The 72089-nt window shown below is 33.4% G+C and overlaps 7 protein-coding genes across 10 annotated transcripts; 3 read left to right on the forward strand and 4 right to left on the reverse strand.

The window, feature by feature from the left end:
• Positions 1-12920: 12920 nt before the first annotated feature.
• LOC140863336 (G-type lectin S-receptor-like serine/threonine-protein kinase At5g35370) lies at positions 12921-16198 on the forward strand. The gene has a single exon (XM_073266692.1). It carries the CDS (start codon positions 13261-13263, stop codon positions 15955-15957), a length of 2697 nt encoding a protein of 898 aa, XP_073122793.1. The 5' UTR covers positions 12921-13260; the 3' UTR covers positions 15958-16198.
• A 231-nt stretch (positions 16199-16429) lies between these two features.
• On the reverse strand, positions 16430-21260 carry LOC140863337 (uncharacterized). Its single transcript, XM_073266695.1, has 10 exons — positions 20762-21260; positions 19661-19758; positions 19533-19578; positions 18761-18843; positions 18574-18638; positions 17688-17749; positions 17355-17414; positions 17105-17137; positions 16737-16802; positions 16430-16658 (listed from the first exon to the last, which is right to left on the reverse strand). The coding sequence occupies exons 1-10, from the start codon at positions 21188-21190 to the stop codon at positions 16614-16616; spliced, it is 987 nt and encodes a 328-aa protein (XP_073122796.1). The 5' UTR covers positions 21191-21260; the 3' UTR covers positions 16430-16613.
• Positions 21261-23350: 2090 nt separating this feature from the next.
• On the forward strand, positions 23351-31095 carry LOC140861463 (probable glucan 1,3-alpha-glucosidase). Its single transcript, XM_073264485.1, has 6 exons — positions 23351-25048; positions 26095-26368; positions 26448-26583; positions 28276-28486; positions 28580-28786; positions 30444-31095. Exons 1-6 carry the CDS (start codon positions 23456-23458, stop codon positions 30810-30812), a joined length of 2790 nt encoding a protein of 929 aa, XP_073120586.1. The 5' UTR covers positions 23351-23455; the 3' UTR covers positions 30813-31095.
• A 469-nt stretch (positions 31096-31564) lies between these two features.
• Positions 31565-36232, forward strand: LOC140863259 (cysteine protease ATG4-like). 4 transcript variants are annotated; one of them, XM_073266558.1, is made up of 9 exons: positions 31565-31711; positions 31911-32504; positions 32591-32676; positions 32757-32807; positions 33003-33379; positions 34441-34579; positions 35467-35522; positions 35666-35736; positions 35842-36232. In XM_073266558.1, the coding sequence occupies exons 2-9, from the start codon at positions 31991-31993 to the stop codon at positions 36063-36065; spliced, it is 1518 nt and encodes a 505-aa protein (XP_073122659.1). In that variant the 5' UTR covers positions 31565-31711; positions 31911-31990; the 3' UTR covers positions 36066-36232. The 4 variants fall into 4 exon arrangements, with proteins under 4 accessions (XP_073122659.1, XP_073122660.1, XP_073122662.1 ...); XM_073266559.1 differs by having other exon boundaries at positions 31594-31711; positions 31837-32504; XM_073266561.1 differs by having other exon boundaries at positions 31603-31711; positions 31954-32504.
• A 950-nt stretch (positions 36233-37182) lies between these two features.
• Positions 37183-39110, reverse strand: LOC140860816 (uncharacterized). Its single transcript, XM_073263821.1, has 2 exons — positions 38393-39110; positions 37183-38237 (listed from the first exon to the last, which is right to left on the reverse strand). The coding sequence occupies exons 1-2, from the start codon at positions 39108-39110 to the stop codon at positions 37183-37185; spliced, it is 1773 nt and encodes a 590-aa protein (XP_073119922.1).
• Positions 39111-42496: 3386 nt separating this feature from the next.
• LOC140866888 (uncharacterized) lies at positions 42497-44646 on the reverse strand. The gene is made up of 2 exons (XM_073271950.1): positions 43833-44646; positions 42497-43660 (listed from the first exon to the last, which is right to left on the reverse strand). The coding sequence occupies exons 1-2, from the start codon at positions 44617-44619 to the stop codon at positions 42570-42572; spliced, it is 1878 nt and encodes a 625-aa protein (XP_073128051.1). The 5' UTR covers positions 44620-44646; the 3' UTR covers positions 42497-42569.
• Positions 44647-57580: 12934 nt separating this feature from the next.
• LOC140860817 (uncharacterized) lies at positions 57581-62997 on the reverse strand. The gene is made up of 3 exons (XM_073263822.1): positions 62283-62997; positions 61110-62152; positions 57581-57910 (listed from the first exon to the last, which is right to left on the reverse strand). The coding sequence occupies exons 1-3, from the start codon at positions 62995-62997 to the stop codon at positions 57581-57583; spliced, it is 2088 nt and encodes a 695-aa protein (XP_073119923.1).
• Between the last annotated feature and the right edge of the window lie 9092 nt (positions 62998-72089).

Consider the following 72089-nt stretch of genomic DNA (forward strand, 5'->3'; position numbering starts at 1 on the left):
ACCTATGCTGACTGGAGATCCCAAGAACTAGGTTAAATTGGACAACCTAATCGCACTGGTTTGGTAGATCACTGTGGGGGTTATCCCTAGTCTATTCCTATTGCAAACAGTGAATGTTGAGGATAAGCAAATGACTTTTAATGATTCTGATGGAATTCAACATAGAATCACCTATGTGAGAGAGAAGTGGGGCCGCTTCGAAGGAATTGCAAGGCTCAATTCTAGACCCTCTTACAGAACCAGGCGTGTGTTCATGGCCAAAACAAACACAATCATGAGAACTGATAGTATCAGGGAGAGTCCTGTGTGAAGTATATTTTAATTTACACAAACGGATGTACAGTTCAAAGACATCGCGTCTACTGTCAACCAGTACATTACTATGCTTTCATAAGGGAAGGTTCAAAGGATAACACCTACCTATCCTTTGCATGATTCAACTGTAGAGCTTTATTACCAAAATTCGTATCAATTTTCATTCATGTGGGGGATTGTTGGAAATATATTTAAATAAAAATTTTGAATGAAAATAATGGATCATGAATGTGTGAGTGTCTTTTGGCTCTCCACATTCTTGAATTAATTTGAGGCTTTTGGCTCTCTACATTATTGAGTTAATTAATCTTATGACTCTTGGTGTGCTTTTTAAAGCCTATAAATAGTGTGCTCATTTTCTCAATCCAAACACACACATTATTCAAGATCTCACTCGAGAATTCTCTTGCATTTCATATTGTTAGCTCTTCTTTTGGCCTCCGTTAAATTTTGGTGATAAAGTGAAGGTACGATTCAAGTTCGCCGGAGTAGTGAATTTGTACTTAATTTGCTACTGGTTTTTTCGTTGTATCCTGGGAAACAGACGTGTGTACGTGTTGATCCTCAAGCATCTAGTGGAGTGGACGAATCTGTTTTAAGGAAACTGTACTAGTTACAGGCCTCAGTTTGCTTGACTATTTCCTTACTTGTTTGCTTTATACTTTTCAGTATTTGTGTATTCGTTATACTATTGAATTGTTATACGATCATTCTTTCTTCTTGTAATATTATTTCTGTAATATTCACGTTTTGAGTTTGCATATTTTGGATTACACTTGCCTAGTGTGGTTTACCTGCATATTAACGTAATTTGCAGGCTATTGCGTTAGTGCGGAAGTTTACTCAGTATGCACTGAAAGATAGCGACTACGGATTAGAGAGAATTATATGATGTCAACTTGGTGTTTACATTCGAGTGGGTAAGATACCTTTTGATTCACCGATCACAAGAAAAATTAAATAAATTAAGACATGGAAATATATTACACAACAGATTAGCTAGGGATCGATGGGGAATGAAACATATTTGGGATGTAAATAGCGACGCCATACGCGGGTACATTGTGAATGAATTTTTTTGCATGCGGTATACTTGGCCCGTTTATAGTCAGGTGGGAGGAGTCTTCTCTAGGTCTGCTATGTTTTCAGGTTCACGTGTGTTTTCACGTATATTAATAAAATTATATTTTGTAGAAGCAAATTTATTGAAAACTTCTCATATTACTCTTATTTAATTATTACTTTAATATGATTTAGAAATTTGTTCGAAGTATCTAATATTGTTTTCTTAATAAATAGAGGTAGCTAGATTGATACGAGAATAAAGAATTAAGATATAATATAATACTAAGTATAGATACTAAGAAATTTTGTCTTTTATACTTAAGACGGATTTAATAAGACGGAGGGAATATAAAATTTTGACATTATAATCTCTCGATAGACTAATGTATCCCAACAAAACAAAGGAATCTCGTCCTTCTTCTTCTTCTTCTTGTTTTTTCACATGGAGCCAAGTCACATTCAAGATCAACAGTCAACAATACAATTTTGAGGGCTGGCATACCGAACCAAAATACTGAAATTTCGGGACACTGTAACGAAATTTTTTCGATATACAGACATTTTTTCGGTATACGGAATTTTTTTTCAGTATCTATGCGATATCAATATGGATTTTTTTATATCAAAATTTTAGAATTTTAGTATCAATACCGGTATAAATTTTTTTAATACTGATATTTTTAATATGGTATACCGAAAACCCACCTCTTGAAGTTTCATTCGAAGAAATATAGGGAGTGTTTGACAAATGACAATCATTTAAAAACAGCATGTGAATCACTTTTCTTAAAGCATTTTCAAACATTACCATAGTCAATTATGTATCCTAATCTTATGCAATGACTGCATGAAACCGAGAAAAAAAATTCATTACATCTTGGGGTAATTAAAATAGGGAAAATGAATCTATCATTTTAAAGAAGCCATGCATCAACACCGACCGGAAAAGCTACACGAATTAAATTGGCTGCAGGTGTAATAAGGTGGTGAAATGCATGGGCCGATTAATGCATGCATTGCAACAACCGATATATTCATTTTCTATATACCAGCAATATTGAGACGCAACCCCGCGCGCGCGATGAGGCCAAAAATAAATTACGCCGATGACATGTGAAGAAAACATCGTTATGCATGTTTTCTCCCACAAACGTCACATAACAACAAAGTCTCCTTGCACATAGCTAGCTATCATGCATGGGATAAATTATATGTTTTGTTTTGATATCCAAAGCATACGTACCACCTAAAAGATCGATATCAAATTCGCGTTGATAAGGAGCGATGGTATAGATGAAATTCTTGCACAACTTCCCGCATTTGCCACACATCATGAAATGCTCGTCGGGTGGCTTTGGAAGCAAAAGCAAGATCATGTGGTACTTCAACGCCATATGCTTCAATATGGTTAGAAATTTCCTCTCTTTCGTTAAAGATCAATGAGAGCTCATGAGCGAAAAATGCGTGATTTCCATCTTTCTTGATGTGAGTAGGTGAAGGAATATAATATGTATATCTTTAAGATTGTGTTGGTATATCTATTACTATTTATTAAGTGTGAGTACCTCTTAATTAGTAATTGTTTAGTATCTTGGTCTGTTTTTGTTTATACCAATATTACCCTTCATCTCCACGTTTTATAATCTCACTTTCTCTAATTTGTTTCCTTCAAACACGTACTATGCAACAATTTTCAATTCTCTCACTTAAAACACTCAATTTCAACTTCTCTCCAATAAACACACTCGATTTTTATGATAGATTTACGGTTTCAAAATTCCAATTTCTATATGATTATATATCTTTTCTAAAAGATAGGAATTTGATTTTGTGAAAATTTGGATACAGTTTAATATGCAATCAACAAAGTTTTGGAATTAAGAGTTGCATTAATCTTAAATTTATATATAAAGTAAAAAAATTAATAATTTTTTTTATTTTGTTACACACGCAACATGTATGCCAGTTTGCTAGTATATATAATATATAATCAACAATTTGATTCTTAGCTTATTAGAGTGTTTCATCGGCAAACTCTAATTCATTCCAACTTTTTTTTCCCCATTTCTTTGACCGGAGAAAGCTGTTTAATTTATCTAATCACGGTGTGCTTTTGTTGATTTTGTGTTAATTTACATGCTTTTCTTTACTTTTTCCTTTTCTCTTTGTTTTTCTTTCATACTTCCTTGTTAATGACGACTCTATTTCATATTTTTTTTGGTCTATATATTCACAAGAATGTTAACCTTTTTAGATTTGTATCTTAATATATATTTATTATTTAAAATTTTTACTTCCAAATTTTATTATATGACATATAGGAGATATAAACCTTTTACTTTTGCCTGAGGAAGCAAAAGTGGAAAAGGCTCCACCATAAACACAATACTTATCCGAGAAAGAACTACTGGAAACCTTGGGCCCAGTGCCATAGTTTTGGGCGTCGGGCCCAATCCACAAAACAATCTACAGCAAATCCCACAAACTATAGGATTTTTTGCAAAATAAATTTTTTTAGTTTACTGAAGATATTGTTGAAATTGAATATATAATTTTAATCCAGCTAATACTCTAGATATTTTTAAAAAAATCATCTACATAAATTGATACGACTCGAACTCAATCGATCCTATTAAGGGTTAAAAAAGTGGGGTCCGATTCTTTCATTGTTAACCACTAGATTTAGAGAAAACACAAACTACTAAAAATATTTTAATATTAACTCAATTACGGTATATTTGGTTCGAAATATGTGATATGATCAATCAAACAAACATATATAATCTATTTACATATCATCTCTCGTAAGAAACGGCTACTAAACGAATAAAAAGCGACTTATAGAAACAGAGAGTGGTCAATTTGAATTTGCAAGTGGCGTGACAATGTGTACATGTGAAAATTATTGTTTATCATATATTTCTAAAATATAGTATTCATATATATAATATAGTATATATTTTTATATGGTAACAAAAGAAAGGTCAAACACGCGACAGTGGGACAAACAAACATTATTGGCTGCTGGCATGTTGACTCTATGATTTGAAGGGCCAAATGGAAAACAAAACTTTATTATTGTGATTGTACTAGTATTTCACCCGTGCGATGCACGGACTATATATTATGTATAATATGGTTAAATTGGATAATATAAAAATTTTGAATATGAAATTAAAATATAAAAAAATTTAATTCTACAATAAGTAATAATAATGTTAAAAAATACTTTTAAAAACTTTTAAAAAAATCTTTAAAAAATGTGTCGTGCGATGCACATGATGTTATTTTATACAATTAATGATAAAAAATAGTAAGATTAAACATTTGAACGAACATAGATAGAACATAAAAATAAATCAAAGATTTATGTATACATCAACAACTTAAAATATGGTTTTATCGTGTGAGATCTAGTAGATCTTAACAACATACTAACTGTGTTTCAACGATCAATGCTAGTCTGAAGGGTATAGTTCACGAATAACATTAAGCAAATGTGTCATTTGGTTTGCAATTGATTGGTGACTGTTTTATTGAAGTAGTTGATCATGTTAAATAATATTTTTCGCACATAAATATATTTATACATTAAGTTTATTCAAACCAATATTGGAAATGCTCGGTCAGTTTTGTTAAATTTTAAAATTTTTAATTGTGTGCAAAAAAATCTAGGGATGCGATATCGAACCAAAATATCGACTTTTCTAGATACCGCACCAAAATTTTTTCGATATATAAACATTTTTTTGATATATCAAATTTTTTTCGTTATCTCTACGGTATTAGTATGAATTTTTTTCATACCAAAATTTTAGAATTTCGATATCTGTACCGGTATGAATTTTTTTATACAAATATTTTTATACGATATACCGAAACTCCACCCCTAGGAAAATCATGATTGTTTTTTTTTAAAAAAAAATTAGAGGTGGAATTTTCAATTTTTTGGAAAGAAAATATTGTATGTGCATATAAATATATGAATGTATTAAATGTGATTTTTTTTCGAATCTTAAAATATGATTTTAATTTTTTTAAAAAAGAAATCAATTATCGTATATGGAATGCTGAAATCTTGGTTAAGATGTATACATATATGATAAATTAACAACATTGTGTAATCTATATATACATGTATATTTAATATTTATCGGGTATTTTAAATGTTTTATTGATATTATGATATATATTTTATATATAAATATATTTATACATATATGGTAAATATGAAATATTCTGTATTTCTTAGTATTGTTTTTTCACATTAGAACCATTATCTAATCCATATATCCATGTATATTTAACATTTATCTGATATTTTAAATGTTTATTGATATTATGATACATATGTTTATAAATATATTCACACATACATGGTAAATTAGCAATATTATGTAATATATATTTTAAAAGTGCACTTTAATTGTAATTATAAGTGTTTTCAAATTGAAATATTATATATTTATTAGAAATGTGGAATTGTAATTGTTTGTAAATATTTTTCGTATTTAAAATGAATATATATGTATATAAATAAATGTCAATATTACAAATTTTTAATTTTGTACATGAATATTGTGATTAGATGAAGAATTGTTGATGTTTTAGAAAGCAAATATAACGGGATGATATTTATGTATATTAATTTATGCAAATATTAAGAAATTACATTTATATTTAATAATAACATTTATAGATCTTAAAGATGTATGTATATAAATTATATTACCGAATTCTGTGTGTGTGTATATATATATATATATATCTATATATATGTCTATGTATAAATTTATATTAAATATTTTTCGAATCTTATGTTGGATTTTTAAAAAAATTTAATTGATGAATTTTATATATTTTGGAAAGCAAATATTATGAATGAAATGTTGAAATAATGAAATATTTTAAATATTTTTGTGTAATTTAAATGAATATATATGTATATAAATATATGTAAATATTATAAAAATTTTAATTACATGAATAATACGATTCAATTTAAAAATATAATAGTTTGTAAATATTTTTCCGTAATCCAAATATGCCAAATATGAAGAATTATAATTTGAAAAGATATAATTTTTTAAAACAATTTATTTTCCGATTTTCACAAAATTTTTGTTTAGAAACCAAGTTTTGGCGGGATTTTACTAAAAATGACAAAAATAAAATTAAATAAATATTAGAAAGGGAATGCTGAAATCAAAGAATAATGAAAATAATCATGTGTAATTTTACATGTATATATATATGTATATAAATAGTTGCAAATGTTATGAAATTTTTAATTACGTGAATATTGCAATTTAATTATGAAATTTTTTATTTTCGTTTTTAGCAACATATTTTTGTCAGAATTTTGCCAAAATGACAAAAATTCTACTTATATTTATGTATGTTTAATTATATGAATATTTTGATTTAATTTCGTAATCAAGATATGAAATGCTTTATATTTTTGTTAAACCTAAGTTATTCTATATTTTTCTTAATTTTTAGATTTTGTTGTATTTAAGAATGACCGAGAAGTTAGTAGTGATTTTTTATAATTTTAATTAAGGTAATGATTTTGTATAGTTTTTTTATACAAAATTAAAAATTAAAATATTATGCAATTTTTCATTACGTAATATTTTAATTAAGCCTGAAATTTAAATTTTTGAAAATCCCCCATAATCAAAATATGCCAAATATAGAATAATTGATTTAATATAATTTTAAAAAGTATGATTTTTTAAAACTATTTTTTCCCATTTTTGTTCTGAAAATTTTTATTTCCGAATCTTCTGTTGGATTTTATTTTAAATATTTATTTTTTATTTTTAATTTTTTTTAAAAGCAAATATTATAAAAAAGAATGCTGAAATTAGGGAATAATGTAAATAATGTTGTGTAATTTTAATTGGATATATATATATATATACATATATATGCAAATATTATGGAATGTTTTGTTATATTAATATTGTGATTTAATTTAGTAATTAAAATCTGAATTTTTTTCTATTTTTTACGGGTTTAGAAATAATTAGTTATTTTTTTATAGTTTTTATTTTATTTACAAATTATATATAAAGACAAAGATTGCGTAAATATACATAAATATTGTTTGAAAAAAAAATATTGTAAATATATGTATATGTATATGTATATAAAAGATGCAAAGATTATGGAAGTTTTAATATATATATATATGTATATATAAATATGCAAAGATTATGCAATTTTTAATTAACTTAATATTGCAATTTAAGTATGAAATTTTTTATTTCCGTTTTTGGCAATATAGTTTTGGCGGGAATTTGCTAAAAATGGCAAAAACTCAGTTATTATATATACTAGTATTTCACCCGTGCGATGCACGGACTATATATCATGTATAATATGGTTAAATTGGATAATATAAAAATTTTGAATGTGAAATTAAAATGTAAAAAAATTAATTCTACAATAAGTAATAAGACTAATGTTAAAAAAATACTTTTAAAAACACAAAAAAAACTTTTTACACAACGCGATATTATTTTGTATAATTAATGGTAAAAAATAGTATGATTGAACATTTGAACGAACATAGATAGAACATAAAAATAAATCACAAAAAAATTATGCACACATCAACATCTTAAAAATATGATTCCATCGTTTGAGATCTTGTTTGTTTTGATATAGAGGTAGATCTTAAAAACGTACTAACCATAGTTTCAGCGCTCAATGCTAGTCTAGAGGGTTTAGTTCACTAATAACATTAAACAAATATGTCATTAATTTGATTTGCAATTGATTGGTGGCTTTTTTTATTGAAGTTGATCATGTTAAATAATATATTTTGCTCGTAAACTATATTTATACATTAAGTTTATTCAAACCAATGTTGGAAATGCTCAGTCAGTTTTGTTAAATTTTAAAATTTTTAAATGTGTGCAGGAAAATCAATATTGTTTTTTTTGAATTTTAGAGGTGGAATTTTCAATTTGTTGGAAAGAAAATATTATATATGTATAAATATATGAAATTATTAAGTGTGATTTTTTTTCGAATCTTAAAATATGTTTTTAAATTTTTTTGAAAATCAGTGATCATAGAAGAAATGCTGAAATCTTGGTTAAGATTTATACATACATGGTAAATCAACAACATTGTGTAATCTATATATACATGTATATTTAATATTAATTAGATATTTTAAATGTTTTATTGATATTATGATATATATATATATATATATTGTATATAAATATATTTATATTATGTATTTTTTAGGATTGCTTTTTTTACATTAGACCCATTATCTAATCTATATATCCATGTATATTTAACATTTATCGGGTATTTTAAATTTTTATTGATATTATGATGCATATGTATATAAATATATTCACAAATATATGATAAATTAGCAATATTATGTATATATATTTTTAAAGTGCACTTTAATTCTAATTATAAGTGTGTTCAAATTAAAAATATTATATATTTCTCATACATGTTGAATTGGAATTGTTTATAAATATTTTTTTTAATTTAAAATAAATATATATGTATATAAATATATTTCAATATTATATAATTTTTAATTTTGTATAGAAATATTGCGATTAGACGATGAATTGTTGATGCTTTAGAAAAAAAATATATATCACGAAATGATATTTATGTATATAAATTTATGCAAATATTACGAAATTACATTTATATTTAATAATAATATTTTTAGATCTTAAAGGTGTATGTATATAAATTATATTACGGAATTGTGCATATATATATCCATATAAATGTATATGTATAAATTTATATTAAACATTTTTCCAATCTTAGATTGGATTTTTAAAAAATCTGATGTTTTAAATATTTTGGAAAGCAAATATTATGAATGGAATGTTGAAATCCTGAAATATTATAAATATTCATGTGTAATTTTAAATGAATATATATTTATATAAATAGATGCAAATATTATATAATTTTTAATTACATGAATATTACGATTAAATTTAGAAATGAAATTGTTTGTAAATAATCCTCCGTAATCCAAATATGTCAAATATGAAGTAATTGAATTAATAATTTGAAAAAAATATATAATTTTTTATAACAATTTATTTTTCCGGTTTTGTTCACAAAATTTTTGTTTTTAGAAACAAAGTTTTTTGGCGAAATTTTACTGAAAAATGACAAATTTGTTTATATATATAATATAGATGTATTTTCATGATTTGAAAAATAAATAAATATTAAAAAGGGAATGATAAAATCAAAGAATAATTGAAGTAATCACGTGTAATTTTACATGTATATATCTGTATATAAATAGATGTAAATATTATGAAACTTTTAATTACATGAATATTATGATTTAATTATGAATTTTTTTATTTTTGTTTTTAGCACCACATTTTTGACAGGATTTTGCCAAAAAATGACAAAAAAATCAATATATATACATATATATATATATATGTTTGTGTGTGTGTTTAATTATATAAATATTGTGATTTAATTCCGTAATCAAAATATTAATAAATGATTTATATTATTGTTAAAACTATAAGTTATTCTATATTTTTCTTAATTTTTAGATTTTGTTGTATTTAAGAAGGGTCGAGAAGTTAGTAATGATTTTGTATAGTTTTAATTAAAGTACTGATTGTGCATGCTTTTAATTTGCAGTTATAGATAGTGATTTTGTATAGTTTTAATTACGGTTGTGATTTCATATAGTTTTTTTTAATACAAAATTAAGAACTCAAATATTATGCAATTTTTAATTACGTAATATTGTGATTAAGTTTGGAATTTAAATTTTTTGAAAATTATCCATAATCAAAATATGTCAAATATAAAATAATTAGTTTAATACTTTGAAAAGGTATGATTTTTTAAAATTATTTTTTTCCTTTTTCTTCAGAAAATTTTCATTTACGAATCTTAGGTTGGATTTTTTTTTAAATGTTTATTTATGATTTTTAAAATTTTTTAAAGGCGATATTATCAAAAGAATGCTAAAATTAGAGAATTTAGTTATTTTGTACATTTTTTATCCTAATTTTCTTTTAATATTTAAAATGAATAAAATTATTTATATTTATATATATATAATTAATCAAATTTGAACCTAATAAATATGGTAAAATTGCAAAGGAATAAAAATTCTTACTAATATATATTTAGTTTAAGCATTATATATATATATATATATATATACATACATACATATATATATATATATATAAATGATATTGTGAGCAACTGTCGTAAGCACCTGCTGACGTGACATCATGCACATTTAATAGATGAATGACACGTCAGCAGGTGCTCACATGGGTGCTCACGGTTGTTGCTCATAATATCATTTATATATATATATATATATATATATAATGAATCAAATTTGAACCTAATAAATACGGTAAATATTGCAAAGGAATAAAAATTTTCTGTTAATAATGTTCTATTTCCAATATTCGTGCTCAGTCTTTCATATTATTAATTATAATATTGCATTCTATTTAAGAAAATTCAATCTCCAAAATTGAAAGACTTTTTAAATTTTAAAATAAAATTAGGTAATTATTTCATTTCGTATATTAAATATTCTATTGTAATTTATTTTAAAAATTCAACGACAAAAATTTTAACAATTTTATATATTTTAGCATTTATTTGATAAATACAAATTCATAAAATTAATAAATCTGTATAGAATGATTAAGAAAATTTTAAAATGATAATTTATTATTATTTTTACTTTTAGTATTTATTTATCTACTTTTTAATGTGTAAATTTTTTAGCAAATAAAAATATTATAAACTATGTAAATTTTAGTCAATTATATCTGTGAAATATCTTTATCTATTATATATATGTATATATATATGGTATGAAAAGATTTGAATGTGTTTCTTTGCATTTAAAATATAAATAGAAATAAGTAGTGTTTTATTCCTTTTTTAGCTAAAAAATTTTGGCGAAATTTTACTATATTTGGCAAAAACTCAGTTATTATATATATATAGATATAGATTATAATAAATTAATAATATATTTTCTATCTCCATTGACTTGCAACTTAATTGCACATTGAATTTATTGTCACAACCTCTATCTGCTAGCCCCACCCACATGAATTCAATACTCGCGGTGATAAATTAATTTTCTTTCAACTTGGAACGAGTATGCTAGAAATTGAAAGTTTAGAGAATCGTCGAGAGAAAGGCTATGACTTGAAAATTTGAAATTGTTCATCGTTCTTTTTGGATTGAGTTATTTGAATTTGAAACTTAAAATGATCCATGCTTTTATTTTGAGAGAATTTAAAAATAGGTTTACGGTGCGTAAAAAGGGTAAGTGAAATCCTATATATACAAGTATTGCTTCAATGTAGCTTTAAGGATTGAATAAACTTAATGTATAAATATAGTTTACGAGCAAAATATATTATTTAACATGATCAACTTCAATAAAAAAAGCCACCAATCAATTGCAAATCAAATTAATGACATATTTGTTTAATGTTATTAGTGAACTAAACCCTCTAGACTAGCATTGAGCGCTGAAACTATGGTTAGTACGTTGTTAAGATCTACCTTTATATCAAAACAAACAAGATCTCAAACGATGGAATCATATTTTTAAGATGTTGATGTGTGCATAATTTTTTTGTGATTTATTTTTATGTTCTATCTATGTTCGTTCAAATGTTCAATCATACTATTTTTTACCATTAATTATACAAAATAATATCGCGTTGTGTAAAAAGTTTTTTTTGTGTTTTTAAAAGTATTTTTTTTAACATTAGTCTTATTACTTATTGTAGAATTAATTTTTTTACATTTTAATTTCACATTCAAAATTTTTATATTATCCAATTTAACCATATTATACATGATATATAGTCCGTGCATCGCACGGGTGAAATACTAGTTTATCTATATATGCGAGTTCTTATTTTTTTAGTGAACTCAAAAATATTGATTTGAAATTTATCTATATATGTGAGTTATTCTTATTTTTTTCACTGAACTCATAAATTAATAAATTTTCAACTTTAAATACATCATAGGAGAGATAGTGTTTTCAAATTTGTATAATTGATTGGATTGTTTTTCCCCTTTTGTCGTAAATCATTTCCAAATATTGATTAAATAAATACTACGAAAAATACATACATATTATTATGGAATAGGCATACAGAATTTTTCGAAATACAACGGTGTTCTTATTGGTGAAAAGATTGGCTGGTTTAAATTAATGCCATGATGAATATGAATAGTGAAAACATAATTGTGAGATGAATATTATTTGCATTCAAATTTATAATATTTCTCAAGCTCTTTTATATCTATATAATAGAGAAAATTATATAGATATATCATATCAAAAGAAATTCAACAACATTTTTTGAAAGACAAAATATAAAAAAATTTGCAGAAAATCCCACATGACAGGTGAAATGTCGAAACAAAAATTATTTCCTTGCACATATTTTCTATTTTAGCAAGTAATATTATATCAGATACCAAGCAAACACAAAAGCATCTAAACTTCGAAAAAACAGACAAGATTTTTAGTAGTATTCACACACATACACCGAGTGGCGTCTGCCTTAACAGCCAGCACCGCCGTAGACGCGGCGGCGGTGACAAGCGAGAGCCGACCCCACCACCCTCGCACCTGGTCAATACCAAAGGAAAGGAACACAAATATACATCCGTTTTCGGTTTTTCTTTCCATTTGAAGAAACATTTACAGCCACCATGATCAAATGATATGAGGCTAGACATCAACGAATTTGAAAAAAATTCAAGAAAACTCCACTTCAAGAAACGTCATCGAACTCCTTCTCTACCCTCCGCCGTGGGCCTGCATGCCGCATGGGGTCCTCCGCCACCATTGCTTGGTCTCCCTGTCTTTTAACTTCATCTTTCAACCCAAGAATTACCATCATCTTCTTGTTCTGTGTACTCTTCCCCTCAGCTCTGTCCGGCCAGGTTTCGTCTTCAATCAGCCAGAACTTCACGGCTACTTACTACGATTACATCGATACCACAGGTGGATTTTTGGCTTCTCGTGACAGATCTTTCCAGGCCCGGATAATCAACCCGATACCCGAAAACCGATCTTTCTACCTTGTTGTGGTTCACGTTTCTTCAGGAGCTATTATCTGGTGTGCGAATCGCAACACCCCGATTTCAGAATCGTCAGAATTCCAGTTTTCACAAGATGGGATGACTCTTTTCAACGATCAGAAGAAACCCATCTGGTCAACGCCGCGGAATCTTGCTCCGGTTACTTCTCTGCAGCTGCTTGAATCCGGCAACCTGGTCATGCTCGACGGGGCTAACAAAACCGTGTGGGCAAGTTTTGATTTCCCCACTGACGTGATTGTTGCGGGCCAACGATTAAAGGTTGGAGGATCGTTGGTGGCCTCGCAAGATGGGGATCTTGCTGAGGGCATGTATTCTTTTGTAGTTGGATACGACGACGCGATGCTGCAGTGGAATGGGATGAATTACTGGGAATTATCAATGTCAGCTAACAGAAATGCTAATTGGGCTGTTGAGTACATGGTGATGAATTACACAGGAGTGTATTTGATGGGAAAAAATGGTACTCAAGTTGTGATTTCAATTGCGTTGCATAGTTCTGATGATGTAGTAGACGACCCATCGGCTTTTCGGATTATGAAGTTGGATTACACTGGGGCGATTAGTGTTTCGAAATTTAGCTCAGGCGGATCAAGCAAGCAAGAGTTCGAGACTCCAAATGATAGCTGCCGAATCCCATTTACATGTGGGAAGCTTGGATATTGTGCTAATGGAGGAAGATGCCAGTGTGCACCTGGTTTCCACAGTGATCCCAAGACAAATAGTGATCCCAGGACGAACAATCAGATTTGCGTGCCAACGGATGGGTCTTTGGCTTTGCCAGGTCCTTGTAATGGATCACAGCCGAATATAACCAATATAAAGTATTCGCAGTTGGGGGTCAGTGTGGATTATTTCTCCAATGACTTTTCCAATCCTGTGTTGCTATATGTGAATCTTACGGACTGTATGAATCTGTGTTCTGGCAACTGTTCTTGCTTGGGGTTTTTCTACAGCCAGGGTTCTGGATCATGTTACGTGATCAAAAACCAAATAGGTTCCATGATAACAAAATCGAGCTCGCCCACGAATAAGGATAGATTAGGATACATAAAAACCATAGTTGTGGGAACTCCAACAATAGGTGTTGTGGAGAGCAAGAAATCCGATTTCCCTGTTTTGGCAGCGATATTGCTGCCATCATCAGGGGTGATGGCTATCGCGGTGATCGCATTTCTGATTTGGTTGAGGAGACGGCGGATAAAGAGAAGGTGGAGTAAAAGCATAAATTCAAAGTTGGGCCGTGGTAATTCCTTGTCTGCCGAGGAAGAGATGGATTTTGTTTCCATTCCTGGGTTGCCGGTGAGATTTGGGTATGAAGAACTTGTAATAGCAACAGAGGGTTTCAAGACTCAGATTGGTTCTGGTGGATTTGGTATAGTATATAAAGGTACTCTTGAAGATGGGGCAGATGTAGCAGTGAAGAAGATCACTTGTTTGGGATCACAGGGGAGACGAGAATTCTTGACAGAGATCGCGGTTATAGGGAATATTCACTACGTCAATTTGGTGAGACTGAAGGGGTTCTGTGCACATGGAGGGCAAAAATTCTTGGTCTATGAGTATATGAATCGAGGGTCTCTGGATGGCACCCTTTTTCGTGGTGAACGTGTTATGGAATGGAAGGAGAGATATGAAATTGCACTTGGAACAGCAAGAGGGTTGGCATATTTACACACTGGATGTGAACACAAGATCATTCATTGTGATGTCAAGCCAGAGAACATTCTCTTGCACGACAAGTCTCACGTGAAAATCTCCGATTTTGGGCTCTCGAAGTTGTTGAGTCCTGAAGAATCAAACTTGTTTACAACTCTCAGAGGCACTCGGGGTTACCTAGCTCCTGAATGGCTGACAAGTTCAGCCATTTCAGACAAAACAGACGTATATAGCTATGGAATGGTGCTTCTGGAAATCATACGAGGCAAGAAGAATTCCTCGCCTGAAACGAGGAGTGCAAACTCGGGGACCGACAGTAACAGGGGGAACAGCCAGTCATCTCCTTCATCGGTAGAATCTGGGCAAAGACCAATTTACTTCCCCCTATTTGCACTGGACATGCACGATGAAGGACGTTACATGGAGCTGGCAGATCCAAGGCTGATGGACAGGGTTGCAAGAGAGGAGGTAGAGAAACTCGTGCGGATTGCTCTGTGCTGTGTGCAAGAAGAACCCAACTTAAGGCCTTCAATGGTCAATGTGGTTCGAATGTTGGAAGGTGTAATGCCTTTGGGAGAACCGAGAATAGAATCGCTCAACTTCTTGAGGTTCTACGGACGGAGATTCACTGAGGAGTCTAGATTGGGAGAAGACAATGAGCAGAACCAGCCACGGTTGTACAGACAGCCAACGGGTACTAATACTAGCAGCTCATACAATTCTCTCTCTTACATGTCATCTCAAGAAGTCTCAGGTCCTAGATAGCATTCATTCCGACAAAATCGTCGGCCAAATTCACATTCTGGGACACCACCATTGTTGTTCTACATTCCAAGAACAATGAACATAACAGTAGGGTTTGAAGAGTGTACAATAATATATTTTTTTTCGAATGCAGCAGCACCTAGGAGAAAGAAGTACATGTAATGTAATTATAGAGATTCACTTTTATCTGTGATGTAAAGTTTGGAAATCCGAATTAAGAATGTGTTCAATACTCTCTTGTCTCTGGGAAAAGATGTGTGCTCGCTCAATTTTACCCTTAAGGCATAACTTTTATTTATATTTATTATTTATTGAAATTTCTATGGATCAAACTGAAGATATTATTATTTATCCATTATTCCAAGTCCAGCTCAAACATTTTAACAATCACACAATTTTTTTTTTACTTTTTTATCACATCTAATCTCATCCATCCAAGTAAACGGACCCCAAAGATATCAAAACAGCCACGTGATTCTGATAAATTTTGGTTGAAACCTTGGTGAAATGTCTTCTTTTCATTTCTTTTCTTTTCGAAAAATGGCATAATACATGATTCCTATACATTTCATTCTAAAGCAACTACAGCCATGAATTTTTAATGAACAAAAAACATTGTATACCTGCTTTCTATTGTCGACAATATGACAATTGAATCAACTTTTTCCAAGTAACGAGTCGAGAAGAGCCGCTTCTTCTTCCTGCAAGTGCAGCAAAGGATGTGAGGGGAATCGGTAAGATATTTAGCTTGATTCAGTAAGGGAAGCTGGCATACATACCACCAAGGCATTGAATTCAGTCTCTTCATCTATTGCGCCGACTACAGCAAGATCATCCAAAAGTTCCTGTTTCCAAGAGTGAAGGAATCAATTTCATCCTAAGGATTTATAACTCATCTGGCAAAAGTTAGAAAAGACGTGATATTGTCATCAAATTTACAGTACTGGCAACCACTCAGCATTGAACTTTATGTAATGCAATCACCACTATCTTAGAGTTGCATATGTGATAGATACTTCACTTTTTCTGAAGAGAGCGAATATTGCAACAAACCATATCATGAAGTGCTCAAGTGTTACTTTAAATTCCAAAGGCATAAGAGTTGAAAAAAAATAACTAAAGGAGATTCATGCCTAAGAATGCTTACATCATCGGCTATTTGTAAGGCACCATTTTTATCCTGCAACAAGAAAAGGGGGATTGAGCTATAGATACATACCGTCTTGTGGCAAAGAATCAAGCTGTGCAAGTAAGAAATTTCAAGAAAAATAAACAATTAACACAATGAAGCTTTCTTTAATACAAATCGTTACAAATTATTTACTGTTAAATTTTACTAATTATTAATAATTTTCTCGATAATATTAAATCAGAATACATTTTTTTCTAACAGTTACCTTGACAGCAACGAACAACAGAGGGTCAGAAGGCGTATAAATCATATAATGGGAACCATCCTGCATGGAAAAATGTTTTAGATCAAAAGAGGCATAAGCACAAGACTTAAGATTGGAAAAGCATTCGGGTGCTTTGTGCTTGGTCTCCTTGTGCAATCTCCTTTAGCCTTTTAACCTCGTAAATGATACTCTATTGATAAAAATTTGATTCTTTCTAACTAGCAAAATCAACTTTGGGAACATTATAAAATGCACTGGTTTTTCACTTTTAAGGTTGTGCAAGAGCACAATTACTAGCACATCTAGTCAACGCAACATGTTTAAATATCATACCAGATGGAAACAAGCAATTTCAATGCCTTCAGTGGGCAAACCATCTACATCTTCACCACCATCTACAAAAAGCAAAACATCAACAGGTTGAAATTCAGTAGCAAATAAGAAGGCGCTGACGAAAAGAGTAATTTCTTGAAACATAATGTTTTTAAGACATGGCAACTTAAAATCCTGATTATTAGCGGATGCAGATTGAAGACCCTTTAAAATGTGTTTAAAACAGTTTTTCACAGATGCATGTGATGAGCAACAAATTCGTGTAGATACAGAGGCCGATGAGTGGCTTACTTGCAATTTCATATTATTCTAAAAAAAGTCACTCGCGCCTAATCCTATCAATTTTAACTCCGCTAAGTACTTCTGAAACTTTAAAGCTCCACAAGGGAACTTCATCGATTTGCAAACGCAGGCTCAAATTGATAAAATGGCCCACTAACTAATTTACAACTTGATCTTACTTGAGCAGTCAAATACATCAAGCTTGTGAACCATTCAAGCAATGGGTACAATGGTGCATAACACGGTGGAGGGTTGACTTGCTAACCCATTATTAACACAGGACAGATAAATTTAAGATGGAAACATACTGAGCATTTCGTCCTGCTAGTTAATTTCTGTTCTGCCCAATTTTCAAGATCACACAAATGAACAGCTTCTGAAATCATTTTCAGCTTAGCGAAGAGGAAAACTTGGAGCATCACTTGTTTACAAGGAAAATTAGAGAGTCAAATCACCACTTCTTGACAAGGAGCAAGCTTTAAAGATGTTCAGAGAGAGGTGCACCTATGTGAACTTCAAATAAGTATTTCTCAGTGTAGCAAAAACCACCTCGTGTTGTGTAAAAAAATCTAAAGGTTGAAAAGGTTTGAAGAGAGAAGTGTACCTGTGTGAACTTCAAATATGTCTTTCTCGGCGTAGCAAAAACCACCTCGTGCCGTGTAACAAAATCTGAAGGTAGAAAAGGAATAAATTTCACAACATACACAAAAAAGCAATTTGTCACGAGTTTTATAGCAGGGGAAAAAATTCAAAGCTTATGATTTAAAGATTATATTGATCCTCTGTCATACCCGCTGTGTACCAGATGCATATGTATTTTGGCAAGGGCATAAGCTGCAGTTGGGAGGATTGCCTCAACTTCTTCATCACTGACCTGTAAAGCAGATAAGCATAATATATTTTAATTTTAGGTAACCAGAGAGCAGAAGGATTTAGCTCTGCAACAAGAATCAATTGATCTTCAACAACAAAACCACATAAAAAGAGCAAGTGCCACACTTTCCCCTTTATTTTCAAGTTCAAGCAGCCAAAATTAAACATGCTAAAGGATTTCTAACAAAAATGCTCAAAACCACCTAAATGTGGTACAACACCCCCAGACAACCAATACATGATCATTATAGCAAATATCATCTTTATCAACCCTACCGCCTTATTTCAGGGACGAGCATTCCATGCCTCATCACACTTGAATATTTAGTTAAGACATAATGCAAAACAAAAATGACCAATAGGTGATCTGTGACATTCATTGATTAGCATTAAGAAAGCTTTATGCCATAAGTGTGTCGCTATGGATGATGATTAGGATTCCACCAAGGAAAGAATCTTTATGCGTATGGTGAAGAAATAATGCACCTCCCAGCTCAAGTAAATAATATAATACATCTCTCCTACATGAGTATAAAGGAAAAAGGGATTCAGAAATGAGGCAGCTTCTCTCACAAAAAGAACAAAGGCAAATGCAATTTGTGACTAAGAAAGTAACTAGACAAAAACGCTTTCGCCGTGCCTAACACATTGAAAATTTGAATCTAACCGAAGTAGTGTTTGTAGACTTACAGCAGACCATCCTTCAACATTGACACTCTTCAAAATCTGAACAGGCCTGCCAGAATTGTAATAAATAAGGGTTCCTTATACAGAAGAATGAAATGATTGGCTTGACCACAACCTGCAATATCACTTACATATCAACTGGGCAGACTAACATGCATTCATCTCCACGTGAATTTCTAAATACCCTCCTTATAACACACTCCAAGGGAAGGTTATTAGTAGAGTCAACCTGCAAGTAACTCCTTAGATATTATAAACCACTAAATACGAACCATTGAAGGCGATGAGATAATTGATAAACAAATGGATCGATATTGTAATTAACAGAAGAAAAGAAAAGAAAAAGTGAAAAATAAAAGAAGAGTATTGAAGCACATAAAAGAATAAGAAACTCCCAGAAAATAATATTCAAGTTATTAACAAGCAAACAACTAGTTCAAAAACTGTCGTACCGCCTGCCCAACCTGGCTTGGAATCCTTTACCATGAGGAGAATATAATTGTTAAGGAAAATCTCAGCAAGATGAACAAAACGAGGATAATAAAATCTCCAGTTGCTGATTTACATAATCATGAATCTAGTTCCAAATCGAAGCATCACTTTATGCTCTAAAATACCATCTGTTTTCATTAACTTCACAAAGAAAACATTAAAAATTTCAATCAAGAAGGATAAAAATGAACAATTCTATCTCAAGAATCACAGTCCGAAACAACATGAAATAACTTAGGTAACCTAAAGTTCTATGACTATCTTGAAATTGGAATCTATCTCTTTATAGTCCAAGACTATACTTACATGATATATATTTTTTAAAAATGATATTTTGAATTCGAAATTTTGTACCATACACGAAGTTTGGCTAATCATCCTGGGTTACTCATTTAAACAGTCGAATCCAATAATCACAAGTCCCATATTCCATTGCAACAAATTTGAAAGACAGGTTGATAATATTCCCATTATAAGTAATTGATTCGAACACCTTCTCTCCTAGAGAATATAATTTTTTCTTTTCAATGAATTAATGCAGCCCCAAAATCACTCAAAATCCAGGCCTCCATTGTTCGAACTAAGGTAAGAAAACTGCACTCCAAATGCACTCAGTTCTCATGTTACAAATTACGACCACAATCTCAAAACAGAAACAAAGCACGCTCACAAAACGCGCGAATAAGCACGCATTCTCACAGTTCAAACTCAAATGAGAAACAACAGAGCGAAAAACTCACGATTGTGACGGTACGTTTGTTAGAAGCCATCAGAACACTCCCTTGCTCATCCAACACGAAACCAGCCGGAGGCTTTGGCAGCGGCAACGCCGCGTACCCCGACCGAGACGGTGATTCTAGCACCTCAACTCCACCACCGCCGCCGACACCACCAATTTTTTCAATGACAAAATCATCTTCTATCAAATTCTTGCTAGTATTTCTGCTACTGGGCTTCTTCTTCTTCGTCGTCGCCGGCGACCCACCACTCCGTTGCTCCTTGGCGCCAGCATAAAAGCGCTGTAATTTACATTCAAGCCTCGTATTTCTGTAATCCTCGTCTCTGAACTTGGAAGAACGAATAATGGGCAGCTGAATACTCGGAGAGTGTTTCGAAATATGTAAAGAAATCGTTGAAAAGGTGGAAAATCTGGGAACGGTGAATGCCATTAGCCGTTCGGACAGTGGTGTGGTGGTGCCTCAGCTGTGAAAACTGTGGAAAGAGCCGAATTTACAGATATTTTCGCATTTTCGCATGTGTCTAAGTTCAACAAAAATAATAATTATTTATTTTTTTAGTAAATATATTTTAAAATTTTTAAAATTTAACTTTTAAATTTAAATCATATAAACGAGATTTTATTATTATGTTTTTAAATTAAAATATATTTATTATTATTATATTTAATAGTTAATATTTTGTTAAAAAAACAAAATCAAAACTCAAATCATGTAGGTTTGGGTTGATCGAGTTAGTCGAGTTCGAGTCGGTCGCTAAGCTATTAATTTATTCGGGTTTGGTTTGAGAAATTTTTAAAAAGTTTTTGTACTTACCTATATATTAATTAAGAAATATTTACTATATTTTTATATATTATATGTTTGAAAAAAATTTATTGTATATTTTATCATATATTTTCCAAATGTAATAATTATTTTTTAAAACATTGATTTTTAAAAATAATTTTTATTTTGTGTAGTAAGTATATTTTAAATTTCGTACATTTAAACTTTCAATTTAAATTATATAAAACTATATAAGTGAGATTTTGTTATTATGTATTTAAATTAAAATATATTGATTATTATTATTATGTGTATTTAATTATTTTGTTAAAAATAAAAAAAATCAAATATTTCAGGTCAAACCGAATCCCAAAACCTCAAAACCTTAATCCGATAATTTTCTGGTCAGCTCGGGTCGGGTTCAATTTTGACATCCCCTAAAATTGCACAATAAATAATAAAATAAAAAATAATAATATTTTCGTTAAGAGTTTTTTTTTTAGCAGGACAAACTATTGAAAATAAAGATGTTTTAAAAGATTTTTGATATACTTTCCTAATTTATAGAATGGGTAACCCTCTATGTATAACTCTATGTACACATAGCATTATCCTTTCGCATTTGCTCATTTTACCGATAATTACTATACACCCTTCCAACTATATAGATTTACATAAACATCCTCGCTTAATTACTGCAGCAACGGAACACAAGCGTGCCAAATAATCAATTTATTATTATTGATTATGAGGGGAGGGGTGCCCAAATTGGTGAATTAAAATGTGAGTTCAATTCTTGTTAGTCAAAGTCCTTGAGATTTGTATATATGAATTTGGACAATCTTCTTTGAGCTAGTTTTTTTTTTAATTGAGTTAGGTTCAAGTCCATAATCTTAACATGGTATCAGAGTTGAAACCATCGGTTATGTGTTGAAATGCCCTATGGGCCAACCGTTATATATTGTAAACTTCACGCTCTAGATGTTCATTCTTGAGTGTGAGGGGTGTGTTAGATTCATGTCTCGATTGGATGAAGTTCTCGAGAGTTGTATATATGAACTTGAACAATACTCCCCCTAGAGCTAGCTTTTAATGTTGGGTTAGGTTCAAATCTGTAATCTTGACAACTCTCTTTACCAAAAATTTTCAGGTAAGCCTAAAACATATGATATGGTCAGTGTGGTTTACCTAGATTGTGTGATATGTAGTTACAGTGTTAGTCTGAAGGTTTTTATTTAGTGTACATATAAAGGAAACCTATCATATATGATTTGGTTAGTATGGTTTACTTGGATATCATGATATGCAAAGTAATGTGTTAGCCTATAAGTTAACTCAATGTACATAGAAAAACAAACCTATCACATATGATTTGGTCAGTATGATTTACTGGACATCATGACAAGTTATTGTGTTAGCTCGCATGTTTAATCAATGCACATCGAAAACTAACGACTATTAGTTCTATCATCGTAAAAAAAATCATTTTATTATTATTCCATCAAATCTAATTTAATTTTTTGAAATTTATGTACTCAGTAGTTCATTAAATCATATATCTTCATTAAGTAAAAGTTGATATTAATTTTTTAAAAAGGTGATGTACTAAAAAAATTGGTGATATTAATTTTTTTAAAAGGTGATGTACTCAATTATGAATTTGGGAAAAAAGTGATAAGTTGGAAAGGGTCGAAACAAAATTTATCAGAAAAATAATGACTAATTTATCAATAGCTGAAACTATAAGGCTAAATTGAGATTTTTGTCAGAAAGGGGTATTTTGAAATAAAACCTCTATGGCCTACTTCACTGCTTCAGCTTCCTTGTTTATGAAACTCTACGGAGTCATTCTTCCCCAATCAACGACAACCATTTCCCAATTTCTTGATTTCCACAGACTGAGATTTGCTTGCTAGAAAATTGCGATTCATGGGAAAACATCTGAGCGTTTTTTTGTTCATTCTCCTCCTCATAAACTGCGTGTTTTCTTGGAAGAAAGATGAATTCAGGAACTGTAATCAGACCCCTTTCTGCAAACGTTCCCGATCTAGGAAACCTGGGGCGTGCTCATTAATCGCCACCGACATCTCTGTTACTGATGGTGATCTTGTAGCTAAACTTGTCCAGAGAGAAAAGGGCGTAGAAAATAGCGAGAATCAGGAGCAGCCCATCACCAGTAAGCCTTTGGTTCTTACATTATCGGCTTATCAAGATGGTGTTTTGAGGCTTAAGATTGACGAGGACCAAAGTTTAGGTCCCCGGAAGAAGAGATTCGAGGTTCCAGATGTGATTTTACCGGAGTTTTTGGAGAAGAGGCTGTGGTTGCAGAGAGTGAAAGAGGAAGAAAGCCAGGATGGTTCGGGTATTTTATCAGTTTTTTATCTTTCTGATGGGTATGAAGGTGTGGTTAGGCACGATCCTTTTGAGGTCTTTGTGAGGGAGAGTGGTAAAAATGGGAAAAAGGTGTTGTCTTTGAACTCAAATGGCTTGTTTGATTTTGAGCAGCTGAAGGAGAAGGAGGAGAATGAGGATTGGGAGGAGAAATTTAGAAGTCACACTGATACACGACCCTATGGACCGCAAAGTATTAGCTTTGATGTGTCTTTTTATGAGGCTGATTTTGTTTATGGCATTCCTGAACATGCCACTAGTCTAGCTTTGAAGCCAACTAGAGGGCCGGGTGTTGAGGACTCTGAGCCCTATAGATTGTTTAATCTTGATGTCTTTGAGTACCTCCATGATTCACCTTTTGGGCTTTATGGGACTATTCCTTTCATGATTTCACATGGGAAGTCACGAGGGAGTTCTGGGTTTTTCTGGCTCAATGCTGCTGAAATGCAGATTGATGTTTTGGGGCCTGGCTGGAATGACGAGTTCTCTTCAATCTTAAGGTTGCCTTCTGATCAGAAGAGAGTTGATACCTTTTGGATGAGTGAGGCTGGTGTGGTGGATGCTTTCTTTTTTGTTGGTCCGGGGCCAAAAGATGTAGTGAGGCAGTATACTGGTGTGACAGGAACACCGGCATTGCCACAGTTGTTTGCCATTGCTTACCATCAATGTAGATGGAATTATCGGGACGAGGAGGACGTTTACAATGTTGACTCCAAATTTGATGAACATGATATTCCTTATGATGTTTTATGGCTTGATATCGAGCATACGGATGGGAAGAGATATTTTACATGGGACAGGGCTTTATTCCCGAACCCTGATGAAATGCAGAAGAAATTAGCTGCCAAAGGTAGGCATATGGTCACGATTGTGGATCCTCACATTAAGCGGGATGAGTCATACTACATACATAAGGAGGCTTCTCAAAAGGGATACTATGTGAAGGATGCGACTGGAAAGGATTTCGATGGTTGGTGCTGGTCTGGCTCCTCGTCATACTTGGATATGCTGAGTCCAGAGATTAGGTCCTGGTGGGCTGGGAAATTTTCATTTGACAATTACGTTGGTTCAACTCCATCCTTGCATATCTGGAATGACATGAATGAACCTTCTGTATTCAATGGTCCAGAGGTAAACTTTGAGTGATTCTCTATTGGTTAGTGTTGCTTATTCGGCTCACACTTTTTGTTTTTAAGTTAATATTAAAATTGGTTTTGTTTCGTTGTTGCACTAAATGAAAACCTAGTACTGCTAATATCTCAAGCTTATTGTTGTATTTTTACCTACTATTGCAACTGCTTTAATATGTAGATAATATCAAAAGCTAATAAGATTCATGCATTTCTTTAAATTTAGATGTAGGCATGGTGATCTCATTCTTATGATATTCTAGGTTATCAAGATAGGATAGAATATTGGATCTTTCATTTTAGCATGTGAGATGGATCTTTCATTTTAACATGCGAGATGGGTAATTGAATTGGGTAGTGGCATGATGATATTAACATGCGAGATGGATCTTTCATTTTAGCCTTTTCACTAGTGAGGATGAACCTTTCTGGTCAAGGAATTTACAAGGGAGAGATCCCTGCTCCAAGGATATTGAAGTGGACCAACAATTTTTATTAACACAGCAAGTATAATGACTCAGGAGCTCTGTGGTTTTATAGTTGTATCATTTAATACGCCTTTATTCATTGGATGAACTTTTTGCCGCATTTCAATCGTTGAAGGTTCAAGGAGATAAGATTTCTATGTCTTCCGCGATTAATCTAGTTTTGTGCCATCAAAGCTAATAATTCCATATAGATTGTTTTTTACCTTTGAATTTTTGTATTTCCAATCCCAAGTTTTATATTAATTTTCTTCCAGTAACTTACGTCTTACAAGTTACTTAGCAATGAAACATCATAATATTTTGGACGTTCTTCAATTTCCTGCAAGGTATTTTCTCTCGGTGAGAAATGAAATGAGTGATATCCTTGTGTCTTAACTCGGTGAGAAATGAAATGAATGATATTCTTGCGATTTACCTTCATTAAAAACATTGGTTTAGTTATTTCTCAAACGTTTATGTAACTAGTGACTGTCCTACCATGTAATTCCAGTTCAGCGGTTCACATTCACTATGAATTTGATTATTATGACATGAAAAATGGTTATTTTTTCTGTGTCAGGTTTCGATGCCTAGAGATGCTTTACACTATGGAGATGTTGAGCATCGAGAGTTGCATAATGCATATGGCTATTACTTTCACATGGCAACATCGGATGGGCTTGTTAAGCGTGTGGAGGGGAAAGAACGCCCTTTCGTTTTGTCAAGAGCATTTTTCCCTGGAAGTCAAAGGTATGGAGCAGTTTGGACTGGAGATAATACAGCTGAATGGGAACATTTAAGGGTTTCAGTTCCCATGATCTTGACACTGGGTCTCACAGGGATATCATTCTCTGGTTAGTATATTCTCTGTGTTTTTATTGCTTGCCAGAATATATGAATTTACTCTTTAGTGATGTTATTTGTATTCCGTAGGTGCGGATGTTGGTGGATTTTTCGGAAATCCGGATACTGAATTACTGGTTCGCTGGTATCAGCTGGGTGCCTATTATCCCTTCTTTAGAGCCCATGCTCATCATGATACCAAGAGACGGGAACCTTGGTTGTTTGGGTACGGTATTCTCTTTTTCCACCTTTAGATAGATGCCAGAATGAGACTAATGTCTTCTTGCATATTGATGCGACCACAACACAAAATAGAGAGAATATAAACTGATATGTGGAAAATAATGAATCAAAGAACAATGTCGCGCAATTACAGTGAGTCAAATCAATAAAACTACAACAATCTGAGTGAAACACCCAGCAAAGGAATAAATCCTCTACAAGAAGAAAGGCACTCCTCTCTCCCATCCTAGCTCAAGCTTGCAAAATCAAGGAAACAAACGTGAATGCCCCCTCCAAAGTCCAACCAACTCTAGTCTTATTTATTTTACTTTTTCCCCTCCTCTAGTAACTTCTAGGCCCAATTCATTTGAGTCCACAAAACTCTCCAAACTATTTAGGCCCAATCTACTTTAGTCCCTAACACATATTACGTCTGTTAGAGAAATAAAAGTTTGGTTGAGTGGTTGGATGGTATTTTCATTTGAAAACAGTTTGAAAGCAAGCCATTTACTCTGCGAGACTATGAAAGTATTTTACCCTAGATCAATCGAGGCCACGTGGTTTATGATTGAATCTTAAGGTTTTCTTATCATTTCGTAAATTCTTTAATAGGCAGTTGAAGTTGAAGCCTTACTTGATTACCTCCTTTCCTTGAGTAGAAAACTCCGGAGAGAAATAATAATTTTTATGTGTTCTAACTATCCTATGTTTCAATCTTTTTCTGTATGTAAATTGTAACTTTGCTGCTGCCCCATGGTCAAATATCACACAGACGCCATGACATCTGTTTTTTGGGCTCAAATATTTCATTTTTAATTGTTGGCATCCCATCTCATTTTCTGGCTTCTGCTCCTACCACTCTCACTTGGATTTTTGAATTTAAGATTAGGTAATGACTATGACTTATAGATGCAGTTGCACTGTGTTGTGACTGATCATCGGGGAATCATTTGAGAAGATATCCAACTCATGTTTAAGTACAAGTCCAGAGTTTTGGTGTTTAGATTATGTGAGAGAGGGAGGCATTATAGTGACTAAATGCACACGCATTGCATTACTTACCATTTGTAAGTAATGTAGGTATTACCTTTATTTTTTTCAACATTCATAAAATGCAAAAAATAAAAAGGATAAATGAGATAAGAAAAACAGAAATTAGGGAAAAAATTGTAAATAAAAAAAACCCAAAGTATTGTAGCATCAGTGCATCACCATGAAGCAATTTTGAATGGTGATATTTTGATGGGTAATAATTGTACATTGTAACACCATATCCACACGTTTCTCTTCCCTGCAAAAACAGTTGTGCTTCTTTGAATTCAAATCATCACTTCTGTTTTATAAATCAAAAAATTAATTTTTTAACTTCCTCTCCCACATTTTGAAGGCATCAAATACAAAATACACATTTTACCCCTCGAAGAAACTTATTGGTAAAGGAAGATAAGGGTAATTATGGTAGATCGCATAAAAATACCAAACGGTTATTCAAAGGCCCTCATCCATTATAACATACTAATAGATATTCATCAGGTGTCTTTTCGGCTGGTTTTAATTTGTACCGTCTTTACTGTTCATCTCCACGTTCTTAACAACTGTTTCATTCTACTAACTGCACCAACCCTATGTATCCGTTTTATATTTATCAACAAATTTGTCTTGTATATGATATGAGTGAGCTCTATGTTGGATGCAGGGAGCGAAATACGGAACTTATGAGGGAAGCTGTTCATGTACGCTACATGCTACTTCCTTATTTTTACACATTATTCAGAGAAGCAAACACCAGTGGTATTCCTGTCGCCCGCCCTCTATGGATGGAATTTCCTTCTGACGAGAATACATTCAGCAATGACGAGGCATTTATGGTTGGGGATGCTCTCTTAGTGCAAGGAATATATACTGAGGTCTCGCTATAACCAGATTTATTTTTACTTTCAGTGTGATATATTTATTTCTCTTTGAACCTTCTAATGAATGGATGGTAAAATTTTATACAGCGAGCTAAACACGCGCCAGTTTATCTTCCTGGGGATCAGTCTTGGTTTGACATGAAAACTGGAGCTGCTTACAAGGGAGGCGCAACACATAAGTTGGAAGCTTTAGAAGATAGCATCCCTGCTTTTCAACGGGCTGGTACCATCATACCAAGAAAAGACAGATTCCGAAGGAGCTCCACTCAAATGGAAAATGATCCGTACACTCTGGTATGCTTTCGAATTTCAACCTTGATACTCTTTTGGAATTTTTGTCGTAGAAATGAGCTCACTCAGTACTTAATAAATATATTAATATGAATTGGGCTTAAAAGCCCTAAGTCATCAATTTTTTCTTCGTCGGTTCTCCTTTCTCTGCTTCTCATCGTCTATCATCAGTCATCACCAACACCACTCCTTGGACCTTGAAGTTTTCTGCTTGCCGCTCGCCGCAGCCCTCCAGTTTTCTGCATGGATACGGACCTTGAAGTTTTCTATCTTTAGGATTTTTAACTTTTAATTAATATTCGATGTTCTAAAAAGCGCTAGGCGGTAGGCGGGCGGCGACCGCCCAGGCGGGTGCCTAGGCGGTTTTTTTTAAAACCTAAATAATAAATAACTTGGAATATTCATGAGTTTTACTATAAAATATAATTTTTATGTCTTATGTTTTTCAGTTTTTGTACAAAAATCTTATAAAATTTTAATAATAATAATAACAACAAAAACAACAACATAAATATTAATAGATATCAAGTCTTCATATGTAATATGAGATTTAATTTTTTGCTTGACTTTTTTTTTGCGCTTCTTCTTTCTTTTTGTGTTTGTTTCTCGCTTCACGTCTCTCTTTTAGTTTTTGATTTTTAATTTTTTTAATAAAAAATTGTAACCGCTTAGGCAGATTTTTGCCCACCTAGGCGGATTTCTGCCAGCCTAGGCAGCTTGGGTGCCGCCTAGACGGGAGATTAGGCGGGCAATGCCTAGAGACATAGCCTAGCAAGAAAGCGAGGTGGTGGGCAACCGCCTAGCGCCTAGGTGGGTCTAGGTGGCGCCTGTTAGAACACTGTTAATATTATATATTTTTTAATCATAGCCGTATCGTGTCTTATATTTTCAAAATTTTCCGTATCGCCATACCCGTATCGTATCCGATCCGATACCCGTACCCGTATCCATGCAACATAGTCACTCACTCAAAAATGCGGGAATTAAGCTCACCCACCCTCCTCACTCCGTTTAATTTCTTCCACTACTTTTGCAGTTTGTGAAACATGATATTTCGAGGAAAACTTTAATTTTTACGGTTTACTTTTGCACTTAAATTCTTCCTCTATAAAAAATGAATGTTCATACCAATGGCACAAATGAGAAATGATATGAAATTTGTTTTTCTTTGTTGATATAAATGGTAAAAAATATGAAATTTGATTATCATCTTTGTGCTTCGCTATGAGTGTGTATCTCAGGCGTCCATTCTACGTAAAATGACTTCTATGTGTTCCTTCACAGTTCTATTTTCTTTTTGAAGCTTAAGACTAGCACAAAATGTTGTTTCTTATATAAAAAAAAAAGACGAGCACAAAATGAGCAAATCGTGAATGAAATATAACGACTTGGCTAGTCTTTTTTTTTTTGTTGTTTCTTTTTGGACTATGGTTACATCGGCATTCTTGATCAGAGGACCAATTCATATATCTCCTGTAGCGAGGACATGAATCATAGGATGCCGGCGGAGTAATTTTTTATCCACTGTATATGAATATCATACTAACATTGAAACAAATTGAAAGAGAGCGGGGCCTGTTGGTCTGCCCATGGCTTCTGCTGGCTCTCCTTCCCTTACTGGATAACATGTTATACTAATTTCCATTTCTTGTGCCTACAGGTTATAGCTCTTAATAGTTCCAAGGCTGCTGTAGGTGAGCTTTATGTTGACAATGGAAAGAGCTTCGAATTCCAGCAAGGAGCCTACATACACCGTCGTTTTACATTCTTGAACGGAAAGCTTACCTCTTCAAACTTGGCACCTCTAGGAGCTGGCAGCAACAAATTTGCCTCAGAATGCACCGTGGAGAGAATAATACTTTTAGGTCTGTCTCCTCAACCGAAAACCGCTCTGATTGAACCAGCAAACCTGAAGGTTGACATTGAATGGGGGCCACTTCTCCTTCGAGGAGGGAAGAGCTCGTCGGTCCTGACCATCCGTAAGCCAAACGTTCGAATTGCAGACGATTGGACGATCAAGATTTCGTAAGAATCTCTTGGAGGGTTGTTCCGACTCTTGTAGCCTTTTGCGTTCTGATGGGAGGACCTTCTGTATCAGTACCATGATCCGTGGATTCTAGTAAGATTAGATTTTGACACAAGATGAGAAGTGATTTTGAGAACTCTGAGCACTCTGGATAACAATTTCACTACTTCCATATATTTTGAAAATTGCTGATGTTGCCAGATAATTTCTGACCCAGAGAATCCTCTCAGTTTATCTCTGTGTGTTGGATTTACAAGGAATGAAATCCTCTCTTCTGCTAAACAAATATAGACGATAAGCTTAATTACGTAAAGAGTTATTTTTCCAAATAACTATATATAATTATATGTTTATATTTTTGTAGCAAGAAATATAAGACAATACGACGGCATATGGTTTCATTCTGGATTACAAATCTTGGCGAGGAAAAATATGATTTAATCCACAAATTTTAATATTTTGAGCAAACTTTGTTTCCTTTTATGGAATGTGAAATAATGTTATTTTTATTGATTTATTTTTTGGAACTCAAATAATTTATCAAACTTTAAAATTTTGAAAGCAGAGAATTATTTTGTGTGGAGTGATCTTTTAATAAAATTATATAACATATTTTTTGAAAGCAATGAAAATTGATTTTGAGCATATGTGAAAAACGTCTAATCAAAAATAAAATAAATATTCTAAATCACTTAAGGGGGAAATTAAAATGTTTATTAATAATAATGTTAATTAAAAAATATTATACAGTGTATCAATATAATATGAGCAAAGAAAAATTTGCAACGTGCCTATTGCACGCAAACGAATTATTATTGCAAACGGACAGCTCTCCTTGAGGACTCATAGCTCGAACGCAAACGGACGAGGTTTCAGCCCACGTTCGAGTCGCAACATCATCGGTACGCTACGTCATTCTTGAATCCCCCCCTTTTCTGTTTTTGACTTAATCCCATCTTTAATTCTGTTCGTGCTGTCTATTTCGTGCAGTAAACGATGTTTTTTTTTTTTCCCTTTAAAAGAACAGATTGATCTGCTCGTAATTTGAAGTTCACGTTTTTCGATTTGATTGTGGGGGGATTTTTGTTCTTTCTTGCCCAGATATTGAATTGTTCTGGTGGGATTCTGTTGTTATGCGGCGCAGATTTCTTTTGGTTATTCCCGGTGTCAATGATTAGTTCATGAAGGGTTCACTGGAGAAAGATAACGATCCCATTGATAACCATAACGAAAAAAATTGTAGCTTTGATTGTCGTCTGGGGGAAATTTCGGCTTCTGTCTCGCCGGAGGCAGAACCGAGTATTGGCAACAGTACGAATCAAAAGCCTGGAGTACTTTGGTCAGGTGTATGGCCACCGGCTTTATCTATTCTGGGGAACTTGAGTAGTAATCACGGAAGAAGAGACTCTAAAAGTTGTAGTGTTAGAAAAAGGTCGGGTATTGGGAAGAACTATTATGAGGGGTGGAGGGCTGCTGTAAGAAGAGTAATGATGAATGGTATATCAATGAGAAGAATATTGGGGTTCGGTAAAACTGGAAGTTCGGCTTCCAAGAGCGATATTTGGCTTTTGGGTGTATGTTATCGGGTTGCACAGGAGGGCGACAATGCCAACTCTTCAGATCCAGCTGAGAGTGAGGGATTTGCTTCATTTGTCGAGGATTTTTCATCTCGTATCTTGATTACGTATCGGAAAGGTATTTTTATGCATGTTGAATGTATGTGTGGATGTGATACTTGGATGATGATGATGTAGATGACATGGTTTTGTTTTATTCCGTAGGGTTTGTGCCCATCGGGGAAACAAAGTACGCTAGTGATGTTAATTGGGGTTGCATGCTTCGGAGCAGCCAGATGCTTGTTGCTCAGGCATTATTCTTGATTCTGTTTCTATGTATTTACTAATATTTGGGATAATCGTGTACTTATTTGGTTGCATGTTTACACAGGCATTTCTATTTCATAAATTAGGACGATCGTGGAGGAAATCTCCACACAAGGTATTATACAATTTACGCCTAATTAAATCATCTGATACAAATGGTTCGTGTATATGTTTTAACTTTTGTTCATTGTTAAGACAGAGGATGTCTTAACCTATATCACATGCTAAGTTGCTAAACCAGGAGATTTGACCATGATTTATAACAAATAAAACATGTTCATATTGGTTTATTATATTTCTAATCATGCAGCCAATTGACCAAAGTTACATGGAAATATTGGATCTTTTTGGAGATGCTGAAGACTCACCTTTCTCTATACATAATCTTCTCCAAGCTGGAAAGGATTACGGCCTTGCTCCGGGTTCCTGGGTAGGCCCTTATGCCATGTGTCGCACCTGGGAAAGTATGGCGCGTAACAAAATCAATGAGACTGGTAATGGAGTTTTGTCCTCTATGATGACCATATACGTCGTCTCTGGTAGCGATGGGGAAAGAGGTGGAGCTCCTGTCCTCTGCATTGAGGATATATCCAGATATTTGTCAGAGTTCAGCGGGGGCGAACTTGTTTGGGGTCCTATTCTATTGATGGTTCCGTTGGTTCTAGGTGTGGAAAAAGTCAACCCAAGGTACAGTTTCTATTCTGTCACGATTATGGATTTGAATGTATTCACGGTAAATTTACAGTCTCTATTCTGTCACGAATATAGACTTGAATGTATACCCCAGTAAAATTTTATTCCTATCTTTTTATTTCTTGTGGGGCCTGTATAGTTGCCACCTCAGACATTTTTTTAATTTTATTTGAGAGATGGCTTGCAACATGGGATCTAGTCTATAACTGGTGTCTGAATCCTGTTGCAAGCTTATTTGCATTCCATGCATCTTAACATTATGCATAGTTATGGTGTTGTTCTATCCACACGTCATGGAAAGCAGTTGGAAGGTGCTTTTAAGGAGTGTTGAATAAGGTTCTGAAATGAGACTTTGAAACAATCGTCATAAAAATTCTTTTGCATTATTTATTATTTATGTCTTTTGATTACTTAACTTTATTACAATATGGGAATCTTCGTAAGATGCCAATAGGCTTAAGATATTCTCTTTCATGAACGCTATGCTCGATGTGGAAAGCTATTTGACAAAGAATTGATGTTACGGTGATGGAGAACTTATTCCTTTCTGTTGTTACATGAGAGAGAGGCAGGGAGAAATGGGGTTGGCACTTGATTGGAATATTTTTTAATTTTATTTTACACGAGTTACTGTAGGCTTTTTTTTAAGTTCCATATGAGGGAGTAGGACGGATAGGGCCATTCAAACGTGACCAAAAAGAATACCGTTTATAGGTTGAAAAAGATCTGTGGTTTTGAGCCAAAGTTTTGGCAATAAAACACGGTGTAGTTTTTCTCCCCCAGCAAATCTTATAATAATGGATGTGTGATGATGGAATAAATTTTGTATGAATGTAACTTTAGTTTATTACACGAAGGTAGAAGTACATGCATCATAGAAATATCATTAATTGGTGCAACCTATGATATCGTGGACAATAATCCCAAGGCTTATTGGATGTTTTATGAATACAGTAAAGTTGTTGAAAAAACATGTGTTACTCCATAATGCGTACTGTTTCATTTTATGAGTTTCCTCTGGATGTTCATAATATTTTTGTCCTTTTTATGGACAGGTATCTTCCACTTCTGAGTGCCACACTCATGTTTCCGCAGAGCCTCGGCATTTTGGGTGGCAGGCCTGGTGCGTCAACATATATAGTTGGAGTGCAAGATGAAAAAGCTTTCTATCTCGATCCACATGAAGTTCAGCAGGTTATTGAATTCCTGCGCTTGAAGTCTCTTGAAAGGATCTTTTCTAAAATTTCCTCATGATCCCGAATTCCAATTCCTGAGCCCTACCCTAATAGAGATACACTAAATATAATATAATATGAGTGCAGCAATTTTTATTCTAAGATGATGTCTCTCTGATTTGAGCTGATCTAGAATTGGCTGAGTATTATTGTTAAGCATTCTGCATACTATCTTTTGGAGAACGTGCAATTGCAGCTTAACAAGCCGTCTTAGTTGTAATTACATGAGTGATTGTCTGTAAAATCGAAATTTGGCTTCATAAGTGCGGTGTCCTGTCCAAGTTTACATTTTTTCTGTCTTCGAATTTCAGCACATTAGACATATGCAACGTTTAATTCTCTTCAGACGCTCTATGATAAGTCCGAGTTTGGCGGCAGCAATTTTTAACTTGATTGCATTATCTTTACAAAGTCATGTGTGCCAAAAGGTAGTCGCTCCTTCATCTGTCTCAAGGAACTGTCATAAACCATGATAAAAAGTCTTAGAATACAACATTTAAGATCATTTACATTTGAAATGCTTTGAGTAATTTGAGATTAAGATTTAGCACTTGTAGGATCCTTCACTACGAAGGTAAGCACAGAATTTTTGCAGCCTGGTGACACCGTAAAGCATGGCAACAAGCTATAGGATTCATTCCTTGGCCATAGCTTCTGTGATCTCTATCGATATTTTATTACGATCTTCCTATTATGGTACCATTGAAACATGATTCTATGATTTTAGATCTTTCTTTCCATTTTGATTCGTAATATAGAATCTACACCCTGTTTTTGATGAAGTTTTAATGATTTCTCAAATGATGGCATGCTGTAGCATCAACTCACTACGATCTTGATTGGCAGGTTGTTGACATTAAGGGGGGTAATTTAGACGTCGATACTTCAAGCTACCATTGCAAGTAAGTTGATGCCGCGAATTTAACGCTACCCTTCTTCAACTCTATATGATTAATGTTCAAGTTACCTGATTTTCAACATCATCTGACTTGATACTAATCCGTTTTAATTTTATCTCAACTCCTCGGGATTTAATCAACTGCAGTATTGTAAGACATATGCCGCTCGACTCGATTGATTCATCCTTGGCCATTGGGTTTTACTGTAAAGACAAGAGTATGCATGAGTCTCTCTAATGTTTCCTTCAATCATTCGAACCTTTTCTATCACTATCGATTATTCTAATGTCAACCCTCTATCTTGAATTTTTTCCTCGATCAGGAGATTTCGATGATTTTCGTTCACGTGCTTCGGAGCTGATCGATCAATCAAACGGTGCTCCTCTCTTTACAATATCCGAGACCCGGCTCTCCCCTAAGCCCACCGGGTATCAGACAGATCACACTTGTGAGGGTCGAGAGCTCGATCCCGATCTCGAAAACAAGCTCTCGTTTGATATGCCGGAGAATATTTGTACACAGGAAGACGACTGGCAACTGCTTTGAGCATGATTCTGATGAATAAAAACTAAAATTTGAAAACCTGTATAAACTTCTAGCTAGGACTTTCATTTAACCATATTGCATGCATCACTTTGAAAACCCACAACTTTGTGTCTTCTCCACTTTTGTACGTTGATTGATAACCAATCTGTATATTTTATTTATTTTTAGATTCGTTCTGTTTTCACTTTCAATTCTATTCTCTTCATAATAATTTAACTGACTACTTTATTTGCGTGCAACAAATTATTGTAAAATTTTAAGTCTCTTCAACACTCGGTTTTTCATTGATTGATCTCGGGCATAAATGATCATTCCACATGCTAATAAAACTAATCAAATTCGGATTTAAAATGACGTCAAATTGAAGTAATCAATAATCGAACATGAGCAAGTTTGCCAAATATGTTATTTGGAAATCGAAAATATGATGAGATATTTCTCACGAAATAAATTTGATATAAATATTTTTTTAATTATATTCTAAAAAATAATTAAAGATTTTCATTTATTAAGATACTAATACTACGTGCGCGTCGCACGTGTGAAATAGTAAGTAATTTTAAACCATGAGATTTAGCATAAAATAATTATGTTTCAATCCTTGAAAATAGAATATTTGAATGAAAAATATTGGAAACGTTGTGAATAGAATCTCTCGAAGCATGGTAATGGGCTTGAAACTAAAATTTTATTTTATCATTAGCTTAAGCTGTGTTTTGGTCCCGTGGATTATTTGAAGATTTTGCTTTCAAGCATTTATTTCCAAACATTTTGAATTTTTTTTTAAAAAAATGAAAACTGATGAATTATGTTGTATTGTAATTGTGTTCTTTATGTTTTCAAATTTCAATTTAGTATTTGTACATCCCGATATTATTATTATTAATTTTTTTTTGCAGTTTTAGTCGTTTTTCAATGAGAATGCTAATGTGACACGATACATATCAGCTCGACATCAGTGACACATTGGAAAAATGATTAAATTTATCAAAAAAACAAAGATATCAAATTAAAATTAAGATCTGACAACGTAGAGGATCAAAATCCCAACAAGATAAATAGAGGAGTTTAAGAAAGCAATATTTTTTATATAAAAAAGGAACTCATCATTCCGATATCATAATCCAAAACGACCACCATAATACGAATAATTAAATACATCTCCATAGGGTCTTGAAACTGTTGCACCACTGGATTTCCGTCCACATCTGAAATGAATCCAAAAGTCACATCCGGCGCATTGTAAAGCCATCCCATCTTTGAAGCCTTGGATTGTTTTGCGGCAAAAACCGCAAGTCTGGCTATATTCACCCAGCATTCTTACCAAACTCAAAGGATGATCGCCGTGACAAGCTGGCAATATCATGGTGCCTCCGAACTTGATTCTCGAATATTTTCCCGTTGAGGGAATGCATTTGACATGAAAGAAATGGTCACATTGGATACAACGGTAGAACCAGTAAGACGGATTTATGTCTTGTTCGCAGAATTCGCAAAAGTGATCATCCCCCAAATCAGAATGAGTGATTAAAGTGAGGGGATGTTTATCAAATTTGTGAGTGACGGTTTTGGGCAGAAGAGCACAACGAATGTGTACACTGAACCTACATTGAGTGCAACTGTAGAAGTCAGAATACACAGGATTTCTTTTGCCGCAGCAGGATCTGATAACTTGGAACCATTCATCATAACCCAGAGCAAGAGGGTGTTGCTTGTGTGAATCATGCTTGATCACCTCTGGAGCCAATGCACATTCGAGATGGAAAATACTGTCACGACCATATGAGTAGCCAAAACCGTTGCCCAATCGTGAACAAAGCTGGCAAAAAAACAGAGAAAATAATTCATCGTATCTTGGGGAAACCAGGTGCCGTGAACAGTCAAACACATCATTGATAATTTGGGGCAAATCTGCGCAAAATTTGTGGAGGAGAAAGTCGCAAGCAGATTGGGTGCAGCTGTAATAAGGAGGTTCGATGTGCCGAATGCAAGCGTTGCAGACGGAATATTCATTCGCGGCTGTTTCATTAATGTTGGTGGTCAAAGAATGGGTGGAGGGGTGGTATTTTTCCAACATTCTCTCGCAATCGCTCTTGGGTGTAGTATTCTGTACTGCGCACATAATCCAACTCTGAAATGCATCGTCTAGTGGGGGCAGATGGTATATTTTACCTGGAAATTAAAGGAACATTACAATAATTAATTAGGACACCGGCCGTATACTTTGTCATAAAGCTAGCTGTATATGATCTATATGCTATTTTTGGTTATAAACTAGCTAATATAATATATGATACGAATACTAGTTGTGTGTATTACTGAGTTACCTGGATCCTCCATTGCTGAAACCGCACAACCCACGTGAGCCACAATAGAAGAAGAAGGCATACAAACATAAGCCCCAAACAATAATGATGTTTCTTTTTCACAAATTACGCAATCTGGCATGTAGGGATATATGGCTTGTAATGCATGAGAATACAAAAGGGAGAGAAGGTGACGATGAGGTCCAACTCTTAGAAAGCTGGGCAATGAGATACAATCCTGATGAATCCAATAATTACATTGGTGACAATGGAAGAAAAAGCCCTTGTGCACTCTTCCACAGAGGTCACACAGCAGCAAAGATTCCTTGCAAATGGCAACCATCGGGTGTTGCTTGTGGCTTATGTGTTTGATCTGGATATCCAAAGGGTGGCCGCATAAAGGGTCGAGATTAAATCTATCACATCGGTCACAGCGGTAGGTGAAATTCTTGCATAATTCCCCGCATTTGCTGCACCTGCAATCCTCACGATGTGGCTTTGCAAGCAAACTAACATCATGTGTACAATACCTCGAACTATGAGTCAATTTGTGGGGAAGGCGGGTGCATGGTTGGTGGAGATAAAAACTGCAACCTTGAATGGTGCACTTGTAACAAGGGCTCGACAACATACGCAGCCCACATGCATTGCAACTCAAGGGATTAATCTCATCTGATTCGTTAAAAATCAACCGATGCTCGTGACCAAAATGTTTCATTTCCTTCTCTCTTTCCGTCATATCTCTGTTTATTTTTTTTTTACTTATCCAGTGTTGGAATTTCACATTTTGTTGATACATATTATATAGGCTTGGATTTATAAGGGAATCGTTCACAAAGTTAATTAGTTCTATTCTTTGAGTGTGATTTCGGCAAATCAAATTCCCTTCCACTTTTCTTTTTCACTTTTTGACGGGAGAGATCGTTTTTAGATTTGTTTTGTTTGCCTCCATCTTCATATGCATGATGATTATACTGGCTTTTCTTCTATTTTTATATTCTTTTATTTATTTCCTTCTGAAAATTTAATCATATTTTACTGCTCTCTCTTAAAATTGAGATTGATTTGAGAATTGACTTGAGAACCCCAATATTAATTTGCGCTATCTGGATTTAGAACCCCGATTGTAGCCTATCTCAATTTTTTTTTTTTTTACATGTGTAAGTTTTATGTTATACTTAGTGGGGTAGTCCGTTAAATTGCAGCGCACAACTTCAATTTTTTTTTTTGGGAAAACTACATATTTCGCGCCATAAATTTGTCATATTTGTAATTTTAATCCTTTATATTATTAAATTTCAATTTTAGTACTTACTCTAATTTTTTTTTTAATTTTTGGTCATTCTAATTATTTTTTATCGAAAGTGCTAACGTGGTCCTATACAATGCCGTACCTATGATTTTTAGGGCCTGAGTCGAACTTCAAAATAATTTTTTTCAACTTTTTAAAAATTATTTAAGAGAGTTTTTGAAAACTAAATATGCAAATATAGACTTAGTTATAAGAAAAACATATACTGTTAAAAAACTTTACTAAAATATTATAAATAATCACTTAAATAATACTTTGCTATTTTATCAGCAAAAATATCAATTATTTAACAAAATAAAAAACTCAAAAAAATGAATGCACCGGTTGAAGTTTCCTACAGTACTATACCTAATCATGTCCACGAATAAAAAATATCACAAACCTTCCTAAAAAAATCAGAAAAATTAGAAAATAAAAATAAAAATAACATGTAATTAGTCTATGAAATCCAAGAATCAATGAAAGAGAGTGACAAAAGTTTTGAAACCCAAGAGTCAACTCACATTAATTATCATGCGATGTGATTGGAACCTCATATTCGGAGAGAAAGATGACTCATGAAGAGGAGAAAGTTGCAATAATACCATGTTTTTGGCAAAATCATGAAATTTTAAAAAAACATTTTATGCACATACACTAATAATAATTTATTAATTTTTTGGGGTCCTTTTTTGGACCTGGGCCTGAGGCCGTGGACTCACTCGTCTCATGTCATGTCCTGGCTTGCTGGTGTCTGAATCCTGTTACAAAGACATTGCGCTGGTAAAACTTGCTTTTAGTCATGTTTGACTTGTGAAAGAAATTTTTTCTTTCAACCTGTGAAATGGTGAAAAGGTCATCAGGTATAATATGAGAGAAAAATGATTAGATCTGGGTTTTTCTAGACTCGGGCTAGTCATATTTTAACCAATGAAAATTAGTCACTGTGGTTTTTGCATGCTTATGTGCATTCCATGCATCTTAATATTATGCATAGTTATGGTGCTGTTCTATCACACGTCATGGAGAGCAGTCGGAAGGTGCTTTTTTGGGGTCTTGAGTAAGGTTCTGAAATGAGACTTTGAAGCAATCATCATAAAAATTTTTGTGCATTATTTATTTATTTCTTTTGATTACTTTATTACAATATGCTAGTTTTTGTAAGATGTCAATACGCTTAGGCACCGCTTGATGTAGAAGATAAAACGTTGATTGATTATTAATCTTTGCTTTATTCAATTTTTGGTTTCAAATTTTACAAAAGATCAATGCCATACACTATTATCTTATCCTAGTATATTCATTTATTATTCCTATATTATGCATCTTTCATCGTCTCATCAATGAGCCAAGTGGTGCCTTAAGGTATTCTCCTTCATAAATGGTATGCTACATGTGGAAAGCTATTTGGCAAGGAATTGATGGTACAGTGATGGAGAACTTATTTCTTTCTGTTTCATACATGAGAGATGGCAGGGAGAAATGGTGGGTTGGCACTTCATTGGAATGATTTTTAATTTTACACGAGTTACGATAGGTTGATCAAATTGCGCTTATAGGTTGAATACCTTTTTATAGGTTGAAAAGATGTATGGTTTTGAGCCAATGTGTTAGCAATGAAACACGGTGTAGTTTTTCTCCCCCAGTGAATCTTATAAAAACGGATGCGTGACGAATGGAATCAGTTTTGTATGTATTTAACTCTAGTTCAATTAAAGGCAGGTAGAAGTATATGCATCATATTAATATCATATATTGGTGTAACTTATAATATCATGGACAGTATTCCCAAGGCTTATTGGATGTCTTATGACTACAGTAAAGTTGCTGAAAAAACACGTTTTACTCCATAATGTGTGCTGTTTCATTCTATGAGTTTCCTCTGGGTGTTCACGATATTTTCGTTCTTTTTATCCACAGGTATATTCCACTTCTGAGTGCCACGCTCATGTCTCCGCAGAGCCTCGGTATTTTGGGTGGCAGGCCTGGTGCGTCAACATATATATAGTGGGAGTGCAAGATGAAAAGGCTTTCTATCTGGATCCACACGAAGTTCAGCAGGTTATTGTATTCCTACGCTTGAAGTCTCTTGAAAGGATCTTGTGTAAAATATCCTCATGTTCACAAATTCCAATTCCTGAGCATAGCCTAATAGCATTTAGATTATAATGAGAGCCACAATTTTTAAACTGAGATGATCTCTTTCTGATTTGAGCTCTAGAATTGGCTGAAGTATGATTGTTGTGCATTCTGCGTACTATCTTTTTGTAGAACATGCGATTGCAACTTAACAAGCCATCTCGTTGTAATTAAATGAGTGATTTAGTATGTAAAATCGAATGGTGGCTTCATAAGTGCGGTGTTCTGCCCGATCTTACATTTTTTGTCTTCAAATTACCGCGCACAGACATTAGGCATATCCAATGTTTGGTCTTATTTGAGGATTCTAGAAATGGAGAAACTCACTTGTTCCATTAATGAACCCTCACGAGCCCATTATGTGAGTATATTTTTTACATGGAGTACCTTAATTATCTTCGGACGGTCTATTATTGGTAAGTCCGAGTTTGGCGGCAACAATTTTTAACTTAATTGGCATTATCTTTACTAAGTCATGTGTGCCACATGTAGTCGCACCTTCATTCGTCTCAAAGACGCGCGGATGTAGTCGCACCTTCAGTTTTCAATTCCCTACTTTACTTTGCGTTTTACAAATCATTTAATCTCTTTAAATGCTTATTATTTCATTGATTGAACTCGGTTTTCGTGACAAGTTTTCAAAATAAGTATTGTTATGTCACACTAAATAAAGATATATGATAAGAGTGGGCAAATTTATCATCCCACATGCTAATAAAACAAATCAAATTGGGATGATTTGAGAAGTGAAAATTGATATGCCCATCACTATTGTACATAACGAGAAAAATAATATGGCAAAGCAGATATATGTCGATAGGGTTCAGAAACTGTTGCACCACTAGACTCGGATCCACATGTGAAATGAATCCAAAAGTCACATTCGGCGCATTGTAAAGCCATCCCGTCTTTGAAGCCTTGGATTATTTCGTGGCAAACACCGCAAGTCTGGCTATATTCACCCAGCATTCTTACCAAACTCAAAGTATGATCGCCACCATGACAAGCTGATGGCAATACCACGGTGCCTCCGAACTTGATTCTCGAATATTTCCCTGTTGAGGGAATGCATTCCACATGAAATGAGTGATCGCATTTGATGCAGCGATAGAACCAGCATGACAGATTTATGTCTTTTTCGCAAAATTCGCAAAAGTGATCATCCCCCAAGCCCAAGTCTTGTGCTGAAGAATCGGTGATTAGAGTGAGTGGATGTTCATCAAATTTGTGAGCGACGGTTTTGGGTAGAAGAGCGCAATGAATGTGTATACTGAAACTACATTGAGTACAACTGTAGATGTCATAATAAGAAGGATTCATTTTGCGGCAGCAGGATCTAATATCTTCCAGCCGTGGACCAAAACCCAGAGTAAGAGGGTGTTGCTTGTGTGAATCATGCTTGATCACCTGTGGAGCCAAGGCACATTCAACATGGAAAATATCGTAACCACCATATGAGGAGTATGAGTATCCAAAACCGTTGCCCAATCGTAAACAAAGCTCACAAAAAAACAGAGAAAAGAATTCGTCACGTCTTGGGAAAACCAGGTCCCGTGACCTGTCAAACAAATCATCGCTAACGAGTGGCAAATCTACGCAAAAGTTGTGTAGGAGAAAATCGCAAGAAGATTTGGTGCAGCTGTAATACGGAGGTGCTGCTATGTGCCGAATGCAAGCGTTGCAGACGGATTCATGAGGCCGGGCGGTTTCATCATTGGAGATCAAAGAATGGGGGGCGGAGTGGTATTTTCCCAACATTGTCTGAGTCTCACCATCGCTCTTGGGTGCAGTATTCTGTACTGCGATTGTTATCCAACTCGAAACTGCATCGTCAAGAGGGGGCAGATTGTATATTTTACCTGGAAATTAAGGATCATGACCCATGAACAAATTTATATGCTATTTTTTGCAATAAACTAACTAATCCCATGCAGATGAGTACTGATACGAAACTAGCTAGTTTGTGAAATTTTGTTAAGGAGAAGCTGAGAAGTGCTTCCTAAAAGTTCTCCCAAACATTAATTTAGTTACCTTGATTCTCCATTGCTGATACTGCACAATCCACGTGAGCCATTTCATCGCAAACCAAGCAAACATAAGACCCAAACCATCGTGATATATATTTTTCACAAATAATGCATTGGTACTGGTAGTTGTAAAATGTGGATGCAAATGCATCAGAATACATGAGAGAGAGAGGGTGACGATGCCGTCCAACTCTTAGAAAGCTGGGCAATGAGGCGCAATCATGATGAACAAAGAAATTACACTGGTGGCACGAGAAGAAAATGCCGTTATGTTTTCTCCCACACACGTCACATAGCAACAAACATTCCTTGTTAATGGCAACCATCGGGTGTTGTTTGTGGCTTATGTGATTGATCCGGATGTCCAAAGGGTAGCCGCATAAGGGGTGGAGATCAACGTCAGCACATTCGTCGCAGTGGTAGGTGAAATTCTTGCATAATTCCCCGCATTTACTGCACTTGCAATTTTCATGATTTGGCTTGACAAGCAAACGAAGATCATGTTGGTCATCCACCACAATATGATTCAATTTGTGGGGAAGGCGGGTGCATGGCTCGTGGAGACAAAAACCGCAACCTTGAACGGTGCACATGTAACAAGGGCTCGACAGCACACGCAGCCCACAAGCATTGCAACAATTAGAGGGATTAATATTCTCCTCTGATTCGTTAAAAATCAACCAATGCTCATGACCAAAATATTGTTCCATTTCCTTCTTATCTGTTTCCGTACTCATATCTCTTTGTATATATATTATTATATTGTTTTTTTGTTCACTGATCGATGGCATTTCACATATTGTTGATACATATTATACAGGCTTTGATTAAAGGAATCGTTCAAAAAGTTATAAGTTCTATTCTTTGAGTGTCATTTCGGCAAATCAAATTCCTTTTTTTTTTTTTTTACTTTCTGACTGGAGAAAGATTTTATTAGCTTCTTTTATTTGCGTCGAACTTCAGATACAATATTAATGGCTTTTGGTTGTGCTTAACAAACTTGACTTCGTTACATGTATAGCTATGTTCAGGGATGAAGGAATATATATATATATATATATATATTTAATAATCTGTCGTGTAATCGTAGAATTTCACATTTTGTTGATGTATAAATAGGCCTTGAATCATTTTTTTTTTTTGAAAAAAAACTTTGATTCTTAAAGTATGATATGGGCAAACCGCGAGGAATCCTAATTTTTTTTAATTGTGGAATTCCATGTTTTGCGGAAAAGCTAACGAACCAGCTGAGTTGTCTTCACGTCTAATCCAAACATAATCCATAGCACCGAATTTCCGGGCGGTCATGGGAAGACAGAAGAAAAACATTCAAGCTTAGAAATGGAGAGGAATTAAAGACTTGAACTTCATGAATAACTTTTATTTCTCGAAATGAATAATAATAATTATTTTTATCGAAATTTATGAATGGATATCTCACTCCGAACGTCAATATACAAGAGAGTGACATTGCATTATTATTGAATAATAATTAAATCATTCCGAGTCTTACATATTCATCTAGTAGCAATAGCTTTTCATTAAAAAAATAAATCAATAATAAGACTATACTGAATTACATCATTAATTGCATTCTTTACAATAACTAGGACACCTATAATAATATTTTCCTTCAATTATTTATGCAAACAATACATGGTGCTAAAAATTTTGGACAATATATATATAAATGTTAGTAAAAAAAATTGCTGTTAAATTTCTCCACTGAACTTTTATTCCTTTGGAATTGTAGTTCAGTCCAATTATATACTATCGTGTGAACATCTTGCAAAAAAAAAAAAAACACCGGTAGTTTTTCTCTCGGGATAAAAAAAAACCCTGTAAATCAATATATTTATTTTTAAAATAAAAAATCTAGTTTTTTATTTATTTATTTCTATACTTTGAGGCTTGATAATTTTTTTAAATAAAAAAAATATCCCGGGGTAACATAAAATCGCCAATGCCACTTTTTGGGTTTGAGATATGACAAGTAAATAAGCTGAAAGAAACCTATGATTATAGAATCTTGCTATAGGCTGAGTGTTCGGACGTTAAATCGAACCGTATGAAGCAAATAGAGCAAAACCGAATGCTTTTCCGATCGAACTGAACCAATCGAGTTTTATATTAAAAATCGAGATAAGAGAATCGAATTAAAATTGGTTATTTCATGGGTAACTGAATTTTCCGGCAAAAAAAAAATGGAAAAGAATTGAAAATCTGAGTACCCAACAAGAATCAACAAGAATTCGCTGTACAAACATTATCCGAAAAACAGCCCTAATTGATTAATCCATATCTCATGGCGGCCCAACACATGAAGGCCCATTAGAAAATTTAATATTATTTGAACAATAAATCGGTTATTAATTTGTTCAAGTTATGTTTGGTGTAACGTCCCTAATTTTCATAAAACAAGTGTAGATTTTTTTTTTATGACATGATTCATGGCCGAAACCATCAAGAAGAAATATCAAGAAAAGGTACACATAATTAGAACATTCCTAAGTCAAATAAAATAAATTTCGACATCCATTATTGCCGAAATTCATGCAATCGAAAATCATAAAAAATTTAAGTATTTAAAAAGTTTTCATTGACTCATCTAATTAAAATCCTCAAGCAATTATCATAATTTAACAATTTAAACATAAAATATTTTCCTCCATAAATTTTTTTTTCTTAGAATTGAACCAATGTGCAGAAATCTAAAAGCTCTTATAAGTGCTCATCAGTTCCGAACCTCTATCCTCGCCAACAACCATTGAGTAAAACTGTAATGTCATAATAGATGAGATTTATTTTGCTGCAGCAGAGTCAGATGTCGGATCTGTCTTTAGCAGAGATAATTTTACTCGTTAAGATCTGATGTCCCTATTTTTACAGTTCACCTAGCCAACCAGATAAAAGAGTGCAACGTCAGTAGCTTGATGCACTAGCTAGACATTCCCAAGCATTCATCGCAGTACTACTCTCACTCATGCACGCTTAACACAACATTTTCTAACCCGCTTCGCCCCGCCCTGTCCCATCAAGTGATGGGTTGTGCCAGGTTGGGGCGGTTTATAAACTAAAAATTGGCGGCTCATTCCTCACCGTTAAATAGACGACGGGCAGATTGAGTTGCTAATTTCCTGCCCCGTCCACTGGCGGGTTTTGGTGGGTTCAGAGTTGGTCTGCCCCGTAGGTCCATTTTGGCAGCTCTATCAATAACTCAGTTTTCAAAAGAAAAAATATATTAAAAAATTGAAAATCCGAGCATCTCATCACAATTTACAAGAATCAACAAGAATTCGAGTAAAAATATTAATTATCCGAAAAATAGGCCTAATCGATTAATCCACACCTCATGTCATCGGATTTTCCGCTTCGAGAGTTCGGGAAGACGAGTGAATGCGAAGGAATTTACCAAACCCAAAACTAACGGCCCAACAAATGAAGGCCCAATTGGGAAATTTAATATTATTTGAACAATTAATCGTTCATAATTTATTCAAGTTATGTTTGGTTTCCTCATCATTTCTACATATAAATAAAAATATAAATGCGCAAGAACCGATGGTTTTGTATGTGATCTAATGTGTGATGAAAGAATTCACGAGAATAATAATATTTTCCAAAAAATAAAAGTACAAAAGAGGTACTTCGAAAATATAATACCATATCTTTATTTAATTTCAGGTATTTATTTTCAAACATTTTGAAAATTAAAAAATGAAAAGAGAAAAAAAAACCACTATAAATTTTATTTAAGAAGTGAAAAATAATGATAAGCTCATCAATCATTAAATGCAATTTTTTTCTTTTTTAGCAGCGTACGTATATAAGAAAAACGAAAGAATTTATTTAAAGCATCAATTCAAAAAATAAATAAATAAATAATAATAATAATAATAATAATAACTAACTTGTAATGGAAGAAACAAAAGTGAAAAGCATTGCAACAACATGATTCTCATAATATTTCTTCCATCACATGCATAATGAACCTTAGTAGTGGGTGCATGCTGAAAAAGATTTAAAATGGAACACTATCAGCATATATATATATATATATATATATATATATATATATATATATCTTTACAAAAAAAGATACATCTTGATAGGGTTCAGAAACTGTTGCATCACTAGATTCCCATCCACATGTGAAATGAATCCAAAAGTCACATAATATTTCTTCCATCACATGCATAATGAACCTTAGTAGTGGGTGCATGCTGAAAAAGATTTAAAATGGAACACTATCAGCATATATATATATATATATCTTTACAAAAAAAGATACATCTTGATAGGGTTCAGAAACTGTTGCATCACTAGATTCCCATCCACATGTGAAATGAATCCAAAAGTCACATTCTGCGCAGTGTAAAGCCATCCCGTCTTCGAAGCCTTGGATTATTTCGTGGCAAACACCGCAAGTCTGGTTATATTCACTCAGCATTCTTACCAAACTCAAAGTATGATCCACGGTGCCTCCGAACTTGATTCTCGAATATATCCCTGTTGAGGGGATGCATTCCACATGAAAGGAATTGTCACATTCGATACAACGGTAGAACCAGTAGGACGGATTTATGTCAAGTTCGCAGAATTCGCAAAAGTGATCATCCCCCGAGTCTTGTGCTGAAGAATCGGTGATTAGAGTGAGGGGATGTTGATCAAATTTGTGATTGACGGTTTTAGGCAGAAGAGCACAGCAAATGTGTATAGTGAACCTACATTGAGTACATGTGTAAAAGTCCATAAGATAGGGATTTATTTTGTCACAGCAGGATCTAATATCTGGAAACCAATTTGAACCACCCTGAATAAGAGGGTGTTGGTTTTGTGAATCATGCTTGATGACCAGTGGAACCAAGCCATGCACATTCAAAATGGAAAATATAGGAACGATTGCATGTGTGGTATCCAACCGTTTCCAAATCGTAAACAAATCATACAAAAAAACAAAGAAAATAATTCATTGCATCTTGGGAAAACTAGGTACCGTGACCTTCCAAAATAATCATTGACAACGAGGGGCAAATCTGCGCAATATTTGTGGAGGAGAAAATCACAAGGAGATTGGGTGCAGCTATAACATGGTGGTGCTATGTGCCGAATGCAAGCATTGCAGATCGACCGAATATTGATCATGTGCGCGCGGTTTCATTTAATGTTCAAGATCAAAGAATGAGCGGGGTGGTATTTTTCCAGCTTTGTCTCGCCATTGCTCTTCGGTGTAGTATTCTCTACTGGACACTTTATCCAACTCAGAAGTGCATCGTCTAGAGGGGCAAATAGTCTATTTTACCTGGGAAGGATCATTGCAATTAGGACATCAATTAATATATATTTATATGCGTTTTTTTTGGCATGCAATAAACTAACTTATAATTAGTTGCCTGTATTCTCCATTGCTGATACCACACAGTCCACGTGAGCTGTAATCTGACAGAGCATACAAGTATAAGCCCCAAAAAATTGTGATGTATCTTTTTGACATATTATACATGTGTAACTGTGGTAATCTGTGGCGGATAATGCACCAGAATACATGAGAGAAAGAGGGTGACGATGATGTGCAACTCTTAGAAAGCTGGGCAATGAGCCGTAATCAAGAAAGAGGGTTGCTTATATGGGCTAACCGACAAAATATTCCTTAATTAACTTGATTTATTACATTGTTTTGCAAATGAGATATAATGCTTATATACCCTTTAAGATATAATAAATTTTCATGAATTAATTCCAATGACGACTTCATGTTTTATAACTTTTTACGTGAAAATCCAAAATTTTAGTTCAGTTTGGAACAAATTCAGTTGAAGTCATGAAATTTAGTTGAGGACAATTCATCAAATCACACCAGTTGAGTTAAGTTCAGCAGATCATTCAGTTAAGCTATAATTGCTGACTCAAAGTTGTAAGTGACGCATTAACTCGAAATCATGTCAAATAATGTGATAGGTTAAGTGTACATGGGTGAGAGTAGTATTGGTATGAGTGGCCTATTGGAAAGCTCTAATGTGCCAAGTTGCTGACGTTGCACTGTTTGATCTAGTTGGCTAGGTGGACCGTAAAAAGGGGACACTAGATCTTAACAGGTAATAATGTCTCTCCTGGATACAAGTCGATGATAGGAAAATGATAAGACTGATCTCGAAGAGATATGAGACTGCACCATAAGTAAGACACGCCCCTCCCTATACTCATGAGCTTAACAATCCAACTCATCTGCGTTGTCACAAATATAAGGAAATAAATTTGTCTTTTCTAACAACTATATTTTTTGGCCTAGTGATAAGCGCTTGATCCTACCAATTGATATCAGAGTCACGATCATGAGTTTGAGTCTCTCAAGAAGCATATTTTTATACTTCTTGGGGGGGAATGTTGAGTTAAGCGTGCATGAGTAAGAGTAGTACTGGGATGGTGACCTCCTGGGAAGCTCTAGTGTGTCAAGCTACTGATGTTGCGTTGTTTGATCTGGTTGGCTAGGTGCCGACGTTGCGTTATTTGATCTGGTTGACTATGTGGGTCGTCAAAGAGGACACCATATCTTAACGGGTAATATTGCTGGAGACAAGACCGACAGTAGAAAAATGATAAAACTGATCTCGGAGGGATTCGAGATGAGAATTAGATAGTTGTTTGAGGATATTTTACCGAGTGACTCATAAAATATTTATTTACATTTAATCTCAATTATAAAAATTGAAATATAACAGCAAGCTCAACATATTCATTTATAAGAAAAAATGATATGTCTAAATATGAAAATAGGCTTAGAGAACCAAGCAAAGATCAACACAATTTTTTTTTTCAAAGTAGACAAATCAGCTCATCAAAAGATGACAAAAACAATGAAAATGGAAGATGATGAAAGCATTGCTGAATTTTATCGAAGAAGGAAACAAAAAAAATACGAAAAACATGAAATGAAGCTGAATGAGGTAAAAATCGAGCCATTAAAGAATTCAACAAATCATGATCGTCTAAAATGATAAATAATTATATAACAATATGTGCTATTGAAAAGATGCAAAATAAATAAATTATGTGTAAATATTTATTTAAAAATTTTACCGTTATTCATTGTGCATCTATGTTCGTTACCCACGTGAAACACACGTGTATCTACTAATTATATATATAAGCGTGAATTGAAATAAAATGTGAATTTAGAGAAGTAATTTTTTGCCGATAAATAATTTCATGAACATTTGATGGAAAATGGGTGTAAAAAATTAAGGAAAAATGACAGAATCGGTTGGGGTAAAGTAAACTGCTTTCTCGATACCACTTGATGAGGATCGATTTGGTGATCTATCTCGACTGTTTCAACTGTAGCAGTTGACCCTTGAAATACTTAGTTTAATTCAGTTGAGGTTGGTCAACTGAACTGTTTCTTTCTCGTGTGTCTATGTTAATCATCCAACTTAAATAAGTGTTGAATGAGGTCGACTAACAGATTAGAACTTATAATCAAGTGGCTTGATTGAAGTAGTGAGTGAGTGAGTGCGCTCGACTGAAATGAATAAAATACGCAAGTGTTTGTTTATGCATGTTCGGAGCTCGATCTCCTACATCACCTTTTCTTCCTCCTTGGAAGGATTCACTCTAGAAGAATTTGACTATTACAACTGTGACGACCCGGTTCTTAATCTCTCAAATCACAAAATTCATCCATGATCATGAATTAAATATAAGCAATCAACAAGCATCCGAAGTTGCAAATTTTTTTTTTTTTTTTTAAAACTTGGGCCGCGCTCGAGCGGCTGAAAAGCGCCGCTTGGGCGCGCCCTGTTTGCTTCAAAACAGAACTCTCTGCCCTGGGGTGCGCTCGGGCTGCTGTTTTCTGCAGCTCGGGCGCTGCCCTGGGCAGATTCTTGCCCAAGAATTGCAGCTCATTCTTGTTCTGAAAATTGCTTCCCAACTTGATTCTTTGATACAAAAACATGCACAAAATAAAGATCAAGTTCTAGACATGTTGAATCAAGTCCAAAAACACATCACCATATTCTAAGAAACATTAACAAGGCAACAACATATACATTAACATCTAAATACCAAAGTAACACATCTAGTTCCAATGTGATTACAAGATCAAGTATAATTCCATATTCAAGTAGTAAACACTCTAGACATAAACTCAAGTCTATCAAGTGTACAATTTCAACTCTAACATAGGATCAACTTATAATGTAAAGTAGACAAGATTCAAGTCTACTAACTATACAACATAGCTTTTGATCTTATCAAAAAAGTGACAACAACTCAACATCTATACCGGATCATCACGCTAATCCCTCAATCTTTGTTCTTCAAGCTCGCTTATGCCCTGTTCCACTCCCGCCTATTGCCATGACACATACAACACAACAATAGCCGGATAACTCCGGTGAGAAATATATTTTCTCAGTAAAAGCAACTAACATGCATATCAATTTATAGATATCAAACTCATGATATAAAATAAAATACAATGCATGCTTTAAAACAGGGTTCGCTAAAGAATTTTCTCATTTCATCAGTTGGGATCCCGAGAAGAAGATATCGTAGCTAAACCACCGACTCTCCCGATCGAGGTGGGCTACTTACCTTACTTCTCTAGACTTTGAAGCCACTATATATACAAATCAGACGCTAGGCTAACTCAACCACTTAGGCCATACATATATAGTTCCTCAAATCGTCTAATCGAACGTTTCCGTTCATTTCAAAATTCAAGAAATAAGTCTCACAAGATGAATGCACATATAACATCAATATAGAATCCATTAACATCATAAATTCATTCAATGATTCACATAAGAGCAAGTAAACAAATAAGTATGTGATTTAAGGAACTCGATACAAACCATCTCGAGTTGTAATCCCATTCAAATAATAGTCCACTTTTACCTTTCGATTGTGAGGTTTCAAGGTGTCTTCAAAGCTATCCAAATCTGAATAAATAACCACACCATCTTATATTAAAATTCTGCTCAAGTTACAGCCCAACTTCAAGGCAAAATACTACAAACCTTCTTCTTTCTTCTACCGGTCTCGAAATTGGAATTTCCGAGTTGATGTCCCCTGTTTATAAACTGAAATCACAGCATAATTGCCAAGGAAATATCAGTTCTAATCCATGTCAATGGCAGCTCACATATAAGCAAGCAAAACAATTTCAAATCAAAATTTCGACGGCATATCGGCATAATTCGGCAATCCGAACTCAACTATGTCAAGTCCATCACCATATACATCATATACCAGCTGTATATTACTCAAAACCAGCATAACATAAGATAGAGATTTCGAAATAATTGCTGGAAATTCATAAGAAACCGATACGACATCCGTTCCTCAACCCGACTTCAATATAACACAACATAGAAGTTAAACAACATCAATTCATAATCACATCTGATCTCTGCAATTTTCGAATTCTCAAACCATGATGAAAGATACAAAAACTTACATCAAATCGAAGGTCTCGCTGCAAGGATTCCAGAACACTTTTCGGAATCGAATTTGGATAACCGGATCAAAAGATACGGCGATTTGAAAATCAATCACAAGAAAAGAAAAGGAAGAACTCGGTCCTCTGTTCACATTTTCTGAAAATTCCTCCTACATACACGTATTCAAGCTGATTAATCACTTGCAAATCTGATAACTTCAATGAGTATTTGCAATTTAGTCCTCCAATTCTTATTTCTTTGCAATTCAGTCCTCGGCCAATCATCTAATTCAATTTCAATCCTAAATAATTTAAGAATATTAGAATTTAAATCAAAACTTCAAATATTCCCAAATTAAATATTCTCGAATTAGAATTAAATAATTCCGGGCGTTACAACAACACTTTGCAACAACTCACTCCAAGACTAGGACTTACCTATTGCCTATACCAGAACTCTTAGACTTCAAGAACTCAACCCTCGACTGATTATTGTTACAACAAAGTTTGCAGCACCTCAACTGATAAATACAATGTCTATGACTTAACACTTCGTACAATATGATCCTAACTAATCGGATATTCTTGAAATTAACGTGTGCTTGTGTTTTTCGGCTCTTGATATAATCTGCAATATGTAAGCTTTGAACTCTTCTACTGGATGTATATGAATAAATTAAAGGTTCAGTTGTTCTTTTTCAAGTTGTGAGTGTTTTTGAGTTCTTGTGAGCTGGCTCTATCTTCTTACTGCCTTTGATATCGATTTATAGGGACAAGAAAACGGTCATCTTGATTCAAATATATACTTTAGATTGCAACCGTTTTCTTGTCTTCTCTCGTGCCATTGTTCCCAATAAATAGTACACTGTGATGTGACTTCATAGTCTGAATATATCATTATACGAGAGACTTTGTCTAGGGGTTAATACCTTTGACTAGTTTCGAGAGAGATTCTACTGATCTGCTTTTCTGTTTTCCTGCTTATGTTTTCCTCTACTCGACTGGTTTATTTGTTCCCTTCTGTTTTGCTACTACTGAATAACTTTGTTTTGTTCTATTTTTACTGGTCTTCTTAACTGAGAAACTTTAAACTACTGGTCCGCTTAACTGAGCAGCTTTGACTAATGGTCAGCTTGATTGAGCACCTTTGACTACGATGAGCTTGATTGAGAACCTTTTACTACTAGTCAGCTTGATTTCTTATGATTTGTTTGCTATTGTTGATGTACAAAGTTGTTTGTCAAACTCCAAAATTTAGATACGCGATTTGCTAACAAAAAATATAATATAAAGTATATAGATAATTTGGAATTTAATAAAAACTAAATATTATAAATTAAATTCATCAATATAAAAAAGTTAAAGATAATTATTGAAAAATAAAGGAAAAATTGAAATTTTGGTCCGATTTTGGCAAATTAATTATGATTTTGGCTCTATATTTTCATATGAGATACTTTTATACACCAACTCTGTGATATCTCTAAATTGCCAAAACCTTTTATGAGTTAAAGAATTCTCTATTAACTCCCTATGCTTTCAAATCTTGAACACACAAATCCCTATGTTTTCAAATTTGAGAATCCATTCCCTTATCTGTATGTGTTTTCAGGGGTGTTTGTACTCAAAATTTGAAAACACAAGGACTTAACAGTTAGGGTTTCAAGAAATTTCTCGTAATTTTAGATTCAGTTTAGACTTGAATGTTTTGATTTTCGTTAATTTTAGTTATTTTTCATCGAAAATACTGATGTGACACTAATGCGTCAGCTTCACATCAGCGATGCAAAGACTTCACATCACCATCACATAGAGAAAATGACTAAAATTGCCAAAAAAAAAACAAAGATAGCGGACTAAAACAAAAATCTGATAACATTGAATATCAAAATTGCAAATAGAGAAACTTATAGAATGAAAAAAAAATTCCCAAATTTTTTTCCAAATTTTTTTTTCAATATGTAATCCACATTTATCTAAATAAATTTAAGGCTCAAACATAAGAGCTTATCAACTATTACAAATTTAAAAGATCTTAAAAATAATAAAATAAATAGATTATACGAAATTTTAATAATTACTTATTTTACTTTTATTATAAATGTGAGTAAATTTAAATTTAAATTTATTTTTTATTTTATTTTATATTATATTTATTACATTTATTCATGTTTCACTTGAGATTCACGTGCTTCTTATTATTAAAAGTAAAAAAAAAAAAGGAACTTGACTTCGAATAAATACTCCTACATAATTTGTAACTTGAAGAAGAAAGAATTGATAAATAATTCATACGTACAATAAAGCTGGAGAAAATTGCATATATCACTCATGTGAAATCTTGAGTTTGCTGATAGCTCCCTATGAAAAGTTTTTGAGCTAATAACTCTTTGTAATTCTAGATTTGTAGCATACACACCCCTTCCAGCCAAAAAAATGACAAAAATACCTCTACTTAACTAGATAATTAAATTAATTTTCTTTTATACTTATATATTTAATCGAATAAAATATAATCAAATGTTCTAAAAATATTAATTAATGAATCGGATATTGCGTATTAATATTCATTCATTATTGTAATTTTTTATTTAAAAAATAATTCATATCATCAGTAAGATTTATATTTTTTAAGTGATAAAATAAAAATAAAAAATATATATCATTGTATTTTTTAAAAAGAATTATTGAGAATGATTGTTGTTAAATTGAGGATTTTTTTGTCATTTAATAAATTTATGCGACAAAAAGTTAATTTTGTAGAGAGTAAGATAAAAAAAATTATAATACATACACGGGCTGAAATACTTAAAATTAACTGTTACAAAGGGAAGTATTTGCTCATCGATAATTTCACAGGGGTATTTGATGCACTTTTCTCTAAATAACTATGAAAATTATATATAATTTTTTATCTTAATATTTTTTATATGCGAAATATATTTTAATAGTAAATTGTATTATTACATTAAATTTAATAAGTTTAATTATTTTAAATAAAATTTAATATTTAAATTAATTAAAGTGATTGTATAAATAAACTTAATTAAAAATATAAGTTAATGCATGCATTATGTTATAATTTTAATTTTTAATAAAGCTTGATAAAAGAGTTCATAAAAGTCATTTAAGGATAGTTTATTAATTTTTTAGCCGAAAGGGGTGTGTATGCTACAAATTTTGAATCACAGGTGGTTACTAGCTCAAAAGACTTTCATAGGAAATTATGAAAAAATTGACTGGCTAGTTTGTTAGCATTTAATTAAAAAGTTAATCATTGCAACTCGATCGGTGTTTGCGAAAAGTTTTCAAAATAGGTATTGTAATGTCGCACTAAATAAAAATATATGATAAGATCAGTAGGCAAATTTATCATTCTACATGCTAATAATTAAACGAATTTCAAGAGTGTGATGATTTGAGAAGTGAAAATTGATAAGCCCATCACTATGTCTATCATCCATAACGAGAAAGATAATTTGAGAAATCAGATATATCTCCATATGATTTTGAAACTTTTGCATCAATAGACTCGAATTCACATTTGAAAAGAATCCAAAAGTCACATTGGGAGCAGTGTAAATCCATCTCGTCTTTGAAACCTTGGATTGTATTGTGCCAAACACCGCAAGTTTGGCTACCAACATCTAGCATTCTTACCAAACTCAAAGGATGATCGACGTCGTGACAAGCGGCTGGCAATACCACGGTGCCTCCGAACTTGATTCTCAAATATTTCCCCGTCGAGGGGATGCATTCCACATGAAAAAATTGCCACATTCAACACAGCGATAGAACCAGTAGGATGGATTTATGTCTTCTTCACAGAATTCGCAAAAGTGATCCTCCCCCATATCAGAATCGGTGATTAGAGTGAGGGAATGTTGATCAAATTTGTGAGTGACGGTTTTAGGCAGACAAGCGCAACGAATATGCACACGAAACCTACATTGAGTATAGTTGTAAAGGTCCCACCAAGAGGGATTTATTTTGTTGCAGCAGGATCTAATATCTTCAAACCATTTAGAACCACCCCGAATAAGAGGGTGTTGCTTGTGTGAATCATGCTCGATAGGGGCGCGGGACATGCTAGCATGTTGCCAATGGAGACGGCAGGTACGGCGACCGAGAGGGCCAGGGGCTAGGTAGACGGGTTGGTTGGTGGTGTGCGGCCAAAGATGGTCATTGCCTGCCGATCGGGCAGACGTATTTATGATAATCGGGAGGGTTATCTGGGAATCCCGGCGAGCAGCAAGATGAGCTTCATGATTGAGAAGCTTATCTTGTAATTCCTCAAACGAGAACGCAGTATCTCAAGCTTGAATGATATGGGCAAATTCTTTATAGTCATCATCTAGACCATGAAGAACTTTGATGGTGAGATCTTCAATATCTATAGGAGCGTTCATGAGAGTCAGTACATCAGCTTTGGATTTGATGAACTGCATGAAGTCGGTGATGGTCTGAGAACCCTTGATCGGATTGCGCAGTTGCGTCTTTAACTGGGTCATGCGACCACGAGAGGGCTTGCCATAGTTGAGGGAAAGAGTGTTCCCAGCTTCAGCAGATGTGGTGGCAGTAGCAATAAACGAAATCAAAGATGGAGATAGCAAGCCAATGACGATATTTAATATCATTTGATCCTGACGGATCCAGGTGGTGTACACAGGATTCAGCGTTTGAGTGGTGGTGGTCGTGATGAATTTCGTTGGACAGGGATGAGAACCATCAACAAATCAAGGCGCATAAACAACAACATTGAAGGAGATTGGAGTAGCAGGGCCATAGAAGCAGTGGCGGCGGCTTGACAGAAGATGGAGGGCGGCCGAGGCTATTTGGTGTAGGCGGATTAGGGTGGGTTTAGTGGCGTATGCCAGAGACTTCTGATACTATGTAAAAACTGGTGAAATAATATTATTTGATATATTCCCAAAAATAAATACAAGACGTGTTTATATACACCTAAAAACTTAAGAAAAATAAAAAAAATACAATATACAAAATATACAAAAGATAAAATAAAAATATATTCCAAGATATAAAATATATTCCAATACTTCTTCATAGGATGAATTTTATGTTTTTATGCCATTCCACGCTTACCTCCTATACCCGTATACCGAGCAATAAACTAGACTTATTGTAGTTTTATTTCAACCAACTTATATAAAGTTAGCTAATGAAGGATACAATGATTGGCACAATTTGAGTCGTTGTCTTGCAAATCATGAAGCGAGTAACGAGTATATGAAGTGTATGACGAGTTGGCTTGAATTGGAAAGAAGGTTGAGAACAAATAAAGTAATTGATGCATGCGTACAAGTACAACTTAATAAAAAAGAAGAACATTGAAAAAAGTGTTACAGAGGATAATCACGATTGTTCAATTATTGGAGAAGAATAATTTAGCATTTCAAGAAAGTTGTGAAAAGCTTTATGATGAAAACAATGGTTTGACTCCTATAAGTTATTGAAATTATAACAATGTTCAATCAAACTGAAACAATCAAATTTTTCATCAAATACTGAAATGAGCAAATCGAATTAAAATAAGTTAATTTGGTCGGTATCCGGGGGGAGGGGGTGGTGTGGAAAGAAAATTGCCATTATTCTAAAAAAAGAAAAAAAAAATAATTGGTCGTACAAATATACTATCCGAAAAAAGCCTTAATTGAATCCACACCTCAAGGCCTCGGATTTTCATCTTCAAGAGTTTGAGAAGACAAGTGGACCGAGAATTTACCTAACTCAAAACTCACGGCCCAACACATGAAAGCCCAATTGGGAAATTTAATATTATTTGAACAATAAATCGGTTATTAATTTGTTCAGACACGTTTGGTTTTCTCATCACTTCTACAATTCAACAAAAATAAAAATGAATAAGAATAAATATGCATGAATTGATGGTTTTGTATGTGAACTAACGTGTGATGAACGAATTCACGAAGAATAATATTTTTTCCAAATTGGAACAGCTAATATAGCTAGGGCTAATTTATTTATAAAGTGTTTCGACGATGGTTGCCTGAAAGCATCGATGTTAGGGTCTTAGGTTCCTTTTGCTTCAATTTACTTTGTTTAGAATACTGGTGACTTAGGTTTGGTCTTCTCCAAGAGCGTTTTGTGCCTTCAGCAGATGAAAATTTTACTTGTACGTTTGTAGTTCACTTTAATTTTATCATTAATTTGGTAGCTTCTCTTTTTCGATTGATTAATCAATAAAAGGTAATCATTATATATGTTAAGTTGAATTGAAAAATGAATACTTTGGTTATAATATAATGAATATTTCCCAGTCAAACACTATCTTATATGTTTTTCCTTCAAGCTAGATACATGAATTCTTTGTCTCTGCAGTCACAAACTCACTCACATGCATGAATCGATATAATTAACAAGCCGGAAAATTCCAACCTATCTTATGGGTATTACCCTATGGGACAGGTAGATGTATTTTATTTGTTCAAATCATGTGGACCCCATATAATTCAATGGAACCCACATGATTTGAACCAATCAATGATTGCCAACTACCCCATGGGATATGATCGAAGCTACCTAATTAACAAGTCCATCAAACAACAAGTAAATAAATTAAAGAGACGGGCTTGTAGCCCAATTGGTCTCACATGTCCGTCAATTGACGTAGACTTTGAATTCGAGTCCTCCCCCTCCGCCTTTTGTATATAATATTCTATTTTCTATTATAAAAGCATAAATATGATCTCGATTGTGTATTTAATTCACATCTCATGGCATCGGATTTTCCGCTACAGGAGTTCGAGAAGACAAGAGAATGTGAACAAATCTAGTAATTTACCAAACCCAAAAATAATGGCCCGCTCGGGAAATTTAATATTATTTGAACAATAAATCGGTCATTAATTTGTTCATGTCATGTTTGGTTTCCGCTTCAAGCGTTTGAGAAGACAAAAGAATGTGAACAAATCTAGGAATTTACCAAATCCAAAACTAACGGCCCAACAAATGAGGGCCCAATTGGGAAATTTAATATTAATTGAACAATAAATCGGTCATTAATTTGTTCAAGTTATGTTTGGTTTCCAGTTTCCTCATCACTTCTACAATTAAATAAAAAAATAAGTGAATAAGAATAAATGTGCAAGAATTGATGGCTTTGTATGTGATCTAATGCGTGATTAAAGAATTCACGAGAATAATAATTTTTTCCAAAAAAATAAAAGTACAAAAGTGGTACTTTGAAAAAATAATAACATATCTTTATTTAATTTCAGGCATTTATTTCAAAAAAATTTGAAAGTTAAAAATGAAAGGAGAAAAGAAACCATTATAAATTATTTAAGAAGTGAAAAATATTGATAAGCTCATCAATGATTAAATATATATATATATATATATATATATAATTTTGTTCCCCTGCACATCAGTGTGCAGAAATTTTGTGTGTACCCTGTGATGTACGCGCGAACATCTGAGATGTTCACGCGAACATCTGATTTTTATTTTCAGATGTTCGCGCGAACATCACGCGGTGCACACAAAATCCCTGCACACTGGTGTGCAGTGGATCATGACTGTATATATATATATATATATATGTGTGTGTGTGTGTATATATATATATATATATATAAGAAAAAGGAAAGAATTTATTTAAAGAATTAATTTTTTTTAAAAAAACTAACTTATAATGAAAGAAAAAAAAATGAAGAGGCATTGCATTAATAAGTAATAACATGATTGATCTGATAATTTTTTTGCCATCACATAATGAACCTTAGTATACGTAGTTGGTGCATGGTGAAAAAGATTAAAAATTCAACACCATACATCATATCGATTTAACAAAAAAGATACATCTTGATAGGGTTTTGAAACTTTTGCATCACTAGACTCGGATCCACATTTGAAATGAATCCAAAAATCACATTGGGAGCAGTGTAAAGCCATCCCGTCTTTGAAACCTTGGATTGTATTGTGGCAAACACCGCAAGTCTGGCTACCAACATCTAGCATTCTTACCAAACTCAAAGGATGATCGACGCCGTGACAAGCGGCTGGAAATACCACGGTGCCTCCGAACTTGATTCTCGAATATTTCCCTGTCGAGGGGATGCATTCCACATGAAAGGAATTGTCACATTCCATACAGCGGTAGAACCAGTAGGATGGATTTATGTCTTTTTCGCAGAATTCGCAAAAATGATCATCCCCCATGTCAGAATCGGTGATTAGAGTGAGGGGATGTTGATCAAATTTGTGTTTGACGGTTTTAGGCAAAAGAGCGCAACGAATGTGTATAGTGAACCTACATTGAGTACAGCTGTAAAAGTCCCACCAAGAGGGATTTATTTTGTCGCAGCAGGATCTAATATCTTCCAACCATTTTTTATAACCACTCCGAATAAGTGGGTGTTGCTTGTGTGAATCATGCTCGATGACCCATGGAGCCAAGCCACATTCAACATGGAAAATATCGGAACCACCATATGATGAGGAGTATGAGTATCCAAAACCGTTGCCCAATCGTAAACAAAGCTCACAAAAAAACAGAGAAAAGAATTCGTCACGTCTTGGGAAAACCAGGTCCCGTGACCTGCCAAACAAATCATCGCTAACGAGCGGCAAATCTGCACAAAATTTGTGGAGGAGAAAATCACAATTAGCAGATTGTGTGCAGCTGTAATACGGAGGTGCTGCTATGTGCCGAATGCAAGCGTTGCAGACCGACTCATCATGCACAACGGTTTCATCGTTTGAGGTCAAAGAATGGGGGGTGGAGTGGTATTTTTCCAGCATTAGTGTCTCGCCATCCTTGGTATTCTCCTCTAGTCGTATGCGCATTATCAAACTCAGAAGTAGTTCATCGTATAGAGCGGGCGGCAGATGGAGTATTTCACCTGGAAATTAAAGTAACATTACATTAATTAGGACACAAAAATATCCCTCTACATTGTCATATATAAAATAAACTTTTTTTTTTCTTTTTTGGGTAATAAACTAACTAATCCCAACTAGTCGTACTTTTACCTTGATTCTCCATTGCTGATACCGCACAATCCACGTGAGCCATATCATCGCAACGCAAGCAAACATAAGCCCCAAACAATCGTGATGTGTCTTTTTCACAAATCACACAATTTTGTATGAAGGGATACATGGCTTGTAATGCATCAGAATACGTGAGAGAGAGAGGGTGACGATGACGTTCAACTCTTAGAAAGCTGGGCAATGAGGCGCAATCTTGATGAATCAAGAAATTACATTGGTGACATGCAAAGAAAAATCCCTTGTGTTCTCTTCCACATATGTCACACAACAACAAAGATTCCTTGCGAAAGGCAACCATCGGGTGTTGCTTGTGGCTTACGTGTTTGATCTGTATGTCCAAAGGATGACTACTGCATAAAGGGTGGAGATTAAATCCACCACATTCGTCACAGTGGTAGGTGAAATTCTTGCATAATTCCCCGCATTTAATGCACCTGCAATCCTCATTATTTGGTTTGGCAAGCAAACAAACTTCATGTGTGTACCACGAACTATGAGTCAATTTGTGGGGAAGGCGGGTGCATGGTTCGTGGAGATAAAAACTGCAACCTTGAATGGTGCACATGTAACAAGGGCTCGACAACATACGCAGCCCACATGCATTGCAACTCAAGGGATTAATCTCATCTGATTCGTTAAAAATCAACCGATGCTCGTGACCAAAATGTTTAATTTCCTTCTTTCTTTCAGCCATATCTCTCTGCGTATAGTCGTGTATACGTACGAGTGTTTTTTTTTTTATAAAAAAAAATCTAGTCACGGCAATTCACATTTTGTTGATACATATGATATAGGCTTGGATTAAGGTAACGTTCACAGTTCTTTGAGTGTCATTTCCGCAAATCAAATTCTCTTTCACTTTTCATTTTTAATTACTTTTTGACTGGAGAAAGATATTAGCTTCTACTATTTGCCATTTTTCCTCAATATATCATTAATGACTATTCTGGCTGTGATTAACAAATGACAAGTGTTTCTTGCTCCAACATTAATCATTTTTCTGTTAATTGAATATACCTCTTCAAATAACATTAAAATTGAGATTGATTAAGAAGAATTATATTTTTTGTTCTAATCCTTTTATTTCACATTTTGTTTTCTGTTATTTTTAATATTTCTCTCTTTAAATCGCCATTAAAATTGAGTTTGATTTCATGAAACCCAGGTCAAATAATTCTTTTGATTTATAATCTTTTTATTTTTTTTGTTTAACCTTCTCATCTGGAGGGGAAAAAGACAAAAAAACATTTATCAATGTTTTTTTAAAAAAATCTTTAATATTATTATTAACGAGATAAGATAAGTAATTATTTCTGAAATGATATTTTAAATAATTAGATATCTTTTAAATTTATACAATTTTTTATTTATAAAAATTACGTTTATTTTGCAACGTGTGCTCATTGCTCGTATGTCGACAGTGATACTTATTATATTTTCATGAATTAAAAATTTTAAGAATATAATTTTCTTTTATCAAAAGAAGAGTTAAAGCAAAAGACATCCGACACACAATTAAATGTAGTAATATCAATTAATTTTGTGTATATATATATATGACAATAAAACTCGTAACTGCTATCTTTAGTCTTATCCGATAAATATCTGGACTAACGCAATAACGTATAAACCCCAATAATCAAATAAATCGCACTAGAAATTACCACCAAGCACAGTTGCAACTTCTTTTCTCGGGAAAAATCTCCTTTATTATTTAAATCCAAGCTCAAATCTCAAATGATAAAATTTCAAAGGAAGAGATCTTCCCAGTAATTAATTAGTGTTGAAAAATATTATTATTATTAATATTATGTTGAATATTGAATGTTGAATGTTGAATATTGAGTTGTAAAATGTGGAAAATTAGTGTGTGATGATGTAGATGATGATGTATTTATTTTTGGACTAATCTCAAATGTGGATCTATAAATAGGTCTTCATTTGTGATGAAAAATACAATTGAGTTGAGAGAAAAATATTATAAAGTGTAGAGATTGATATATTTTGAGTTTTGGAGTATTTACTTTTTACCGTAAATTTTTACTTTTTCACAACACGTTATCAGCACGATCGCTCGTAGGTTCTCTATATTTTTCGACGCTCCAAAATACAAGAAGAAGTCAAAAATATTCAACAAGTAAGAATTTTTATTTTACTGTTTATATATTTTTATTGTGTATATATTAATATATAATATCATGTTATGAAAAAAATAGTTTTTTTTCAAAACTTGTTATAAATCCTGGGAGGATGTTAAGACGACATCCCACACTCCCGGTAAGGGATACGACAAGTATAAAAGCCTCTAAGGTTTTTAAACAATAACGTGATATATATTTATTATGTATATATATTAACTGTATCAATATATAATTTCATGTTATTATATAAAAGGTTGTCTATGACACTGACCTTATAATAACGTGATATGATATAAATTATTGTGTATTTATATACTAACCATATTCGTATAATCTCATGTTATTATATAAAAGGTTGTCTACGACACCGATCTTATAATAATGTGATATGATATACTATACCTGACTTTATACTAACTATATTGGTATAATTTCACAATATTATATAAAAGGTTGTCTACGATACCAATCTTATAATAATGTGATATGATATACATAATTATTTAATTATGATTATCATTATATGCATTGCATCATTATCACAAATTTTATTCAACACATACTCAATTTTTTCCTTACTCCCAACGGTCACAAAACGGCTAGTTTTTTGCCTATAAATATGTTCATTCAAACTCATTTTCAATCACACCAAAATTCATTCTTTCTCTCAAAATATTTTCTCGATTTTTCGAAGATGAAGATGATGACATTTATAAGGCTATTTTTCATAACGGTTATGATCATCATGCTCACGAGTCTTGTAGTCACAAGCGATTTTCCACCGCACACATTTTATCTATTTTTAAACATACTTGTACTCGTCGTTTATCCATTATTTTGTATTGTCATATTAATGGAAATTAACTAATAAAATGCAATGTTGTTTTTCTAGTACCATCATGTCAAATTTGGCAAAACTTAAATTCGTTGCTCTCGATATCACTAGAAAAGAACAACGAATTGTTAATAAGAAATCATCAATCCCGACCCACTGGATCAACGACATTTCCTGAAGCAAATGTCGTAATGAAAAATGAAAACCAAAATCAAAGGCATAAACAAGATTTTGGTCGTGGTCGAGGAAGTGGATGTGGTCATGAACGTGGATGTAAAAATGATTGCGATCGTGGTTACGGCCGTGTATATGAAAATAATCGAGATAGTTACTTCAATAACTAATATCAAAATAACGTCACGAACCACCCAAAAGGACAGCATGAAAATATGAGTGAAAATAAAAATCATTCAAAAAGATATGAGAGTGCTTATTATAAATGTGGCACTCCAAGAAATTGGTCATGTACCCCTGAGCACTTATGTAAGCTCTTTAAAGTATCGATAAAGGGGAAAGAAAAAGAGACCAATTTTGTTGAAATCAGTAACCATTTAAGTGGTTCAACTTATTTTAATGCTGCCGATTTTTTCAAATGATTTCGAGAACATTGATTAATATATTGGTGGGACTAGAATGTAACATGCTATATTTTTCATGCATTCTTATGAAACATGATATATTTTGCATATATATATTATCCTTGATTTTTTTTATTATATTTTTGTGAAGTTTGATATGAAAATGCTATGAGCAAACATGAAAATAATATCATGGAAATTTGCATATCAGATAGTGGTACAACGCACACTATTCTGCGAGATAAAAGATATTTCTTGGAAATAAAACCAACAAAAGCAATGGTGAATACCATATCAGGTCCTGTAGACTTGATTGAAGGTTATGGTAAAGCACAATTTTTGTTACCAAATGGTACAAAATTTCTGATAAATGATGCTTTATATTCACCACAATCGAAAAGAAATTTGTTGAGTTTTAATTACATATATTCTCATGGATATGATACTGAGACGATAACTGATGGAAATCAGAAATATATGTGTCTTACCACATATAAATCAGGAAAGAAATATGTGGTTGAAAAATTATCAATGCTCCCTACTGGATTGCATTATACACATATAAGGCCAATCGAATCAAATATGGTGGTTAATAGTTCTTCAATATTAACCAATTGGCATGATCGATTGGGACATCCTGGTTCAATAATGATGCGAAGAATTATTGAAAATACGCATGGTCATCCATTGAAAGACCAGAAGATCTTTCAGAATAATAAGTTTCAATGTAAAGCATGTTCTCTTGAAAAACTTATTATAAGACCATCGCCAGCTAAAATCCAAACAGAATCACCCATACTTCTTGAACGTATTCAGGGTGATATTTGTGGGTCAATTCATCCACCATGTGGACCATTTCGATATTTTATGGTATTGATCGATGCCTCCAGCAGATGGTCACATGTATGCTTATTGTCAACTCGGAATATGGCATTTGCAAGACTAATGGCTCAAATAATAAAATTGCGGAATCAATTTCCCGATTATACAATCAAGAAAATAAGACTTGATAATGCTCGAGAATTTACTTCCCAAACTTTCAATGACTATTGTATGTCAATGGGAATTACTGTTGAACATCATGTTGCTCATGTTCATACACAGAATGGATTAGCTGAATCATTGATTAAACGTCTACAACTGATTGCTAGACCAATGATTATGAGAACAAAACTCCCTATTTCTATATGGGGACATGCAATTTTACATGCTGCAGCATTAATTCGCATCAGACCAAGTGCATATCATAAATTCTCCCCATTGCACCTTGCATTTGGTAAAAACCAAATATTTCTCATTTGATAATTTTTGGATGTACGGTGTATGTGCCTATTGCACCACCTCAACGATCAAAAATGGGTCCTCAAAGAAAAATCGGTATTTATATCGGTTATGATAGCCCATCAATCATTCGATATCTTGAGCCTCAGACAGACGATGTGTTTATAGCACGCTTTGCTGATTGTCATTTTAATGAAGAAATCTTCCCAGTGTTAGGGGGAGAAAAGAAACACATCGAAAAAGAAATCACATGGTATGTACCATCATTGTTACATTTGGATCCAAGGACCAAACAATGTGAGAAAGATGTACAGCAAATTGTGCACATGCAAAGAATTGCAAATCAAATGCCACATGCATTTGCAGACACAAAAGGGGTAATAAAATCATATATACATGCTGTAAATGCCCCTGCTCGAATTAAAATTCCAAAGAAACAAATTGAAGACACTCATGATGTCATAAAACGCTTGAAGCGTGGAAGACCAGTCGGTTCCAAGGATAAAAATCCTCGAAAAAGAAAAGTCATAGAGAAACACGACGATCATAAAATAGAAAATGGTGTTCCAGAAGAATCACTTGATGATGAAAATATTCTTTCAGAACCACAAACTGACGAGAATCGTGAAATCTCTATCAATTATATTAATACTGGAAAAATATGGAACCGAAAAGACATAGAAGATATTGATGAGATATTTTCTTATAATGTGGCTTGTGACATCGTAAATAAAAATGAGGATCATGAACCAAAATCTTTTGGTGAATGTAAAACTCGTCATGATTGGGTCAAATGGAAAGATGTCATCCAGGTTGAATTGGATTCACTGAATAAACGCAATGTTTTTGGACCTATAGTCCTCACACCTGAAGGTGTAAAACCTGTTGGATATAAATGGGTTTTTATTCGAAAGCGAAATGAGAAAAATAAAATAGTCAGATATAAAGCTAGACTTATTGCACAAGGTTTTTCTCAAAGGCCTGGAATTGATTATGAAGAAACGTATTCTCTTGTTATGGATGCAATTACGTTTCGATATTTGATTAGTTTGGCAGTGTCTGAAAATTTGGAAATGTGTCTTATGGATGTTGTTACAGCTTACTTATACGGATCACTTGATAGTGATATATACATGAAAATCCCTGAAGGATTTAAGATGTCTGAAGCACAAAGTTCAAAACCCAGAGAATTTTATTCTGTAAAATTGCAAAGATCATTATATGGGTTAAATCAATTCGGCCGAATGTGGTATAATCGGCTAAGTGAGCACTTGATGAAAAAGGGATATGTAAATGATCCAATATGCCCTTGTGTTTTCATCAAGAAAACAACATCCGGATGTGTAATTATTGTTGTATATGTTGATGATTTAAACATCATTGGAACGAATAAAGAAATTCAAGAAGTTATGATGTACTTGAAGGAAGAATTCGAAATGAAGGATCTTGGAAAAACCAAGTATTGTCTGGGTTTGCAAATCGAACAAAAAGAATGTGGAATTTTTGTTCACCAGACAAATTATACAGCAAAGATCCTTAAACATTTTAATATAGATAAATCAAATCCATTAAGTACTCCAATGGTTGTAAGATCATTAAACATAGAAAAGGATCCATTCCGTCCATGTGGAGATGATGAAGTTATTCTTGGTCCAGAAGTACCATATCTAAGTGCCATTGGTGCCCTTATGTATCTTGCAAATTGCACTAGACCTGATATATCTTTTGCTGTAAATTTATTGGCAAGATTCAGTTCATATCCAACAAAGAGGCACTAGAACGAAATTAAACATATATTTCGTTATCTACGAGAAACAACAGATTTGGGACTTTTGTACTCAAAAGACACCAATCAAAGTATCATTGGTTATGCTGATGCTGGATATTTATCTGATCCACATAAGGCACGTTCTCAAACCGGATATGTATTTACTCGTGGAGGCACCGCAATTTCTTGGTGTTCACAGAAACAAACACTCGTAACAACTTCATCAAATCATGCTGAGATTATTGCGCTACATGAAGCAAGCCGTGAATGTGTTTGGCTAAAATCAATGACACAACATATCCAAACTTCTTGTGGATTATCAGTAGACAAGAAGCCTGTGACGTTGTATGAAGACAATGCTGCATGTATTGCTCAAATGAAAGAAGGATACATCAAAAGTGACAGAACAAAACATATACCCCCAAAGTTCTTTGCCTACACTCAAGAGCTTGAGAAGAATAAAGATATTGATATCTGTTATATTCAATCAAGTGAGAACTCATCAGATCTCTTCACAAAGGCACTTCCCACGACGATATTCAGAAAGCATATATACAATATTGGGATGCGCAATCTGCGGAATATGTGAAGAATCACTCATGTTAACATGAGGGGGAGTTTACGTGGCTGCACTCTTTTTCCCTTACTATGGTTTTTATCCCACTGGGTTTTTTCTAGTAAGGTTTTTAACGAGGCAGTATAAAACACGTAATGAAGACAATCATCATATCACGATCATCATCACAAGGGGGAATGTTGAAAAATATTATTATTATTAATATTATGTTGAATATTGAATGTTGAATGTTGAATATTGAGTTGTAAAATGTGAAAAATTAGTGTGTGATGATGTAGATGATGATGTATTTATTTTTGGACTAATCTCAAATGTGGATCTATAAATAGGTCTTCATTTGTGATGAAAAATACAATTGAGTTGAGAGAAAAATATTATAAAGTGTAGAGATTGATATATTTTGAGTTTTGGAGTATTTATTTTTTACCGTAAATTTTTACTTTTTCACAACAATTAGAAAAATGTTAATGATATTATCTCTTATTTACAAAATGATAAGGGAACGGCCACTTGCAGTCTCTTTTTTGGGCTTTGAGGTAATATTCAAAAACCAATCATCAAAAGTATTTTATTTTGGGCCCAGGTTTATCAAAAGATGATGTTTTCTTGGCCTGTTTTAAACTTCATTGATAAGTTCAATACATGTATACTTTTATGGAAATGGCAAATAAGTTCAAAGGAACATATGATATTTATAGAATCTTATGTTGTGTCAATGGTGTGAGTATGCCGTTAAATCGAACCGAAAAGATCAAAATCGATAGAATTTTTTTTTTCCAAACAAACCGACTGAATTTTTCATTAATTAATTAAAAACCAAAATAAGTGAGTAAAATTAAAATCAGTCATTTCTGTCAATAACCGAGTTTTCAAGCTAATTTTTGTTAACATGTTCAAGTTACGTTTGATAATTTTCTCATAGCTTCTATAATTAAATAATTAAAAATGAAGAAGAATAAATATGCATGAATGATGGTTTTGTATGAGATAACTTGTGATGAAAGAATTCACGAAGAATAATATTTTTCAGAAAGGTGACATTGATAAATGATTCATACATCTTTAAAGCATCAACTCACGAGCACTCTTCCTCACCTGATCAATTTGTCTTTATTCTCTCAGAGTTTTACAACCAAGCAACATACTAGATTTTATCATATTTTTATTTCAACCAACTTTTATGAAAGGAAGTAGGGTTGGAAATTAAAATTTTTTTAAAATCCCAACCCTTCATCTCATCTCATTTTTGTTCCAGAAAAATCTCGACCCGATATTTTTCCGACTTAAATTGCGGGATTTTTCTCCTCCAATTAATATCGAGATGGGATTGGGAATAAAATATAATCTCGATGGGATTATCGAGAAGTAATATTATTAATATATGAAAGGAATTTTAATTCCTTAAAAATCTTTTCCAAGCGTGTTAATTATAGATATTGAATTTTGTCTTCTAGATAAAAGATTTGATTCTATATGATTAAATATTCTATGATATCGAGATTGATTAGGATAGATATTTAACTAGAATGAATATTATATCTTGATATCGAATTGATGTGTTTTATGTTTATAATATATTATCAAGATATGCATTAATATGATAGGCTAAATATTTATGTGCTATTATCGAAATATTGAGATAGATATTTGCCTAGATTAATTATTATCTTGATAAGAAATTATTGTGTATTATTGTTATCAAATATTATCAAGATAGTGTTAATTATATTTAAAAGAGTCTTATTCCTAACAAAAACTTATTTCCTTATGTGTGTAGGACTCTACAAGGAAATCCTTTCATGCTTGAACTTTCATCTAAAATAAAGGATTTCTGCGCACAAACTAACACACACTTCAGAGGAGAATTCAGAAGAACTTTCAGAGAAAACTACATAGAAGAATTCGAAGATTCTGAAGAATTTTTGCAACCGTCGTTGTTGCTTGTCCCCGTGCTGCCGTTCGTGTTGAATACATCAGAGACAACACTGTGGGAACTGTGTTGATCGAAGATCTTTTATGTCTCTTCAAATTTAGGCTACGGAAGTTGCATCTGATTTGTTTTATATTCTGATTATTTAGGATGCAAGTTTGATTTCTCAACTTGTTGAGAAATTTAGGATTTAATGACTTTTCGTAAAATCACTAGGATTACTTTGTAGGACTGATCTTACGTTTACTAGTGATATTTAGCCCTAAGGCACCCGCACGAGTTTTTATACTCGTGCAAAATTAATTTCTTGTGTTATTTATTTTTGTTTATTTTTCGCTGCACTGTGTTGTCGTTGATGTTGTGACACCGTGGACAACACTGACTCTTTATTTTAACCTACAATTACAATTACAATACGATTCCTATCAAGTGGCATCAGAGCCAACTCTTGACCTTACTAAGAGAGATTCTGGTTATTTTTGTTTTGTAGGTTTATCATGGACGTGCCGATTGTTGACGTCATATTCCGACCACCGGAAGTCAATAAGCCAGATTTATGTGATGATTCAATTTTCTTGATCACACAGAAGTATGAAGATTATTTGAAGAGAAAAGACAAACAGAAAGTTGGACAACAGTTTAAGCACCCTAGTTTTCTTGTTCCTGAAAATCTGTC

The sequence above is a fragment of the Henckelia pumila genome, chromosome 4, assembly GCF_033568475.1.
Source record: "Henckelia pumila isolate YLH828 chromosome 4, ASM3356847v2, whole genome shotgun sequence".
NCBI lineage: Eukaryota > Viridiplantae > Streptophyta > Magnoliopsida > Lamiales > Gesneriaceae > Henckelia > Henckelia pumila.

Excerpts from the sequence above, each read along its gene's own strand:
- LOC140863336 (XM_073266692.1), top strand. The coding sequence starts at position 13,261 with ATGGGGTCCTCCGCCACCATTGCTTGGTCTCCCTGTCTTTTAACTTCA.
- LOC140863337 (XM_073266695.1), bottom strand. The coding sequence starts at position 21,190 with ATGGCATTCACCGTTCCCAGATTTTCCACCTTTTCAACGATTTCTTTA. Across the intron at positions 17,138-17,354 it reads TGTTGTTCGTTGCTGTCAAG|GATAAAAATGGTGCCTTACA; the intron begins GTAACTGTTAGA and ends TTCTTGTTGCAG. Across the intron at positions 16,659-16,736 it reads CTGAATTCAATGCCTTGGTG|GAAGAAGAAGCGGCTCTTCT; the intron begins GTATGTATGCCA and ends CTGCACTTGCAG.
- LOC140861463 (XM_073264485.1), top strand. The coding sequence starts at position 23,456 with ATGGGAAAACATCTGAGCGTTTTTTTGTTCATTCTCCTCCTCATAAAC. Across the intron at positions 25,049-26,094 it reads CTGTATTCAATGGTCCAGAG|GTTTCGATGCCTAGAGATGC; the intron begins GTAAACTTTGAG and ends TTTCTGTGTCAG. Across the intron at positions 26,369-26,447 it reads CACAGGGATATCATTCTCTG|GTGCGGATGTTGGTGGATTT; the intron begins GTTAGTATATTC and ends TGTATTCCGTAG.
- LOC140863259 (XM_073266558.1), top strand. The coding sequence starts at position 31,991 with ATGAAGGGTTCACTGGAGAAAGATAACGATCCCATTGATAACCATAAC. Across the intron at positions 32,808-33,002 it reads GGAGGAAATCTCCACACAAG|CCAATTGACCAAAGTTACAT; the intron begins GTATTATACAAT and ends CTAATCATGCAG. Across the intron at positions 35,523-35,665 it reads ACTTCAAGCTACCATTGCAA|TATTGTAAGACATATGCCGC; the intron begins GTAAGTTGATGC and ends AATCAACTGCAG.
- LOC140860816 (XM_073263821.1), bottom strand. The coding sequence starts at position 39,110 with ATGACGGAAAGAGAGAAGGAAATGAAACATTTTGGTCACGAGCATCGG. Across the intron at positions 38,238-38,392 it reads TTCAGCAATGGAGGATCCAG|GTAAAATATACCATCTGCCC; the intron begins GTAACTCAGTAA and ends TTTAATTTCCAG.
- LOC140866888 (XM_073271950.1), bottom strand. The coding sequence starts at position 44,619 with ATGCCATCGATCAGTGAACAAAAAAACAATATAATAATATATATACAA. Across the intron at positions 43,661-43,832 it reads ATCAGCAATGGAGAATCAAG|GTAAAATATACAATCTGCCC; the intron begins GTAACTAAATTA and ends CTTAATTTCCAG.
- LOC140860817 (XM_073263822.1), bottom strand. The coding sequence starts at position 62,997 with ATGGCTGAAAGAAAGAAGGAAATTAAACATTTTGGTCACGAGCATCGG. Across the intron at positions 62,153-62,282 it reads ATCAGCAATGGAGAATCAAG|GTGAAATACTCCATCTGCCG; the intron begins GTAAAAGTACGA and ends TTTAATTTCCAG. Across the intron at positions 57,911-61,109 it reads TTTCAAAACCCTATCAAGAT|GATCAAATGATATTAAATAT; the intron begins GTATCTTTTTTG and ends TGGATCCGTCAG.